Genomic DNA, 72,089 nt, shown 5'->3' with positions numbered 1-72,089 from the left:
CGACATCTGTGCTTTTGGGGTAAAAAAATAAAAGAAATAAATGAATAAATAAAGAAATAAAGAAATAAAGAAATAAAAGAAATAAATACCGGAGGAGGAGGTTGTTGTGTAGTTGTTGATGTGTCAATGGGTTCAATGGAAACGATCCCAGTCACGTAAAAGAGCAGCAGGTTTCATCTGCACCTCCACATGTGAAGTGAACACTCAGGATCATCAGACAAATTAAAGAATAAAACAAAAAACATATCAATTGAGACATTTCCAACTTATATTACAGTAAAAACCCTCAACCAGAGAGAGAACAGTCAGAGAAACACTGCAGTAGAGACAATCAAATAAAAAAACACTTTGGACTTGGAGTTTTTGTTTCAGTGTCAGTTCTGCTTTAACAACAAAAACAAAAAACTCCTCAAGTGGATTAAATCTGATTAAATGTGAATCAATGAAACTGAAATGGTGTTTTGTTTTTAGTTTTTCCCCCCTTTTTTTCCCAAAACATTTTTTTGGGGTTTTGCAGATGTATAGAAATTGTATTAAAACATTTACAAAGAGTTAAGTATACATTTTTTCTTTTGCATGTGCACATGCGTTGTCTAGTTAAACTCTGATTAAGGCGTATACATGCTGGAGAAAGTCGAATTCCATTTGCATTATCTGAGTGTCTTAATCGGAGTTGGAGAACTCAGATATTAGAGTTGGAGAACTCTGAGATTAGTCGGACTAACGCGTTTACATGCACTCAGTTGTCCAGTTATAGTCGGATTAAGGCAATAATTCGGTTTTCTCAAGCGTCATATAAACGTACTGAGTGAGAGTGTGAGACAGATGCAGAAAGTGAGAGAGTGAGACAAGATATAAGACAGAGTGGGAGAGCAAGACAGAAACAGAGAGAGAGTGAGACAGAGAGTGAGACAGTTGCAGTGGACGTTGTTGTGTAGCAGGAATTCAGGGAGTGGTCTGAGACATGAGGAGGAGCAACACGTGAAGGAGGAAGAAGAAAGACTGCTGCTATTTAAACATGTGAAGAGATGTGAGAGATATCTGTCTGTCTATCTATCTATCTATCTATCTATCTATCTATCTATCTATCTATCTATCTATCTATCTATCTATCTATCTATCTATCTATCTATCTATCTATCTATCTATCTATCTATGGACTACATAGTCCCTATATTCCACTATATGGCACTAAATAGACCTATACATATATCCACTATATGCGACTACATTGTCCATATACAGTAATGACTAGTGCTATATCTATCTATCTATCTATCTATCTATCTATCTATCTATCTATCTATCTATCTATCTATCTATCTATCTATCTATCTATCTATCTATCTATCTATCTATCTATCTATCCATCCATCTGCAGTGCATTAGTCTGGGTTTACTAATGTTTCTCTGCAGCTGAGCTTTGGCAGAGGATGCCTCCGTCTACCAGGCTGACTCAGCACACACACACACACACACACACACACACACACACACACACACACACACACACACACACACACACACACACACACACACACACACACACACTGAACAAACATCCTCTGCTGTAGCTAAACAATGGGGTGGACTAACTGGATGGATGGACAGACCCTACAGTAAATTAAAACGTGCATGTTTCTGTTTTTCACCCATAATCACATGTATTGATAATTAATTAGGTCAGTTAGTATATTATATCTTTCTCTATATGCATCGATAATAAAACTTTCAGCTGCAGGATGAGCGGACAGCAGCAGCAGCTTTCTGTTTGGTTACCATAGCAACGTGTTGTTTTCCCCACATGAAATTACTGAAATGTTCGGGGGGGAGAAAAAAAACTGGTGGAAAAACTAATCAACACCGAGACAGAAAAATGTTTTAGTGTGTTTACTGGTGTGAGATCCGTCTCTATGTGTGAAGTTACACAAGTTGTGGGAGCTGATAACTGATAATCAATAATGATAATAATTATTAATATTTTCTGTTGTGCATAATAAAGTGCATAGAAATGGTAAAACAACAGCATTCAAAACAATTAAAGCAAATTATATTACATTTTAAATATTATATATTAATATAAAGCAGTGTCAATCTAAATAAATAATTTCTAATAAAGTGAAACCTGAAAAAAACATTATCGTATAAACAAAGGTGCAATTGATTTAAAGGGATAGTTCAACATTTTGGCAAATTGGCCCATTCCCTATAGTCATAGCAGTTGGTTCGTTTCCTTTAATTGTCGGTGCAAGCTATTTTTAGAACAGTGGAGCAGAGCCGCGAGCTGCTCAGAGCTACGCTACGGAGGCTCATTATGGGATTTCTTGGTTTCCCTCATTAAACTCATCAAATACACAATCCAACAACTCCACAACGCTCTGGTGAACAAGTTGTGACCTGCACATTCACCACGCTATGAGATAATAACACAACGTTACCAGACAGAGTTGTTTTAGAGGGAAATTCAGAGACTGCTTGATGAAAAACTGTCCCTGAAGGCAACGTGCATCAGCGGTTTTGCATGAATTTCCCTTTAAAACAACTCTGTGTGGTAACGTTGTGTTATTATCTCATAGCGTGGTGAATGTGCAGGTCACAACTTGTCCACCAGAGCGTTGTGGAGTTGTTGGATTGTGTATTTGATGAGTTTGATGAGGGAAACCAAGAAATCCCATGAGCCTCCGTAGCGTAGCTCTGAGCAGCTCACGGCTCTGCTCCGCCGTTCTAAAAACAGCTTGCACCAACAATTAAAGGTAACAAACCTAATACTGCTATGACTATAGGGATTATGGCAATGGGCCAGTTTTCCAAAAATGTTGAACTATCCCTTCAAGATAGGGATCACTCACAGTGACCTTCATCTTTTAACTTCCGACGACCCAGAGAGAGAAACACATTCCTTCCTCCCCGTCTGATAGATTATCTGTTGAGCGATTCTTCTCAAGCTCCTTCTCTCCAGACAGCGTGGAGGAGGTTCAGGCGAAGGTCCCGTTCAACTCAACTCGGCTGGTTGGAGGAAATGGATTTGACACCGGCATCATTCATTCTTCACAGGGACACGAATTAACTGCTGGTATGTTGTTTTTCATGAGTGGACTTGGACACACACTGACTGACTGTAAGATGGAAGGATGGGGACAGGGCCGGCCCTAGGATTTTGGTGGCCCCCTAAACAAGATTTCTGTTTGTGGCCCTGCACTCTAAACGCAAACACCAAATCACTGGTTAAAACTGAATACAGACGTGTTTATGCCCTCTGAGGTTTGAGGACATTTTCTCGAATTTAACATATTTTCTTAAATTTATCTTTTTAAGATACTTGCAGATGTAACAAGTGTTTTATGTCTAAATATTAGAACCTCCGCTGTAAGCACACTGAGGCCAATTTGTCCTAGAACACTGTAGAAAGAAATAATTTAGGCCAAATGCTGGAAATTTGAGCTCTGCTTTTAGAAAAATTTCAAATCCCTTGTGAAAACACATCTTCAATCATGAGAATGAACTGTTTTGGTGCTTGAAATAGGATATGAATACAGTAATATATAAGTGTAGAAAACAAGTATAAAATGAAATTTTGTAAAATTGCTTTTTGAGCACAAATGTCATTGTCATTCTGCCGTTCTATTTTCACCAAATGTCTCAAATGTGAGATAAAAGAAGCTGAATATTGACTTCACATTACATATAAAGCTCATAGCTGCACGTGCAGACCTCAGGATGTTTAAATGACTTGATGAACCCCGGTACCTTTCTGATCATGTGGCCCCCCACCTAACGGCCGTGGCCCTAAACAACCGCATAGATTGTTTATGCCAGCGACCGGCCCTGGATGGAGGGATGGAGGGATGGACAGTGTTGAGAGGCGTTCTTGGAAAGGCTGCGACCTTACGACCACGTGGAGTCGCTAATTGAGAAGAAGAGGAGGAAGAGGAGGAGGAGGAGGAAGAAGGGGAAGTTTGAGACGAGGTCATTTCCAAACAGCTGCTGCCAAACTTTTTTATCTCTCTCCCACTGACTGAAAACTACAGTAACTAACTGTGAGGAATTGTGCATGGGAGTAATCGCATTTTGTTTTAGAAATGACTGTTTTGGCAAACGAGATCTTTTTTTTTTTTTTTGACAACGCGATGAAAAATATGGCACAACAGTAGCCTAGTAATTCTATTTTCAACATCACTCTGAATAAAAAAATAAATGAGACAAGAACTAATAATCATCATAATAATCATTTAAAATATTAGTTTTTAATTAGATTAATGGATTAATAAGCTCATCTATAATATAATGCATATTAACACTCTCACTGACTATCAGTTCATGTCTAAATCATTGTATATACAAGTGCAGCATAAATAAATGTTCATCTAAATAGAATGTTAATTATTTACTGACACTTTTTAAATGATCTTATGAACCACTGACACCTCCTAAATAACTGGTTTGTAGTTGATATATATATATATGGACAATAATTAAACACATTTTAAATTTGTTTATTGATCCAGAGTTAAACATGTATAAGTAGAGTTGTTTTAGAGGTAAATACAGAGACTGCTTGATGAAAAACTGTCCTTGAAGGCAACGTGCATCAGTGGTTTTGCATGAATTTACCTCTAAAACAACTCTGTCTGGTAACGTTGTGTTATTATCTCATAGTGTGGTGAATGTGCAGGTCACAACTTGTCCACCAGAGCGTTGTGGAGTTGTTGGATTGTGTATTTGATGAGTTTGATGAGGGAAACCAAGAAATCCCATGAGCCTCCGTAGCGTAGCTCTGAGCAGCTCACGGCTCTGCTCCGCCGTTCTAAAAATAGCTTGCACCGACAATTAAAGGTAACGAACCTACTGCTATGACTCTAGGGATTATGGCAATGGGCCAATTTGCCAAAATGTTGAACTATCCCTTTAAGGTTAATAATTAACAGAGACCAAACAGTTCCAACCAAGAGTAACAACCAGACTCTGAGTGAGCAGGTGAAGAGACAGGAGAAGATACAGAGAGAAGGTTAGGTTCATTTGTGGACAGATTTTTTGACAATAAGAAAATTAACAACGAAAAGAAACTGTAAGAAACCACCATGACAGTTAACAGGTGAGTATCTGGGGTGGAGGTGAAAGTGGAGACCAAAGATGGACGACGGCCAAACTGAGGTAATGTAATAAAAGCCACTGAATCACAACATCAACATGATGACAAGCGTCTCAGCTGTCGTGATCTAATCGCAAGATGATCTGCAGTGGATTAAACTATCAAATACGTGATTAATCCATTAATCATATCTGTGACGACTGACGAGGCCTTCTTGGAAAAATCTGTGACCTCCCGTGACCCCGTCGTCGACTCAAAATATAATAATAGGACGTTGGAGATGAGATAATTCCTAAACTTTGTCTCTCACTCGCAGTGAAACAGATTAAATGTGGAAAAATTACATCCCTTGTCATGTTTGGCGCCTCGTCTGCTGTCTATAGTTTTCACTATTAATTAATATGTGATTAATCAATGAGTCATTTAAAGGGATAGTTCACCCAAAATTCAAATTTCACTCATTATCTACTCACCTTCATGTCGACTAAGGGCTGGGAGAAGTTTCAGAGTCCTCCGTGGCTTCTCGGAGTTACAGCGGGGCTCAGTGCAGCAGTATTTGTCCATATAATGGTTGTGAATGGTGCTCACTTTTCTTCGTCCAAAAAGACACACCAGAAAACATCCAGATACCTCCATAGTGCTCGTCTGTAATGTCCCTCTTGTATTGAAGCCCCAACATGAGAAATTGTTCTGAAAAAAAAAAAAAAGTCTATATTTCAAGCTTGTTTTGTAGTGGAAACTTCTCGAAGTTCCTCTTCCCGGTTCGTCCAAATTTGGAAGAGGAGCTTCCGCTACAAACAAGCTTGAAATATAGACTTATTTAATTTTTTTCGGGACAATTTCGCATTTTGGGGCTTCAATACAAGACGGACATTACATACGAGCAGCATGGAGGTATTTGGATGTTATTTGGTGTGTCTTTTTGTTACGAAGACAGTTGGTATCCATTTGCAACCGTTATATGTGTAATGTTGTTGTGCATGCAATGTTGTAGTTCGTCCAGAAGGAGGTGCTCTTCAGTTATTATTGTGTTGGTTAAGCCGGAAGAGGAAGAAATAAGGTTCAGAGAAAGACGGATAGCATGCGAGTGTAACACGGGTTTTTGCATAAGAGTTACGCAGTATTCTTGTGTTTTGAAAAGCTAACTAAAAGTGTGTAAGAGTCACGAAGTGCATCGGAGTCTTCTTTCTAAAACTTTACAATATGGACATGCAGTGCTACGCCGAGCCCCGCTGTAACTCAGAGAAGGTACGGAGGACTCTGAAACTTCTCCCTGCCCTTATAGTCCACATGAGGGTGAGTAGATAATGAGTGAAATTTGAATTTTGGGTGAACTATCCCTTTAAGTTTATAAAGCGTCAGAAAACAGACTGCGGTCGAGCCGATGGCCCCTCAACCAGAGTGACAGTGCACCACGTGGCTGCTGCTGCTGCTGCTGCTGCTGTTTGCACGGTTCAATCTAATTTTCTCCCAAATGAATTATAAATGTGGGTAATTAAAGGCAGAGTAGAAACTATTAGTCATGTCTGCCACTGGTCGCATGTAGATGAGACACATGCATATGGCAGACGTGAGCTCGCTAACACGCATGCAGGTCCATCATGTGGCCATCACATGACAGAGGGACAGATTTTTTGACTCGTATGCTGTGATTAAATTGATTATAGGTATTAGTTATAGGCTTTTCGGTCAAGCATTTCATTTAGATTCAATCCAAATCAATACCACTTTATTTACCCCTGTGAGGATAATTGAATATAGCAGCTCAACGCAGCACATATACAGAGATATAGGAAGCAGAAGAGCGTAAGAGGAACTTTAATGCCATGTTTGTTTCCATTAGTTTCGTCCCTACAGTCTATATACCCTCCAACACGTCATACCCGTCTTCCTTCTTATCTTTTATCACAGTTTTTTTTATCACTTTGATGCAATTCTCCTATCAGAAAAACATCACGCCTTACTGCATGCATTTCTCAGAACAGTTCATGCATTTCTCTTTACATTAACTCACATGTGCATAGAGAAAAAAACGTGCTCATGTTAATCGAAACCTGCAAAGTTGTTGAATCTCACACACCAAAAGTTTTGATCAAAACCTCACTCACTGCAAAAAAAAAAGATTTTTAAATGTTCAAACACAAAACTATTCTCCAGTTAAATCAGTGAGATGTTGGAAAAAGAACTATAATGCATATAAACCCTTCCCAGCAATGCAAATGTATTAGACCTTTAAAAGACAAGAAAAATCTTCAGATTAAGGTTTAGCCAAAAAATTACTTTTGTACTATTGTGGGAAAAGTCTTTGGCATTTGATGTAAGTACTTGACTGAGTGTGCTTAGATTAGTTTTTACTGTTAGAGTCGTGGTACTTGCAATTTTTGGATTTGTGCCAAAAGGTTTTTTTGATAAAATGAATTGCTTCGTATCAAGTTATTCTATCTGACGAAGATACAAACTGTATTATGCAGATGAGAAATGCACCGACACATTGAGTGGTGAAACATGTGTGGATGTGATGGGAAAGTCTGAACAAATACAATGAGGAATGATGATCAGAATCAGAAAAGTGGCTGAAGGTATAAAGTTGATTATACGAGGATATGATGTTGAGATGATGAATGCAATGATCCATAATTCCTTCAACTTGTTAATTAGCAAAAAAGGCCCCAGTCAGCGTTGGCAGGCAGGTCGCTCTGCTCTGATTTAAAACCTGTAGCAGGATATTAAACCGCTAAGTGACAGTCGACGGTGGAAGTTCAGGGAGAGAGTCAGTGTGGAACAAGCACATAACATGTTTAGGTGCAGTTTAATCGCTCATTAGCAGGTTGTGAAACACACGAAGCCTCTGGCAGCTGTTGAAACCCATGTAACGACTGTTTCGCACTGTTAAAACAACAAAAGCAATCTGCTGAGACAATACAACGAACCTCGACTGGAAAAACAAAACACGTCTGGATGTTTGACTTATCTGCGGTTACCTGCCTTCACACAAGTCGATCAACAACTCCTGATGTACCGATTGAAGGTGTAACGACTTTACCATCAGTTGTCTCCAGTCTGTCACTTTGCAAAATGTTGCTCTTAAAGGGATAGTTCAACATTTTGGCAAATTGGCCCATTGCTATAATCCCTATAGTCATAGCAGTAGGTTCGTTACCTTTAATTGTCGGTGCAAGCTATTTTTAGAACGGCGGAGCAGAGCTGCGAGCTGCTCAGAGCTACACTACAGAGGCTCATGAGATTTCTTGGTTTCAAACTCATCAAACTCATCAAATACACAATCCAACAACTCCAAAATGCTCTGGCGGACAAGTTGTGACCTGCACATTCACCACGCTATGAGATAATAACACAACGTTACCATACAGAGTTGTTTTAGAGGGAAATTCATGCAAAACCGCTGATGCACGTTCCCGTCGGGGGCAGTTTTTCAGCAAGCAGTCTCTGCATTTGCCTCGAAAACAACTCTGTCTCGTAACGTTGTGTTGTTATCTCATAGCGTGGTGAATGTGCAGGTCACAACTTGTCCACCAGAGCGTTGTGGAGTTGTTGGATTGTGTATTTGATGAGTTTGATGAGTTTGAAACCAAGAAATCTCATGAGCAGCTCGCGGCTCTGCTCCGCCGTTCTAAAAAATAGCTTGCACCGACAATTAAAGGTAACAAACCTACTGCTATGACTATAGGGATTATGGCAATGGGCCAATTTGCCAAAAATGTTGAACTATCCCTTTAAATCTGAAATAAACATTAAGAAAAACAGGAGTCAGAAGAAAACTCTCTATGGCTAATGTCCATGCTATATCCATATTACCACATGCATACGTCACGGTTGTCCTTACATTACCCACATACTGATCATGTTTTACTGTCTACTCTGAGCAACAGGAAATAAAACAAAGAACAAAAAAACCATGTGATGAACATTCACACACACAGAAGAGAGATAAATCTGTGTTTTTTTCTTTTTCTTTTTCTTTTAAATAATCACTGCAGCTCAGATTATGTAAAGCCACTCAGTCTCTGCACCGTTTTTCCAATGATTTGATCTCCTGTGTGTCCACCTTTGGTGAGTTTTCATGCCCATGGAGAATGAAATCATGCTGCATGCATAAAGACCTAATCCATTTCCAACACTGCTGAGCGGAGAGCGTGACGATCATCAGAATCACCAGCGGAGATATTCAACCCCCCCCCTGTTACACAACACAACTCACCACCACCGCTGGCATTTCAACACAGCTGAGACCAATGAGCTTTGGTAAAAAACATGGAACCAGAGGGCTGCAACATGACCGCAATCAACATATCTCAAATGAATGACGATACGTGGGTATGACTAGCATATAAAGATGAGAACATTGGTATTTCATGCTGGTGGGACTGTTTGTGCTGGTGCTTTTTCAAACACATTCCACTTCCATAGTAACTTCGTCCTTTGACACTAAATCCTCCGTCTATAAAAAAAAGAAAAAGTAATGACTAAGATAAAGACGCTCGAAAACTCCATCATGCTTGTTCTTGAGGGAGGTGCCAACTGATGGTGACTGTCAATCATAGACTAATGAACTCTCTCTACACCCTATTAGTCCCTATAAAGTTCACTATAATATAGTGGATTATATAGTTCACTATCTAGTCAACTGTATGCGACTATATAGTTCGCTATATTGGGACTACATAATCCCTATAGTCCACTATATGGCATTAAATAGACCTATACATATCCACATTGTCCGACTACATTGTCCATATGACTAAATAGACCAGTATATGAGACAATATATAGCCTATAGTGCGTTCTCTACTCTAGGTACAACGTAGCAGGCAATATAGTCTCCACATAGTCCACTCTATGGAACTATATGTACCACCATATATTATATTTAAAGGGATACTTCACCCCAAATCGATAATTCGCCAATTTTCTACTCACCATCATGCCAAGGAAGCGTTTGGAGAACTTTCGGAGTCATCAAAACACTTTTGGAGTTCCATGGGGGGTCCACCGGCTGGCAACGGATTTTCATATAATGGCGGCGGATAGAGTTCACTTTTGAATCGTCCAAAACACACACTTTGAAACATCCAGATACCCCCATACTGCTCATCTGTACTGACCCAAGTGTCCTGAAGCCGCCACATGTGTGAGATTTGCTGTGAGATGTTCGTTGGTTGTTGTAAACCATTGGATGTATGATGTAAACACGGAAGATGAACATCTCGCAGCAAATCTCGCACATGCTGTAAGAGCCACTAGTGACTATACTCTATATAGCAGACCCATAGTATCCCACATTGCATGGTGAGAAGTAGTGGCACTACATACCATCATGCATTGCACTGCAAAGAAAACACTGCTGTCAAGGTGATAGTCTTATTAAGTTGTATTAAAGCAGATATCAGCTTCACGGCCGTTTCGGCTAATGCTGCGTTCAAGGCAGGCTTTTGAAACCGTAAGTTACAGCTTCAAGTCACAACTACGACTTGGTAGCGTTCCAGGTAACCCGTAGCTCGTGTTTTTACCATCCTGTTGTCTGTGAAAGTTCCCTATAACGGCCACTCGTAACTTCCGACCCGTGAACTCGTACCAGATCGAACTGGTATGACTTCACAGGAAGGAAAAACACAAAGTACGAGTTTCTTTGAACGCACCATGAGTTAGCAGCCCCCGCCCTTGTCAGGCATCAATTGGTCCTCGTGCTACGTCACCACATTCACGCGCATCCCTTGGCTGCACACACAGCCCTTCATGCCGTTCTCTCTCCTCATTGGATAACACTTGTATCCCACAAGGAAAATTTTCTCCTCGGGTTACAGCAGAGCAGAGTGACGGAGAGACTCGTGTTTAGGCTGAAATACTTCATGTAAGTGATTGCTGACGGAAAATAGGACTATTTAGGACTTATATTAACAAAAACATTCCACTGATATCTGCTTTAAGTCTTATTAAAACTGCAGTGAAGCTGAAATTTACACTTTTCTGAACAGATTCAACTTTGCAAAAACAGAGTGTCATCAGCAAAGAATAGCTAATGACTTTGGTTTTTATCTCTGTATTTTTAACATGCTGTGCTGTTTCGTTGTGTCAGTTAAAGTAAAAAAAAACAGCCTCCACCTTCATTAGCAGCTCAGTGACACATGAGAACAGCGCTTTGAGCTACATGCTAATGTCAGTTTCAAGGTTAAGAGTCACAGTTTCTCAGAGAGGGAAACACGAACATTTTCACCACATTTAACGGTGACGCGTCCAAAAATAGCTGCGGTGTGTTTCTCTCAAAAGATAAAAAGCAAAGCCAGACAATCCACTCTCTCAATGTTGAGACCTTTCATCTGTAATGAACTTGTTTTTTTTTTTTGCACTCTATGATGCACACAACTGAGGTCAACCATAGTTTTCCCTCCACTCTTTTGAATTAAAATCACACTCTGGTGGGGCATATATCTCGTTTACAGCCTTATCTTTGCACATTCCTATAGAAACTTAAAGCATAAAGATCCTAATAATAAGCCTGTGGTATGTCTTTGCATGCCTGTGTTGTGTGTTGTGTATGTGAATGTGCGTTTTCAAGGGCCTCGGTGTCTTGTGACGCTGTTCCCACTTTGGAATCACCAGGTTTGCTTTTCACACCGTGTTTGTGCGGAACGCTCCGCAGGTCCGATTCCTCTGGGAACTGAAGTGCACTCGTCCTTCTCACCGCGCCGCTCACCTTTCCACACATTTTCACGGCAGCTTAACTGCAACAGATCGATCGGCGCCGCCTCTATAAGCTAAAAAACACTGTTGTCACCAAAAACAGGAAAATGTGATGCTATTTTCATGTAGACGTGGAACACGGAAAGTCCGATTTTTAATGCAAATAGTTTTGTTACTTTTACCTGATCTTAATCTTTTACATGATTAAATGACTGAGTTTAACATGATGGTGATGAACATTATAATCAACATGTTCAAGTTTGTATGGAAATAATATGCAGGATTATACAATACGATGCAAGACTTTTTTCTTCCTTTTTGTTTGCTAATTCTGTGATTTTTCATTTATTTTCTCAATAAAAATGTGTTTTGTGCACTTGATTACATTAAAAGAACTGACTTTTAGCTTCAAATACACAAAAACATAAAATTTTGCAGAGTACCTAAATACATGATGAAACTAATTCAAGTGTTTCCTCTCTTTTAGCTCCGTGTTTGGTCTCCACCAGCTCCTAAAAGAGAAATAATTGGCTCATTAGCTGCTAAATGTTGCTTTCTGTTCACTAGCTTATCTCTAACTGTTGTAAGGAGGAAATTGAGGCTTTTACCTTGAAAACAGAACTGAATTGTTATGTAGAATATTGGTTTTTAGCTCCTTTTAGTTGTTTTATGATGTTTATATTGGCACTTGGACACCATTGTGGTAGTCGTGGCCCTTGTGACTGTGCACACTCACTGACAAATTGTATTAGGTTCAGATGTGGCTGTAAACACAATGACTTAAAGTACAGTAATGCAAACAGGATGCAACTGATCAATGGGCCTAAATTCAATGTCACACAAATATTAGTGCATTGCATTCCAACAAAGCACAGAGGAGTTTCCACAAACAAAAGTCCGGCAGCTAATCACAGTCAAGTCTTGTACGTATGTGGACTTTAAGACCTGCTATGAAATTAAATATACAGTAAATTAAAAGTAATTGAGATGTTGGATGTTCTATTCATGGGGACGTATAGATGGAAAAAGGTTTAATATGATATAAATAGCTCAAACTACGTTTTTAAAAACCTTCCTGGAGGATATTTGAAAGACACAGTGTGACTGTAAACTATTAAAGCTGCAGGTTTTTACGTTTACTGAAATAAGTGTCTATAAAAACAATGAATATTGATTAGCCTATACTGTTTGCCAGACTGAGAGGTTTGACTTGTGCTGTGGTTGTTGAATTACAAAGAGTCAAACCATACGTTTACTCTTATGTTCGTGACACATTGACCAGTAATATAGAAACATTTTTTGCACCTCATGTCATCAAGTTTAAGAATAACACAGACTCTGGAGCAGACGGACAATAAAACTAGATGAAGGTCACAGTCTGACATGTTACCTGAGACGGATAAACAACAGACCACAGAGCAGCAGAATCCTCGGTCTCGTTCTGACTCTTTGGACCTGATGTGTGCGTTGGTCTGACTCGTATCGTTTCATCTTCTCGCCTTCTCGTGTTACACACTTTCTCACCACCAGTGCTTCACAAATCTAATTTCACACATATATGATCAGGAAAAAAAAAGAAAGAACAGGAAGCATGAACGTGGTGTTTGAGTTTGGGACAAGTGGCGGAGAGGAAACAGCCCACTGAGCCTGTTTCGGCCAGTAGGTTTTCTTTTTTCTCTCCGTCTCTGTGGATAGAAATTGATTTAGGTTTGGAAATGTTTTTTTGAACTTGAGCCAGGACTAAATGCTGTGTCACTTTGGCTGCTCATAGCCAAGAAGAAGAAGAGGAAGAAGTCGGGAAAAAAAAGAGAAAAGATGTAAAGAGATTATCTCATCTGTCTGGACCAGTACAGACTTGAATGCAGATTCTGGGAAAGAACGTTTAATTTAGAGAATCACAAAGGCTGAAAAAAAAGGGAAACTTGATCTTTAAATGAGTTTAAATGAAGTTTAAATGCGACGTCTAATGAGGTAAAATAACTAGGCTAATTATTTCCTCGAAATTAAATGAGTCTTCAGTTTGTTTTATCAGATTGAATCGCTGCACAAACGAGTGGAGGAACGAGACGTCAACAGACCAGAGTTTGAGAATGTGGCTAAAAATATTTGTCCTGATACCAGATAATGTTATTTCTGTGTGTGTGTGTGTGTGTGTGCTGCAGTGGGACACACCCATCCTCCACATCACTTCACTTGTGTTTTTATACCTGCTCTGTACACACACATGTATATAGCCTAAACATTGTGCACAAAGCAGGAAACAACACCAACACAAGTCCGAGACAACAGAGGCCACCTGATACCTGGCTGCGCTTCCTTCCTGTCACCGCGATGCTGCTGCTGCTGCCGTTGTGCAATTTTGTGGTATTGATCTGTGTGCTCGCTCCAGTGGGGCTAATGCACTGCTAGCTTCACTCTCAGATCCAAATATCACTTAGCACTGACCATCAAACACAACACAGGAGGGTGCAGGGTGGAGGCTGTGATGATTTGCTCAGATTTGTGGGATATCGGTCGACGTGCAGGAAAAAAAACGTCCTCATAGATTTTCTAATAAACCCTGATGCTGACAGAGGGGATGTGTGCAAAACAGCCACTTGGTCTGTTGAAGGAATCGTCCACCTTACAGTAAATCAATGTAACACTGCAGCTGCAGCCATGACACTGAGTATTTCTCACTTCTTTTTGGTGTTAGAAATGTAAAGTTTGGACACTGGTGCATGTTAGTTAATTATCTACATAGTTATATTAATACATTCATTACATAAATACACATTTAGAAGTTTAAATGTGTGTCTTTTAAAAACAGATAGCCTATCCTGAATCTACCTCTACAGCTCATCTCGCCTGTGATTGGTTAGATTGTTGCCATGTGACTTAGAAACAGGAATTGTTTTGCTTGTAAAGTAACGCAAAAAACTTCCAACGCATTTACCTCAGAAGTTGGAATCGAAAAATACATCACATTTGAATTATAAGTTGGTAACAAGTTGGAAAATCAATTCCTTTTGTTAGCTAATGTTGTTGTTAGCATTGTCAGCTAACAACAGCCGATAAAAACTAGACTATGTGACAGTTTGTGTGTGACACAATGACAATTATGACACTAATAAAGTCTGTTTGACTAATTTTATTACATAAAAACAAGACTAAGTCGCGGATAAACACTGTAATGTTCAACTTTCTACTCATTGTTGATGTATGGAGCGGCCATCTTGGATGCTAAGGGTTACTAAATGTTGCATTCAAGTAGAAACTGGAAATTGGATTTTCCAAGTTCCCTGTCGGCTACGTCATCAGAAACTCAGATGAACTTCAGTAACCATGGATGAGGCTGGAACAAATGATCATTTTCAATATCAGTTCATCGACAGATTATTTTACGCTCACGGAAAACAATTTAAAAAAATGACCAGTTTTTTTTGACTCCTACTTATTTTATTATCAGTTAACCTGCAGTTTCTAAGTTGACAGCTCAAACCGACTTCTTTAAAACTCTTATTCTGTCCAAAACCACAAAATATTAACTTTATAAATAACATAAAAACATAGGAAACTGAACAGACTGATGTTTTTTTTTTTTTTTTTTTTTGTGGCCCATATTTGTTCTGTTCCCACATTGGTATCTATCTATAATTCATAACGCTCCATTTTTCAACCACTTTTCTTGACTTTTTGCCATGTGAACACAAACAAACTCACTGTTGGTGCTTTTAGCTACATGTGGTCACAGTGCAGAGACATGGACGCCTCGCACTGTAAAAGTTAACGGGCTACACGATGACTGTAGCCGTGACAACACCACCACCAAAGTGTGACCAAAGAGAGTTTCCCCACAGAGCGAATCATGACTCAGAATCTGCCTTTTTGTCTGTGGCCGCGATGGAATCAAAGATTATTCTCATTTATCAAATCAATCTGTGGTTTTAGCATCAGCTTCCCATTCTAGATGGAGACGTATTCAAATGTCCAAGTAACGACTCCAAAAAAGCAGTTGATCATCAAATTCAGAGCTGGAATCGTAGAATATTTGGATTTGGATGTTTTGCGAGACGGCCTAGGTGAATAGGCAAAAAAAATATTTCAATAGATATCCCTATGAAACTTTCCCAGTTTGTTATGTACATAAAAACTAAGAAAAAATGTGTTGCAAGTTTTCTGAATTTGGATGATGCCATATTCAAAAGCTTGGTTTCATTTTGTTGATACATTCCACAAGAAACGTTTTACTTTTTACAGAAGGGATTGTGACTACGTCCTTTTATCAGCCCATACATCAGGAAATACTGTCTACAGTCTTAAAAAAAAAATCAATTTTCCTCATGTGTTTTGGTATAAAATATACTTTAAACCCGGCTATGAATGATATATCAACAAACCCTTCTGTAAAAAGAAGCAAGATATAGCTAGATAGGAAGAAATGTGGAAAGTTTGGTGAGTGTAGAAAAACTCATTTTTGAGAAAACGCCCTGAAAGTTCTGTAAGCTGCTATTTACAAACACAAAACCTAATCAAACCATTAGTAATAGACATCCTCAACACATGACTGATGACTAAACAACACAGCATGAAGTTATTCATATGAAATGAACACAACTACACACATGATAACAGTGTAGTAACGATAAACTAAACACAACTGATTACTGCACTGACTGAAACACAGTATTGACTGTCACGCAATCAGGCAAAATGAAGTAAAAACAAACAACTAATTGTGTGTTATTGACGTTTTATTGCCACTCGATTGAAAGAAGACATGTTTGGGAAGCAAAATATCACAAAATCGACCAAAAAAAAGGGAAAAACTAAACTCTGCGGTGGGTCATGGGGGGCAGGACAGTCTGTTGCTGTTGTGTTTTGATTTTCCTCGGTTTCCTCCGAACTGAAATCAGCTGAAATCTTCATCATCTTGCCCTCCTTTCCCCCTCCCCCCCTCTCTCCGTGCACAATGAGGGGTTTTAAACTAAGTGTACACAGCGTCAAATTGAGTTATGTCTCCATGTCAGTAAACTGTTTCCTCACTCCCCCCCCCCCTCCTCACTCACTTCACTTCACTGCTGGAGCCAGAAGCTGACATCGTGGTTGTCCTTGTCCGATTAGGGCTGATCAATGAGACTGAACAGAGGAGGAGGAGGAGGGAGGATGAAGAAGAAGAGGAGGAGGAAGGAGGAGGGAAGGAAAGAGGGAGGAGGGGGGGCAGCTCCTCCCATAATTAAGTTAGTGTGCTGCACTGGAGGTCCATGTTTACGGGGCAGGCGAGGGAGTTTCCTTCAGTCGGTGGTGGACAGCTCTGAGGCAGCAGCGAGCTCGCTCTCACTCTCACTCTCACTCACTCTCTTCTCTGGTTTATTCTGCAACTCATCCCTCGATCCAGGACGCGCCGGGGGAAGAAGACGAAGCAGCAGAAGCAGCAGCAGCACCTGCTTAACCCTCCTCCTCCTCCTTCACCTCCTCCTTCACCTCCATCCCGGCCCAGGACTTCATCTTCTCCGCCGTCTTCACCACCGCCGCTGCCATCATGTGCGACTGTTTCCACCTGGCCTTCCCCAACTGGCACGCCGCCTCCTCAGGGACGGGTGGGCATCTCTCTCTGTCTCTCTGTCTCTCTCTTCCCTCTCCTTCTCTCTCTCTATGTATGTTTATATGAGTGTGTGTGTTTCCCAGAGCAATTCCCAGACCGAGCAGCAGGGTTCAGTAGAGCAGCGGTGACGGAGTTTGAGTGTGTTTGAGGCGGATGATGGTGCTGATGCTGAGCTGCAGTGAGTGAGCTGGGTGTGTCTGTGTCTGCAGAGTGTTTTTTGGGAGGGTGATGTTGTCATCATCATCATCATCATCACTGGCGGGGGGGAAGGATGTTGAAGCAGCTCTGCACTTCTTCCCCCCCTCTCTTTTTTTTTGTGTTTTTGAAAGTCAAACACACACAGAAACACTCAGTTACCGTGGCAGCTCAGTGAAGCAGAAATGAGGAAGTAAAGTCAGAAATAGCAGCAAAAGGAGTCGCGTTCGCATCGTCCTGAGGCTGAAAGATGAAACAGGAACTAAACTACTGTCCCCCTGATTTAGGTCTATAGGTGCAACAGCTACTGTACAGCTGCAGGTTTTAATGTGACAGAAAAAGAAGAACCACCTGTGTTGAAGTTTAGAGGAAGCTGCAGCATCACATGCACCGTGCGTCTTCGATTGATCCCAGATTGATCATCACAAATGCAGCGTTTAAAAAAAGGCGTCAGATGGTAAAATTAGTCGGTGCAAATTCATTCTGTCTTAAGCCGGCGTCACGTCAGTCGGGTCCCGATGACGCGTTTGCATCATTTAAACATGAAAACACACCATGTAAACAAACCACATTGGACACACACAGTTAACACAGTTTGCACGACATTGATTATTAATGATGCAGGCAGCGGAAACTGCTGGAAAAAAATAGATGTTTTATTGTTTATTATGATGAAAGTCTGTGAAATCTGTGAAGATGCGTGATTGTGTTCTTATGTAAGAAGCTTTTCTGGTTTTAAAACGATGTGTAGTTGTGTAGTTGTGTAGTTTGTCCCTGTGTTGGAGGTTTTTATGACGCACAAGCAACGATTTCTGATGAAAGTCATTGGGTTTTAAGTGCAGGTGTGTCTCTGTTTACAGTGATATAAAGTTTATGGATTTTACCCGCTACGTTTGTGTATCATCACACTGTGTTTTATTATACCATGTTATTGTCTGCATGGGGCAGTAAAAAAAGGAGAAAAAAGAAATAGGCTGATTTCTGCTGTGTGGTAAATTATTCATTTAAAAATAACACTGGTTCTGGTTCTGTGTGTAGTTTTCTGTCCCTCTCGTTTCCCACAATGCACCTCTACTTCGTTTTATCTCTGCTGCTGCTGCTGTTGCTGCTACTTCTAATTAAACCTGAGGAGGTTGAGAGGGTTTTTGTGTTCGCTCAAGGTCAGAGAAAGAGAGAGTGATGAGAAAAGAGAGAGAGGTAAAGGTTGGTTTACTCCGAGGAAGTGAGACAGAGAGACAGACGAAGCAGACAATCCTGATCCATTAACGATCCATCAGCCTCAGTCGGACAAATCCGGATCTTAAATCGATATCACAGAGCTTGAACGGCTGCTTTCACTCACCGAGTCTCCATCTGAGAAGTTTGTTGTTGCAGAATTTTCTCTTTTTGTTCGTTTTGAGTGAGGATTTTCTCCTGTTTCGTGTCCTCATGATGGTGCCGCTCTCATCTGACAGGAAGATAAACTTATTTTAGAGCGTTAAACAACAGACTGAACACAAACTAAGAGCTACTTTCCATTAATTCTCAGAAATTACAAGTGAATTAAATGGAAAATGTTATATATATTTGGCTGCCAATGCCATTATACATCAGTTCAGTTTAATCAACTTCCTAGTTAATTGATAGGTGACCTCCGGTGTGTGGGTCTGTGACCTGGTTGTAATAGTGCGTGTTGTGTGTTTGCGGCGGTGTAATCGTGCGTGTCGTGGGAATATCCTGCAGATTAAGACACGAATTCCAGAGCTGTGATGAAACTCTGTGAGTTCGCAGCAGATTAATAGATTGAAACCATGCGCCTTTACGGTCTCATGTTCATATAATCCATGCAGAAAATCTAATTTAGGTTTTTTTTTTTTTTTTTTTTCTGCCTCCCAACCCCCCACCAACCCTTACCCCCCCTCCCTCCCCCCTCCTCCCTCCCATTCGTCTCTCAAATCTTATTATAATTTGGATGCAAACAAACAAACTGGGCTCCAGTGAAAGGAGCTTGTGTCTTCGTCGCACACACACACATACACACACAAAAAATGAGCAGAATCCAAATCCGAGAGCACAAATAATGAGCTGTATTACTTTATATTAGTTTAGTGAAGAGGGGAGGAGGAGGAGGAGGAGGAGGAGGAGGGAGCGAGGGGAGGAGGGGGCTTGTAGGTGCTTTTCAACAGGAAATACAAACTAGAGCAGGAGAGGTGGTTACGTAAGAGATGAGCTGAGGACAGACGGCAGAGACCAAGGAGTCAAAACTACACTTAACCCTTCTGTTGTCCCCCTGGGTCAAGGAAGGAAGGAAGGAAAGAAGGAAGGAAGGAAAGAAGGAAGGGAAAAGGGAAGGAAAGATAGAAGGAGGGAGAGAACAGATTGGGTCAAAAAGGAAGGAAGAAGTAAGGACAAAGGGACGGAAGGAAGGAAAGAAGGAAGGCAGGGAGGGGAAAAGGATTGTGGAAAGAAGGAAGGGAAAATGGAAGGAAAGATAGAAAGAGGGAGGGAATATATTTGTTCAAGGAAGGAAGAAGGGAAAGAAGGGAGGAAAGAAGGAAGGGAAAAGGGAAGGAAAGAAAGATGGAGGGATACGGAACAGATAAGGTCAGTTGGATCAAAACAGGAAGGAAGAAAGGAAGGAAGGAAAGAAGGAAGGAAGGAAGGAAGGAAGGAAGGAAGGAAGGAAGGAAGGAAGGAAGGAAGGAAGGAAGGAAGGAAGGAAGGAAAAAAGGACTGTGGAAAGAAGGAAGGGGAAAAGGAAAGAAAGATAGAAGGAGGAATAGGGAACAGATAAGGTCAGTTGGATCAAAAAGGAAGGATGGAAGGAAGGAAGGAAGGAAGGAAGGAAGGAAGGAAGGAAGGAAGGAAGGAAGGACAAAGGGAAAGATGGGAGGAAAGAAGGAAGGTAAAAAGGAAGAAAGAGGAGGGAGGGAATAGATTTGTTCAAGGAAGGAAGAAGGGAAAAAGGAAGGAAAGAAAGATGGAGGGATAGGGAACAGATCAGGTCAGTTCAAAACAGGAAGGAAGAAGAAGTAAGGAAGGAAAGAGGGAAGGAAAAAAGGACTGTGGAAGGAAGGAAGGAAGGAAGGAAGGAAGGAAGGAAGGAAGGAAGGAAGGAAGGAAGGAAGGAAGGAAGGAAGGAAGGAAGGAAGGGAACAGACTAGGCCAATTTAACAGGGGGGTTTAAAACTTTATATATTCTGTATATTTTTTATATGTGATTTGATTGAATCATTGGCTGCTGCAGGGAAAGAAATGATGATGCATTCACTGTCTCTGGGAAAAGAAGAAAAGTGGCGGCACTGAGGCGTTTAAGCACCTGCATCATCAGCCACTCTGCTGCTGCTGCAGGTCGTAAAAACCTAATTCATCGTCACATTAGACCAGAAGCACCGAGGGGACGAGCCACACCCAGACCCAAACCTGCTGCTGCTGCTGCTGCTGCTGCTGCTGCACCCAAAAAATATGAATCATGCAGCATCTTTGCAGCACTCCTCATATATCTGCAGGAATAATAACATCCCCGCCCCATGAGTCCGAGCAGAGCGTGATGAGGCAGCAGCAAATAATAACCTCCTAATCTATAATGAGTCACACTCTAAGGTAAATACTGTAGATCTACAAGTGATTTAGTTTTTCTTTTCTTTTTTTTTTGACAGATTTAATCGGCGGTGAGAGTTCGTTATCACGCCCGATTGCAACGCCCACATGACAAATATTTGAGAAGGGAGTTTGTGTGTAGTTCAGTTCAGGGCCGGAGGAATAACTGGACATCCGCCTGAACGAGGTGGGAAATGAGATCAGAAATGCATCATGAAGTGAAGTCGAGACTCTGAGTGCAGGCTGAAGCTTAGTTTATTATAAATCAAGTTATATAATATAAACTATGCAATCTGCTAGTTTCTTTTATCAGCAAATAACAAGAGAGTCAAACAAGAGGAAAAGAAAAATATATATAGAGAAAAGAGAAAAAAAAACCCCCAGCTCTACAGCATAGCAGGCATCACAGTTCATTACTCTAATTTATATGAATTGATCATCCTAATTTAAAAAAAGAGAGATTATGGTCCTGCAAGTAATTCTCCAGTTTATTCCATTAGTTAGTCAGTTAGTTAGTTATTTACTTAGTTAGTTAGTTAACTACTTAGTTAGTTACTTAGTCAGTCAGTCAGTAATTAGCAGATTATTTCGGAGATAAGAAAGTAATGCCGTAATGGACAGACATGAAAAAACTAAATACCTTACAAAAGACAACATATGAAAAATGAAAATAATGTGTAATGATTGGATTTTTCATATCTGAAAAGGAGTGGGAAGAAGTGAAACTTATTTACACCATAACCCTTTATTCATAATTTAACTATCTGGCTTCCTTGTCATTATAATAAATCAATCCAATAAGTTTAGATTGACAGCTGTCACCGTTGTACTTCTCAGTTTTGTGTTGGTTTTTGACTTTCTAAATACGCACACCCCTCTGAAGTTGTAATGGCCTTGTATTTTATTGAACATTTACTGAACAGCAGCTTCGTGGCTTCATGGCTTCATGCTGCTGCTGTTGGGACTTGAGACGCGGCACATGACAGTTTTTAGCCTTGAGGGACCCTTCCTTCCTTCCTTCCTTCACCGCCGCGGTTAATTCAATGAATCCACCTAATTCTGTCCGGCTTCACTTCCTGTAGAAACACTGAGCTCCACTTCACTTCACTGCGCACACACACACACACACACACACACACACACACACACACACACACACACACACACACACGGCCACGACACAATAGTGAATGTCCCGGTTTGTGCAGGCCTCTAAAGTGAATAATTACTGATAATAATAACTTTAGAAAAAATGATAAAAATGTACTATTTTAGTCCGGTTAATCTGCCGTTCAATCGACAGATGCAGAACAAGCTGTGAAAGGAATTCCTCTGAAACTTGACGATGAGGAAACTTGTGAAGACAGTAAATGTTGAACTTGATCTTGATTTTTTTTTAGGACATTTTGTCATAAAACCCAAGTAAAAACGTAAAGTTTTACTGTTATTTATCCACTGGGGAACAAGAATGTGTAATTAAATTGAAATATATAATAAATGTTGAGATATTTCTCTCAAAATTATGAAAAATGATCAACCTCATGGTGGCGCTAGAGCTAAAGTCATCCTCTGGGGATCATGAAAACATCTGTACAAAATACTCATACAAACCATCCAACAGATGTTCAGCTGCATGTTTGTGTTTAATTAGTTGTTAATTTGCAAAGGGCTTTTATTTTGAAATACTTGTCATTGCTTAATTAGGCACTGATTACTTTCGATTGTGCTCAATTAGCTAAATTAGCTTAATTTATTTCTGTAAATCAAAGTAATTCAATTATAGACACTGATTCTCTTTTCAGTTTTAATGACACTTTATTTTTTCTCTTTACATTTTAAATATTTAAACAGTTTGTTATTGTTTTAGATTCAGTGCTGTTTAAACCAGGAGAAACTGTATTTCATTCAGGGGAGGAAGAGATGAGAAATAATCTTGAATGACCTTAAATCGTAAATTATTTTATATCAAATCAGTTCAAGTTTTTATTGCATTAGAAATTTAAAGGGCTCTCAGAGAAGACAGGGCGCTGCCACAGCCTCAGTCAAACAATAGAACAAAACAAAAAAATAAAATCCAATTTACAGTAAAATGATCCAGATCCAGGACGAGCTCTCGGCCACTGGCGACCAACGACCACTGACCCTGCTGATAATTAGCTGAATAGTATTTTAGCAAAATCCTGTTAAAGGGATAGTTCAACATTTTGGCAAATTGGCCCATTGCCATAATCCTCATAGCAGTAGGTTCGTTACCTTTAATTGTCGGTGCAAGCTATTTTTAGAACGGCAGAGCAGAGCCGTGAGCTGCTCAGAGCTACGCTACGGAGGCTCATTATGGGATTTCTTGGTTTCCCTCATCAAACTCATCAAACACACAATCCAACAACTCCACAACGCTCTGGTGGACAAGTTGTGACCTGCACATTCACCACGCTATGAGATAATAACACAACGTTACCAGACAGAGTTGTTTTAGAGGGAAATACAGAGACTGCTTGATGAAAAATTGTCCCTGAAGGTATTGGGGAGATATTGTTAAATATTGATGAATATTTCCTCCCCTACAAAGGCAACGTGCATCAACAGTTTTGCATGAATTTTCCTCTAAAACAACTCTGTCTGGTAACGTTGTGTTATTATCTCATAGCGTGGTGAATGTGCAGGTCACAACTTGTCCACCAGAGCGTTGTGGAGTTGTTGGATTGTGTATTTGATGAGTTTGATGAGGGAAACCAAGAAATCCCATGAGCCTCCGTAGCGTAGCTCTGAGCAGCTCACGGCTCTGCTCCGCCGTTCTAAAAACAGCTTGCACCGACAATTAAAGGTAATGAACCTACTGCTACGACTATAGGGATTATGGCAATGGGCCAATTTGACAAAATGTTGAACTATCCCTTTAAGCATTAGTTAAGCATTAATAAATACTGAATTCTTCATTTATAACACATGAATACTCATTAGTATTTAGTTTATAAATACAGTTTGTACTTATTATAAAGTGTTACCAACCTCTCTGATCCATTCATGAGACTTCACTGAGAGTCAGTTTATTCTAAGGGAATTGTTTTATTCTAAGGAATCAGTCGTGCAAAGAGTTAAGTGACTGCGAGGCCCCTTTAGAAAACACTTAACTCAATTTGGGAGTGACACTAAAAAGGTACGAAGGACTAACAGCTGAGTCGTGTCCCGCCTCCTCCTCCTCCTCCTCTTCCTCCTCTTCCTCTTCCGTCCATCGGAGGCTGAACAAATCACTTTAAGTCACTTTGGCTCAGTCACACACTCACACCAGGAATGTTTAAGGGCAGTTTGGACAACGTGTCGTTAACACCTCGCTTCATTTCCCAGAGTTAAACAAACAGCAGCAGCAGCAGGCGACAGGTAGGTGAGGTGTTCGACACTGAGATCTCATCTTCTAAACATCCAAAGTTACCTTTTTTTATTGTTTCTTACAGTCAAACCTGGTTTTAAAAAGCAGGACGGTCTTAGTTTAAAAGTATCTGTGAAGACGACATGTCCAGATTGTGGTGGTTTCTCCCTCTTTGTCTTATTATTATTACTTCTAATGGTGGCGTCAGGGGAATGTGAGTCTGCGATGACACAGCAGGTTGTGACTTTAGATTTTTTTTTATTTTTATGGAGCTATATAATAAGTAATTTGATCATCTATTCTGCAGTGATCAATCGTTGCGGCGGTGACACACCCTGATACAGTAGGAGGTTTTATAGCATCAGTCTCTTTCCTTAACCGTCTTCTAATGCACTTACACAAGCTCTTCTTCACATGACACACATTACTGTGAGGCAGTAGGTGGAGTGTCATCACAGAGGGTTAACTTACTACTATAGCTACTATACATGCAACTACAGTATAGTGACAGATAGTGTCTGTTACAGCTGTTTTATTGGCACTGGCGGATCGTTATGTCATTTTAATTTGAAGATTTGCAGGAATATGATGAGTTTTCACTTCAGATTTTTACTTCTTGTCAGTATTTTGATTCACATTTGTTGATTTTAACAACAGGAAATAACATTATAACATCAATAAACACTTGTAATTACAACTTCCATATCACATGTTGACTTGACACAAGCATTATGAGCTTAATTTTGTGCAGGAGGTTCCTGCTTTAGCTACAAAGGTCACGACCTCAGCCTTACACCCTATCAGATCGGGTTATCTCACAACAGAACAAAGATTAGTCAGCTGCTGCTCGGGACGTTTTTTTTATCGGCAATGTAAATAATTTGAATTTGAGTGTTGACTGTGAACAGCTTTTTCATTCGGTAATGACCTAATTTGCAGCGACAGCACAACATCTGTTCATCAGCTGGGCGCTTGATGACATTCATTTATCAAATTACTAACTAGGATAAAAGAAAGGCTGTCAAGTTTTGTTTTTTTACAGCGATCTATCAGGTGTAGAGTTTGTTCTAAGTGTTTGACTGTCAGACATTGAAATGGCTTTGAATAGAGACTTAGTTTAAAGGGATAGTTCACCCAAAATTGAAATTTCACTCATTATCTACTCACCCTCATGTCAACTAAGAGCTGTGAGAAGTTTCAGAGTCCTCCGTGGCTTCTCTGAGTTACGGGGGGGTCCGCGCAGCAGTATTTGTCCATATAATGGTTGTGAATGGATACCACTTTTCTTCGTCCAAAAAACATCCAAATACCTCCATAGTGCTCGTATGTAATGTCCCTCTTGTATTGAAGCCCCGAAATGCGAAATTGTCCCGAAAGAAATTAAATAAGTCTATATTTCAAGCTTGTTTTGTAGCAGAAGCTTCTCGAAGCTCCTCATCCCGGTTTGTCAAATTTGTACAAACTGGGAAGAGGAGCTTCCGCTACAAACAAGTTTGAAATATAGACTTATTTAATTTTTTTCGGGACAATTTCACATTTCGGGGCTTCAATACAAGATGGACATTACATACGAGCAGCATGGAGGTATTTGGATGTTTTTTGGTGTGTCTTTTTGTTACGAAGACAGTTGGTATCCATTTGCAACCGTCATATGGACATGCGAGACCCCCTGTAACTCAGAGAAGCCACGGAGGACTCTGAAAATTCTCCCAGCCCTTATAGTCCACATGAGGGTGAGTAGATAATGAGTGAAATTTCAATTTTGGGTGAACTATCCCTTTAAAATAGATTAAAATGAAATAGAGGTGAGTTATAGGAGTGAGTAATAACACTAATCTGACTAACCAGATTCACTTGGAGTCAGACTTTCCCTCTTCATCATCATTGTCGGCGGCGGCGGCGGCTGCTGCTGCTGCTGTGGCCTTCAGGGTCTGCAGAGTCTGTGGGTCGATAACGGTGCAGCACTTAACAGACGAAGGAGGCGGCGGTTCCCTGAGGGAGTTACTGCCAGGAAGAACCTCTAAATAGTCTCATCATCGGCTCCGGTGTCTCTCCGAGCCTCAAAACAACAGAGAGAGAGGAGTCGGGCAGGGTGGAAGGCTCGGCTTACTGATAAACATCCGATCTGAAACATCGGGCCTAGTTTGAGATAATCCCGTTTAATTCACCAACATATAATGAAGTGATTACATATCTAATCTATCTGAATGCATGTTAAGACGTGTTTGTAAACACATTGTGAAAACCTGCATCGTTTGGCTGCAGTTACAGTGAGCACCAGAGACTTTGAGACTCAGCACTTCTGTGGCTGCTACATGGCTAAAATTACCTAATGCAATTTTTCCATTTAGCCGCGCATCACCGTGCAACATAGTTTTGAGATTAAGTTATTCACTTGTGTGTGCAGAACGTGGAGGAATGAGCCTCTGTTATTGACTAAAATAAGCAGCTATGGAGTCAAGTCAGATGTTATTTTGGTATTTTAGCTTTTTTGTCTGTTTCTTACAGGCGCCGGTCGAAGGCTGCGAGGACCAGAGGACCGACCGGCCGAGGACGACTCAGTGAGTTCACTTTAGATCTGTGTCAGAAAAATTGAGTCAAATCTGCCAATAGCATCATAACATTGTTTATTATTATTGTATAACATGTATTTTTAATATATAAAGTTTGTTGGTTTGTTGTTTTTAACATTTGTTTCCCATAGAGATCAATAATGATCAATTTACCGTATTGAAAAACTGCTTCTCAAAGTTCTGACATATTTTAAGGTTTTTATATTTCATATATAAACGTATGCATTTCAAATTATTATTTGATAAGACTACTACTACTAATAATAATAGTAATGATAGTTTGTAATATTAAATGCAGCTCAAAATGCTTTACATGAAGATAAATTAATACTAACAGTGATAGAAATCTGAACAAAAAACAGAAATTTCAAATTAAAAGCATGAAAAACTCCAAAAAGAAGGTAAAAAACAACAACTGGTGAGTGTAAATGCGTGATATTAGGATATAAACCATTAAAAGAAATATATTGTGGAGGATGAATTCATTCAAAATAGGAGCTGTTTCTTAAAACTATCAACAATGTTTGCTCATAATGTGATAAAAGTTCTACATCTTCAGTACAAAGCTACAAAAAGCTGCCCCCCTTTCTTTTTGTAATGGATTTGGAACATTTAACAAGCAGAGTAGTAACTGGCTGAAGTCGATAGTTTGGTATCAAATCCCAGTAATCTGGAAAATAAGAGCCGAGTCAAACACTGGACTGTTTCGTCCCTTTAAAAACAAGTTAAAGAAATTTCAGTGTTAACAGGTGCAGCCAGTTCAAACATGCTTTCACTTCCTGGTTTACTAATGCACTTAAAACGTGCTAATGTTTAATAAAACTGAATAGAAAGTTTAAGTTCTCAGTCATTAGGATTCATCCTCAGGGATTTATGTGTCAAACTTTATGACAATAGATGTAATTATGTTACAGTGTTGGACCGACACAGCGTCCAGCATCAGCAATGATGTAACATTTATCAAAAGGCAAACAGAGCTGTGTTTGGCTGAACGAGGTGTGATCACACTTATTATTTCTCCTTCTCCAAACAAGTTTTAATTTAGTTTTGTTTAGTTCCTTTTTTTCTTTTTTACACAAGACAAGATAATGGAGTTCAGGAAAGTTCAACAACAAATGTCCCCATGTGACTGTTTCTGTGTTCGACCGACCTCGTGTCCTTGCAGATATGTGACGAGTCGTCTCAGTTCACAGAGGGAGAGAGACCGCGCCCTCAGGGATCGTCGCCCGTCGAGGAGTTTCCTGAAAAATACACCGACAGTGACCTGGAGGTACAGAGCAATAAACATGCACCTGCACCACTTGGATATATACAGTTAAACTCTAAACAGGACAAATTAAGTTTTTATCTCCGTCTATATCGGAGTTTCTTCTTGACATAACACTGAAGAAATCCTACGGTTGCGGTCCTGGTTACGTAAACACTTGAAAACAAACTGAGTCATTCAGCTGCCTATTTGCGACTCAACACAACTTTGCTCTGTGGATAAATAAAATTAGAGGAATAAGCTTGTGACCAAGAGCAGAGAGCGTGTGTATCTGTCTTATCTGTACTCACATGGATGGAGCTTAAATCAAAGTATAAGGGGTTGTATTTGATGACAAGTGTTGACGGAGATATCTAATTAAATGTAAAATACATATTAAATATAAGCACCTTTAAAGTGTTTAATAGAGGAAAAGGTTTTCTTGGCTCCACTCACAGCTTTTTGATTTATTAATTAATGCCCTCAGATTACGAATGACTACCAGAGGTCCAATATTTTTTCTTTTTCCCTCAACATTTGCAGCTTGGACAGATTACAGATTTATTTTTGATCTAGTTTGACAAATATAAGTTGCCTGAATCAATGGGGAAAATAAATGCATTGAAGTCTCAACATTGCTGGAGCTAATGGGAATTAAATAAACACAGTGAGATGACAAATTGGTTTTGTGAGTGTATAATTCATCAGCAATTTGTCCACGTGAACTTATCAGATGTTCTGCAGAGTGTGTGGTGTAAGACGGGATCTCCGGTTTGTTTACTGTTACTGTTTGCAATAGACTGGGCTACTCCCATGTATGAATGCATGTGCAGCGTACAGTATGCACCACATGTTAGCCCTCTTCCCCGTCTGTGTAAATACTTCCAAATCCTGTGGGATGTGATGAAACACCTGTTAGAGCTGAAGCTTTGCAAGACTGGCACGTTGATCTGTTTAGAAATATGAGGTGTAGTCAGACTTTAAAGATTTTCTTCTTTGTGTTTTCCTCCCAGTGTGAAGCAGAGCATGACCCACAACACAAAAGTGGGAGGGGAAAGAAATCTAAAAAGTCTGGGCTCGGGTCCATGTTTGAAAAGCGTTCAACTCCAAAGATGAGTAAACTGAAGGTGAGTCGTTCGCAGCTTCTCTTCGCCTGTACCGTACCTGTGAATCAGTGCCAGGTGGAGCTTTGCTGCACAGCCGAAGGTGAAATGATTGCACGCTTTATTTTTGATGTGTTGACAGGAAGTTCACAGCCCTGAGTCTGGGGTGATTGTGAAAACAGCCAAAGATGGATGTGCAGAGGGGCTCATTTATGGCGGAGGAGGGAAGGAGGGGATCTTCATCAAGCAAGTGGTTCCTGAGTCACCGGCCTCAAAGAGTCTGAAACTGAAAGAAGGTGAGATAAAAACTAAAAATTACTTATCAGAGTGAAATATATGGGATTAATAAAGTAGGTTTATTGGGAAATCTATGATCCTATTAAGCCCTGCATTGTATTTTTGCCAATTTGAGATCTCTACTTCAAACACTTTTGTATTTTCTAGTCTAATGGCTGATCATACTAAATATCTAATGACGCAGAAGACCAGTCCTTCTATGAATAGGACATTAATATATATTTATATGATGACTAATGCTTCAATTTTCATTTTCTATTTTTCACCTCATTGTATTCATCTTGCATCAGCCAATGGTACTCACTATTTTTTCTGTAGCTGCGTATCAAAGCTTTTATGGACTGTTGGGGTTTAGTTATTGTGATTATTATTATAATTATTGATATTCTTTTTTATTTTCTTGTTGTTTTCTTACTACCTTTGGTATCGATTTAAAATTTATTTTATTGTTTTGAACAATGACATAATGTAGAAAGAGCACTTACTACTTTAGTAGAGGCTAATGGGGATCCAAATAAATAAATACTTTATTTGCCATTTCCATTTTCACAGACTAATGCCACTTGATCACTTATCTTGATCTTGTTTCATCTACAGATAACCTTTCTCCTCTAAGTGCCTCTGAAATATTATTTTTGTATTTCTACAGGTGATCAGGTCCTGAGTGCCACTGTGTATTTTGACAACGTATCATATGAGGATGCCATTCAGATTCTGGAGCACGCTCAGGCTTACAAAGTGAAGCTCTGCCTGAAACGCAAGCAAGACGCAGAGACTGAAGGAGCCATCGATTCTGACATTATTCCTGTAACTATTTTTTAAGTTGTCTGTTCAGACTCTTTGCAATGGGGAATATTTTGGCTAAAACTGATGTTTTGCATTTTCTGTTGCTCAACAGGAAGATGACATTTATCCTGCAGAGATGAGGGAGCAAGGAAAAACCAAAAGGCGTGGGGATGCTCGCATTTCATGGCCAAAGTTTCCCTCCTTTGGAAAAGGACGGAAATCTCGCTTTACAAGGTCTCACAGTTCCTCAGAGGCTGATGAGCAGAGGAAGCTGGAGCTTAGTCCGACCACGAGTGACACAGAGTCACCTATAAAAACTCAGGATGCTCTCAAAGGCAAGAAGAAGCACAAAATGAAGCTTTCTGTTCTGACGAAGAGAGGCCGCATAAGTTCATCTGAAGATCAGGACACGGATGTACCAACAACTGGGCAGACAAGTGGTGACAATTACCAGACGGCATCTGACATGCTTTCACCTGAATGCCTTGAAAGCCTCTCAGGAGATGCGCTTGATATTCATTTGACAGAGGATGTGAGAGGAGTGGAAGATTTAAGACCTGAGCAAAATGATCAAAAAATGACTGAACCTGAAACTGGCCAACACAAGGTCGAACTCATCAGTATAGACAACACTTTGAAAACAGCAGATATAACTGTGGCTTTGGCAAATCAAGAAAGCCCACCTGAAATCAAGTCCCCCGGTGACAAGAAGAAGAAAAAAGAAAGATCTGAATTAAAAATGAAACTTTTGGGGAAAGATAAATCACACAAGAAAGACGCAAAAGCAAAAGCGTCACCAAAAAGGCTAAAAACGCTGGGGGCAAGTATTGAAGCACCAGATAAGCCTGAAAATGAAAAGTCAGATGTCACCACAGGTGATGCGTCTCGCACAGAAGTACAAGGAGTTCAGGTAGCACTTGATGCCAACACCCAAATAATCAGCAATGAGATGACACTGACTTTGCCCAAGGTCGACCTTAATACTTCTGATATCACACTTGTACAGAAATCTCCAAAGAAAGTCGAAGAAAAAACAAAGAAAAGCAAGGACACCAAACAAAAGCAAGAAAAAAAGACAGGTTTAATATTCAAACTGCCTAAAGTAGGCTTGACTGACATCACACCTGAGGAAACTATACAACAACAAGTTGAAGAATGCCCAACTAAAAGTACAGAGGCAAAAGGGGATCCTTATGACAAACTGTCAAAAGGCAATCTTTCAAGAACACAACTTCCCAAACGTGAAGAGATTGAGATTCCAGGTATGGAGGACAAGTCTGTAAAGACTACAGTCAAACGGATTAAAGGACCAAAAGCTACTGTGATAGGACATGATGAAGACAGTCTATCTGAAACTGTACAAATGTCAATTGATGTTAACAGTGTGAAAGAGGCCGTTTCTAAATTACCTGGTTTTAAAGTGCCAAAGGTTGACACATCTGGAATGCCTATTCCTGAAGAAATTACTTTGATAGATGCAAATGCACAAAGAATAACAGTGAAAACACCTACTAAAGTGGTGGATACCAAAGCAAAACATGAAGCACACTTCAGTGAATTTGATATAAATGCCGCTTCAGAACTCTCAAAGACCACAATCAAGCTCCCAAAGATCACTGCTGATTTGACCTCACATGAACTTTTAACTGAGACCAAGGTAGATTTGAAAAGACCTGAAATAGAACTCAAAACTCAGCCAAAACACAATGACAAAGAGCTGAAAACTGAGGCCTATAAACGAGAAGATATTATAATACCTGGCAAAGAAAGTGCACAAGAAGGAGCAATGCCTCAGGCACAGAAGAAGAAGACAAAGATAACAGCGTCTAGCTTTGGGATTTCAAAACCAGACATAAAAATCCCTGACATTGGAATTGACTTCCCAAGACACTATACCTCTGAGCAAAAAGGTTCTACAGTTAAAGGAGAGAGGACCATACTGTTCCAAGATGTGATATCAAAAACTGAAACAAAGAAAAGCGAGGGGAAGATTGAAGGAGTCATAACTGATATCAAAATCCCTGGAGTTGATAACATTGAATACATCGATTCTGCAGGTGTTATATCAACCAAAAAGGATGGTGGTATTAGACTGACAGGATTTGGAGTTGATATTGATGCTACAAAGCCAAAGGCTGACTTCTCCACTCCAGAGATCAGGGGTGAAGGATTTACTCCACACAGCAGTTTAAATGTGCCCGATGCAGACATGGATGTAAATATTGATGGGGCACATGTAAAAATACTTGAAAGTGAGGAAAAAGGTAGCAAGTTTAAAATACCAACTCTTGGCATATCCATGCCAAAGGTGAAAGGACCTAAAATTGATGCAAGCCTGTCTAAAAAAGATGTCATTCTACCAGAGGCTAAAGTTGAGGTCAAAATTCCAGAAGCCATGGACACTGACATTACTCTTGGAAATGTAGATGTTTCTGTTCCAGAGTCAAAGGTGGCAATAGACAAACCTGAGGTGGAAATTAAACCGTTGCAGATTGAAGGTGAACTTGATGGACAAGGAAGCAAATTCAAGATACCAAAGCTTGGTATTAAAATGCCAAAAATAAAAGGACCTGAAATTGATTTACGCTTGTCCAAGAAAAGTGGAGATGTTACACTGCCAGAATCTAAAGCTGATGGGAAACTCCCTAAAGTCCCTGATATTGATGCCAGTCTTGGAAGTGTAGATGTTTCTCTTCCAGTGCAAAAGATGGAAGTCAAAACGCCTGAACTGGAAATTAAACCTCTGCAGACTGGGGTTGAACTTGATGGACAAGGAAGCAAGTTTAAAATGCCAAAATTGGGTATTACAATGCCAAAGGTTAAAGGACCTGAAATTGACTTCAGCTTATCAAAAAGAGACATTGATGTCACTCTACCAGAAGCTAAAGCTGGAGTCAAAGTCCCAGATGCCCCCGAGGTTGACATTACTCTTGGGCACATAGACGTTTCTATTCCAGAGAAAAAAATAGAGGTTGAAAAACCAGAGCTGGAAGTGAAACCTCCGCAGACTGAAGTTGAAATTGATGGACAAGGAAGCAAATTCAAGATGCCAAAGTTTGGAATTAAGATGCCGAAGTTTAAGGGGCCCGACTTTGATGTAAGCTTGTCCAAGAAAGATGTACATGTTACACTACCAGAGACCAAAGCTGAGGGGAAACTCCCAGATACACCTGAGATTGATGCCAGTGTTGGAGGCGTAGATGTTTCTATTCCAGTGCAGAGGATGGATGTCAAAAAGCCTGAACTGGAAATCAAACCTCTGCAGACTGACGTTGAATTTGAAGGACAAGGAAGCAAGTTTAAAATGCCAAAACTTGGCATCACAATGCCAAAGTTAAAAGGGCCCGAATTTGATCTAAGCTTATCAAGGAAAGATGTTGATGTCACTCTACCAGAGGCTAAAGCTGAAGTCAAACTGCCAGATGCTCCTGTGGCTGATGTTACTCTTGGAAGCATAGATGTTTCTATTCCAGAGCAAAAGGTGGATATTAAAAAACCTGAGCTGAAACATTTGCAGGCTGAAGCTGAAATTGATGGACAAGGAAGCAAGTTCAAAATGCCAAGGCTCGGTATCAAAATGCCAAAAATAAAAGGACCTGAATTTGATTATAGCTTGTCCAAGAAAGATGTAGATGTTACACTACCAGAAGTCAAAGCTGAGGGAAAACTTCCTACTGCCCCTGAGATTGATGCCAGTCTTGGTGGTGTAGATGTTTCCATTTCAAAGCCAGTGGTGGAAGTTGAAAGACCTGAATTGGAAATAAAACCTCTGCACACTGAAGTTGAAATTGACGGACAAGGAAGCAAGTTCAAGATGCCAAAGTTTGGAATCAAAATGCCCAAAATGAAAGGGCCTGAATTTGATCTAAGTTTGTCAAAGAAAGATGCAGATGTTACACTACCAGAAGTCAAAGCAGAGGGGAAACTTCCAAAAGCCCCTGAGATTGATGCCAGTCTTGGTGGTGTAGATGTTTCAATTTCAAAGCCAGTGGTTGAAGTTGACAAACCTGAATTGGAAATCAAACCTCTGCACACTGAAGTTGGACTTGATGGACAAGGAAGCAAGTTCAAGATGCCAAGGTTCGGTATCAAAATGCCAAAAATAAAGGGGCCTGAATTTGATTTAAGCCTATCCAAGAAAGATGTAGCTGTTACACTACCAGAAGTCAAAGTGGAGGGGAAACTTCCTACAGCCCCTGAGGTTGATGCCAGTGTTGGAAATGTAGATGTTTCTATTCCAAAGCCAGCTGTGGAAGTTGAAAAACCTGAGTTTGAAATTAAAGGTCTTGAGACTGAAGTTGAACTTGATGGGCATGGAGGCAAGTTCAAGATGCCAAAGTTCGGTATCACAATGCCAAAAGTAAAAGGGCCTGAAATTGACTTCAGTTCCCAAAAGAAAGAAATAGATTTGACACTACCACAGGCTGAAGCAGAAGTCAAACTCCCCGATGTGGAATTAAAAGATCCATCTGCCAAAGTGGAAGTCAAAATTCCAGAGATTAAAGGTGCAGAAAAGGACATCGAAGGATCACCATCGAAATTTAAAATGCCATCTTTCAAACTACCCAAATTTGGAGCTTCAACTCGAAGTGTGAACGTTGAAGTATCTGGCAAAACCAAAGATGTTCAAATTCCTGAAACACAGCTGAAATCACCTGAGGGTGTTGCAGTTGATATTACCGCACCAAGCGTTGATATTGAAGGTCCATCCCTTGATGTGAAAACAACAGCAGCTGAACTTGATGGGAAAGGTAGCAAGTTCAAAATGCCAAAATTTGGAATATCGCTGCCAAAAGTAAAAGGTCCTGAAATGGATTTGAGCTTATCAAAGAAAGATGTAGATGTGACATTGCCTGAAGCAGATGTCAAACTTCCTGATGTCTCAGAACCTGTTGTTAAAGTAGAGGTCAAAGCTCCAGAGATTGCAGTTCACCAACAGGATGTTGAAAGCTCACCATCGAAATTTAAGATGCCGTCATTCAAACTACCCAAATTTGGAATGAGTACTCAAAAAGCTTCAGTAGAAGTACCTGATGTCGACAAAGATATCAAAATCGATGAAGCTGACATTAACATCCCAGATGCGGGGTCTGGAATTACCATTTCAGCACCCAGTATTGACATCGAGGGACCTTCAGTTGATTTGAAAACCACAGTAACTGAGCAGGACGGAAAAGGAAGCAAGTTTAAAATGCCACATTTTGGGTTCTCTATGCCAAAGGTGAAAGGACCTAAAATTGATTCAAGCCTGTCAAAGAAAGATGTTGATGTAACATTACCTGAGGCTAAAATTGATGTCAGACTTCCAGAGGTCAATCTTGGTAAAGGAGATGTTTCCATTCCAGAGACTAAGATAGATGCTCCAGAGCTGGAAGCTGAAGTCAAACTTCCTAAAACAGCTGTGGAAATAAAATCACCTGAGTATGAGGCAGAAATGGATGGACATGGTGGAAAGTTTAAAATGCCAAAGTTCGGTATTAAAATGCCGAAGATCAAGGGGCCTGAAATTGATTTAAGCTTACCGAAGAAAGGGGTAGATTTGGAATTACCAGAGACTAAAGCTGATGTCAAACTTCCAGAAACTGATCTAGGAAAAGTAGAGGTTTCAATTCCAGAGGCAAAATTGGAGGTTGAAAAACCTGAAGTGGAAATTCAGGCATTGGAGACTGAAGGTAAACTTGATGGCCAAGGAGGAAAGTTCAAAATGCCAAAATTTGGAATTAAAATGCCAAAGTTAAAAGGGCCTGAATTTGATTTAAGCTTGTCAAAGAAAGATGTGGATGCCAGCCTACCAGAGATTAAAACGGATGTGAAACTCCCAGATGCTGAAGTGGAAGTTAAAGCCCCTGAGATTGACATTCCAGAGGGATCACCATCAAAATTTACAATGCCAAATTTTGGGTTCTCTATGCCAAAAGTAAAAGGGCCTGACATAGATTTGAGCTTATCAAAGAAACATACAGATGTCAAATTCCCAGACGCCAAAGCTGAGATCACACTCCCAGAAGCCCCTAAAATTGATGTCAGCCTTGGAAAGGCAGAAGTGTTGATACCTGAGGCAGAAATGGAAGTTAAAAAACCTGAGATGCAAATCAGACAGCTGCAAACTGATGTTGACCTTGAAGGAAAAGGAGGCAAGTTCAAAATGCCAAAGTTTGGAATCTCTATGCCAAAAGTAAAAGGACCTCAAATCGACTTAAGCTTCGCAAAGATGGATGCAGATGTGACACTGCCCGAGGCAAAAGTTGAGGCTGAAATACCAGAAGTTCCTAAGACTGTTGTGGATTTAAAATCATTGGAGTGTGAAGCAGAAATTGATGGGCAAGGAAGCAAGTTTAAAATGCCCAAGTTTGGAATCACAATGCCAAAAGTTAAAGGACCTGAAATCGATTTAAGCTTATCAAAGAAAGACATAGATGTTACACTTCCAGAAGCTGACGCCAAACTACCTGATGTTGAATTCAAAGACCCTTCAGCTAAAGTGGAAATTAAAGGTTCTGGGACTTTGGAAGGTCATGTGGAGGGATCGCCATCAAAATTCAAACTGCCAACATTCAAATTACCTAAATTTGGAGCTGCAACCCCAAATGTTAGTGCAGAGGTACCTGATTTCGACAAAGACATAAAGGTTGATGGAGCTAAAGACAGCACAAATATTGATATCAAGGGTCCATCTCTTGATGTGAAAATGGCAGGAACAGAAGTTGAGGGAAAAGGAGGCAAGTTTAAAATGCCAAAGTTTGGAATATCATTGCCAAAAGTACAAGGTCCTGAGATTGATTTAAGCTTGTCCAAGAAAGATGTAACTGTCAAATTACCAGAGGGCAAGGCTGATGTTAAACTCCCAGAAGGTCCTGAAGTTGATGTTAATCTTGGAAAAATAGATGTTTCAATTCCAGAAGCAAAGATTGAAGTTAAACAACCTGAGCTGGAGTTGCAGTCTGAAGGTGTACTTGAAGGACAAGGAGGCAAGTTTAAGATGCCTAAGATTGGAATGCCAATGCCAAAAGTAAAAGGACCTGAAATTGATTTCAGCTTATCAAAGAAAGATGTTGAAGTCACACTACCAGAGGGCAAAGCAGAAATCAACCTCCCTGAAGTTGAAGTGAAAGAGTCTTCTGTTAAAATGGAAGTAAAAGCTCCTGAGATTGAAGCACAGTTAAGCAGTGTGAAAGAATCACCATCAAAATTTAAACTGCCGTCATTCAAATTCCCCAGATTCGGAGTTGCCACTCCAAACATCACTGCTGAAGTACCTGATACAGACAAAGAAATACAAATTGATGGAACTGACATGCACATATGTGCACCACAAACAGATGTTGATGTACCAGAAGTTAAAGCAGAGATCTGTCTGCCAGAGGTTGAAGTCAAAGAGCCATCTGGGGTTGTGATAGAGCAACCAGCAGGTGTTGAAGTGGATGCAAAACTTAAAAAGCCAAGGTTTTCACTGCCCAAGTTCTCTTTTTCAAAACCAAATGTTAAGGCTCCAGAGGTTGCTGTTGGTCCCCAGGATATCACTGTTGAAATGCCAAAGGTGGAAGTGAAAGGAGGGGAAGTGGAAGTGAAACCACCAGAGGTTGAAGCAGACATTGACGGGCAAGGAAGCAAGTTTAAAATGCCAAAATTTGGAATCACAATGCCAAAGGTCACGGGGCCTGAGATTGATTTAAGTTTATCCAAGAAAGATGTAGATGTGACACTACCAGAAGCCAAAGCCAAAATCAAAGTTCCTGATGTTGAAGTAAAAGAACCCTCTGCTGAAGTAGAAGTCAAATCTCCTGAGATTAAAGTTGTGGGAAAGGATACAGGAGGATCACCATCAAAATTTAAGATGCCAACCATAAAATTACCTAAGTTTGGAGTTGGTACAGTACCCGATATGGACAAAGAAATTAAAATCGACGGAGATGAAGAGGTTCTTGCAGTTACCATTGACAGTGAAGGCCCATCAATAGATATGAAATCTACAGGAATTGAGCACGAAGGAAAAGGGATTAGGTTTAAACTACCAAGTCTCGGCTTTTCAGCGCCTCATGTCAAAGGGCCTGAAGTTGATTTAAGTTTATCAAAGAAAGATGTAGATGTGACACTGCCAGAGGTCAAAGCTGATGTTCAGCTTCCTGGTGTTGAACTAAAAGAACCTTCTGCTAAAGTGGAAATGAAAGCTTCTGGGATTGATGTTCAGGCAACTAATATTGAAGAATCACCATCGAAGTTTAAAATGCCAACATTCAAATTACCAAAGTTTGGAGCTACCACTCAGATCAGTGTGGAAGGACCTGAGGTGGACAGAGACATCAAGGTGGATGGAGCAGATTTAAAATTGCCTGAAGCCAAAGCTGAAGTCAAACTTCCTGATGTTCAAATCAAAACACCGGAGGCACCACTGGCTGAAGTTGATGCAAATGCAAAAAAGAGCTGGACCTTGCCCAAATTCTCATTTTCAAAGACAAGCGTTAAAAGCCCAGAGGGTGATGTCAACCTTGATACCCCAAAAGTTGATGTTACCCTACCAGAGGTCAAAGCAGAAATACATCCTCCAGATATTGAAATCGAAGATGCCAAACTGAAAAAGCCAAGGTTTTCATTGCCAAAGTTTTCATTTTCAAAGCAGGGTGCAAAGGAACTTGAAGCTGATGCCAATCTCCCAGAAGCTGATGTTACTCTTCCAGAAGTAAATGTAGAAGTAAAACCACCTGAGGTACAGGTTAAGCAACCAGAAGGTGGTGTAGAAACAGATGGACATGAAAGCAAGTTTAAAATGCCAAAGTTTGGAATCACAATGCCAAAAGTTAAAGGACCTGAAATTGATTTAAGCTTGTCAAAGAAAGATATAGATGTCACACCTCCAAAAGTCAAGGGTGAGGTTCAACTTCCTGATGTAAAAACAAAACAACCATCTGCCAAAGTGGAAATTAAGGCTCCTGAGATTGAAGCTCAAACAGGTAGTGTGGAAGCTTCGCCATCCAAGTTAAAAATGCCAACATTCACATTACCAAGATTTGGAACTTCTACTCCAAAGGTCGATGTGCAAGTACCTGATATGGACAAAGACATCAAAATTGATGGCGCAAAAGTCCAAGTACCAAAAGAGGGAGCTACAGTGGATGTCACAACCCCCAGCATTGACACAGAAGGCCTGTCTGTAGAGGGATCAGGTAGCAAGTTTAAAATGCCAAAGTTTGGCATTACAATGCCCAAAGTTAAAGGACCTGAAATTGATTTAAGCTTGTCAAAGAAAGATATAGATGTTACACCTCCAAAAGTCAAAGGTGAAGTTCAACTTCCAGATGTTAAAACAAAACAGCCATCTGCCAAAGTGGAAATTGAGGCTCAAACAGGTAATGTGGAAGTATCACCATCAAAACTTAAAATGCCAACATTCACATTACCTAAATTCGGATCTGCTACTCCAAAGGTCGATGTGCAAGGACCTGATGTGGACAAAGTACCTAAAGAGGGAGTTACAGTTGATGTCACAGGCCCCAGCATTGACACGGAAGGCCTGTCTGTAGAGGGGTCAGGAAGCAAGTTTAAAATGCCAAAGTTTGGAATCACAATGCCGAAGATAGGTGTAGATGTGACACTACCAGAAGCTAAAGTTGAAGCCACACTGCCTAGTGGTGAAGTCAAAGAACCTGAAGGTGCCAGTTCAGTGCCTGATACCCCTACAGCTGAGGTTGATAGCAAGATGAAACGATCAAACTGGACATTTCCTAAATTTTCATTTTCAAGAACAGGTGGTAAAACCCCTGATGCTGATGTCGACATTGAAACACCAAATGTTGAGGTTACATTACCAGAGGCCAAAGCAGAGGTCTCTCTACCTGATGTTGAAGTTAAAGGACCATCAGGAGTTATTTCAGTGGAGGAACCATCTGCTGCAGAACTTGATGCAAACTTGAAAAAAACAAGATTTTCATTACCTAAATTTTCTTTTTCAAAGACAAGTGCAACAGTACCAGAAGTCAGTGCTGAGCCTCTACAGGTCGATGTTTCTCTTCCAGAGGGAGAAGTAAAAATCAAACAACCTGCAGTGGAGGTTAAAGCTCCTGAGGTTGAAGCTGAACATGATACTCAAGGAAGCAAATTTAAATTGCCAAAGTTTGGCATTACACTACCAAAAGCAAAAGGACCTGAAGTTGATTTAAATGCATCACTGCCAGAAGTTAAAGCAGAAGTCAAACTTCCTGAAGTTCAAGTCAAGGAATCCTCAGCTTGTGTGGAGACTGAAGTAAAGATGAAAGATGGTGGAGGGTCACCATTAAAATTTAAAATGCCAACACTGAAAATGCCGAAATTAGGAAGTGCGTCCTATGATGTCACCGTAGAGGCACCTGATGCAGACAAAGCTGAAACTGAGGCACCTAAAGAGGTTGTTGCAGTCAACATCAAAGGTCCAAGTATTGATATTAAAACTGACACGTCCAACACAGCAACATTAGATTCTGAACCACCAACGACTGAGACTGATAGTTTGGGTCAGCAATCTCCAAGTAAATTCAAAATGCCATCTTTTAAAATGCCTAAGCTGAGTTTTTCAAGAGCCAAAGCTGAAGATGAAAATGTCCCTGCTGAGGATGAAGCCAAAGATGATCAGCTACAAACTGAAGTTGACCCACAAGAAGAGACTAAATCACCAAAGCTAACTTTGACATCATTTGGTGAGATCCTGAAAAACATTGATGTTGAATTTGATGTTCCAAAAGTAGAAGAAAATCTTCAGGAAACAGGTGAGCCCGGTGGAAAGCACTTAGAAACGAAAGACACAAAGCAGGATACTACTAAAAGTCCTGAGAGGACAGGTTGGTTTAAATTCCCCAGGTTTGGACTCTCCTCCCCATCAGAACCTGCAAAGACTCCCGAGAAAGACGAGCAGAAGGATGAAAAGAGCCCAGTGGGGGAAACGGGTGATGAGGTAAGCCCCACCTGCTCTGTCCAGTCATCTGACGCCTTTGCTGATATTAGCTCTGCAATGACAAGTGAACATGTTGGTCTGTCCTTATCTTCTCCAACCAAAGTTACTGTTAAATACACTGGTCCTGATGTTTCTTCAGGGTTTGGGGAGATACACAGAGAAATCATCACCTCCACAACAAGCACTGGACTGATCTCGGTTGAGCCCAACTTGCCTGAGAAAATCACCATACTGTCGTCTGGAGTTTCATCTTCATCAGAGGACACGCTCCGACTGGAGTCGGGGAAAATACACGTAATAACATCAAATATACAAGCAACCCCAGAGGCACAGCACGCCAAGATAGTGACTGCTGTGCAAGTCCAATCAGGTGGAGGCCTTACTGTAGAATCGGAGGCCAACAAAGCTGCATCATCGACTGTTCAAGAGTCACAGAGCAGCAAGAAGTCGATTTTTGGGAGGTATTTCACAAGGGAAACATCAACTGAGAGAATTGAGAGCAAAGAAACAGTAGTTATAACTAAACAAATTACACGCTCTTCTGAGCCAATCTCAGGTGAGACAGCCTCATCCATACAACGCCTGAAAGACTCTGTGCACTCTGAGAAAATGAGGTTCTTTGATGGAGCCGAGAAGTGAAATAACTTGATGTAAATTATGTTTAAAGATGCAGTACAATCGCTGGCTGGTGGGTTACGAATTTCACCGGTCGTAGTCATGTGAAAGGAAAGAAAAAGAGAAATCATGTTGGCAACTGGATGAAGATAGTTTAACTTATCAATCAGGAAAGAATTTGTTGATCTTAAGGGGTTAACGTTGATCTCTGGTTGCATGTCATTATCCAATAAGGAGAGAGATTAATGTAATTGATGCTGACAATGTGATCAAGTTGTTAATAAGCTGTGTAACCGAGTGCCCTTACTGCAAATTATGTCAGGGCTTCAACAGATATCTTTGCTTATGGTACAGAACTAAAGTAAGCCATGTCTTTTGCCTGTCGAAACTTATCAATATCTTTGTCGTTTCGTAGTTTTTAAATGTACAATTTTGATCCAAATAACTTGTGCTCTTATTAATCGGAGGATAACAACCAGCTGCATTTTGATTCAAAAACGGTGGTTGGTGCAAAAAAACAATCAATGTTACTGACATTCCAAAAATATTTTTACTGTAATTTCACTGTAAAGTTGACAGTAGAGAACACCTTCAAAATAACAGCGCAGTATATGTCACAAATTAATATGTACATGTAACACTAAGATGTTCCTGTTGAGCTAAAATGTAAAGAAACAATAGCAATGCAAAGCTGAGATGAAACGCTTATGATCAAACAGCAAATGTACTGCTTCGACAACTATATTTTTTAGTAATACTTTGCTACTTAGAGCCTAATTTGCTACAATAAGATTATTACATCGTTATTTTTTTTCTCCTCAATATCACTGTACAAAGTGGGAATATTTAACTGGCCGTGTAAATAGCTTTTAATGACCTCTGGAGATTTATTTGATTACTGCTCCTGTTTGTATTCTAATAGGCTTTAACTCAATGTGTTTGCAAAGATATACACAATAAATAAATAAATATTATATGCAAAAAAAAGAAGAAATCTTAAAGCTGTTTGGTGTTTGACCTCATTTTGACTATAGTGGTGTTGTTTGTCTGATTTCATTCATATTAATAAGTCAAATTCACATATTGATTAGTGTTACCAAAAGCAAAAATGGGATACTACTGTATGTAGAAAAATATTCAATATGAGCTGATCATTTCTTGACATCACAAGATTGACATATGTAACACTGCATGTATTTGGACACTAGAGGGAGACACACTTCACTGGTATTTCTCTATCCAAGTAGAGCTTCTCAAGAGTCAATCTTCTTTCTTAATGACTCCAGCAAAATTTAGGACCAATCAGACGACTTCATTGTTGTATTGATGATTAATAACCATCTCAAAGTGCTTGAAACCGTTGAACAGTTTCACTTGCAGTTACTGTTTAAACTGATTTGTTTAACAATCAGAAGGAAGAAGACAGCGAGTTCCACTTTGTTTTCAATGGTCCTTATAAGTGCCAATTGTTTTATTTAGTGAGCTCAAAACCTACAGTATGGACAATGCAGAAAAACGACTAGTTTATTCTTAAATCAGTATAGGCTATTTGATCATTAGCCTACTATTTCTACAGTTACTACTAATAATGGATGGAGGATGGTATAATTACAACATTTCATATTCAAAAATGAACATGGAGAATAAAAAATATACATTGTCAATAATAAACACTACACTATTTACATGCCATTTACGGTCAGTTTGTAGCTGTTGAATTATTTTTCAATTCATTTTTATCCAATAATTGCACATGGGTCTGATTAAGTTTATAGAATATGAACAAGTACAAGTACAAGTACCCCCCCCCCCCCCCACTTCTTAATCGAAAAGTTTCCGACAGTCGTTGAAGGCAGCACGGGTCTCGCTCCACTGCGCACGCTCTGAACACTTTGCTGCGAGCGGCAACTTCACCGGTAGCCCCGCGCGCCCCGCCGCCTGTCGCCCACAACAGCCCGCATCATCATCACCATCATCACCACCACCATCATCATCATCACTACCATCATCATCATCACCAGCAGCAGCAGCAGCAGCGGCATCAGTGTGATGAAGCAGCGGAGGACGGAGACCTTCCTGCTCTGAGACACTGGATCAGCTCGCTGACAGGTACGGGGCTTTTTATTCGCTTTTTTTCTTTTCTTTTCTTTAAATGTATTTGACCCACTCTGCAAACACTGAGACTCCTACTCTTCTCCTCTAACTCTTAACTAAAAGCTGCCTTTACTCATATTTCTTTTTTATATAGCTAGCCTATATACACTGCTCAAAAAAAATAAAGGGAACACTTAAACAACACATTGTAACTCCAAGTATATCACACCCGTGTGAAATCAACCTGGGATGATCATTTTGATTTACATTGATCATTTTTATGTTATGTTGTTCTCAACACACTCTACTATATATTGAATAACGATTTTAAACTACAATATTTCATTAATTGAGATCTAAGATGTGTTGTTTAAGTGTTCCCAGTAAGTCAAGCTCAACCACTAATGAGTTTAACATTTTTAAAAACTGCACCTCAGAGGTTCAGGGAAATTTATTTAAATGTTGCTTTTTATTGTTATTTCATCATCAGCTGCTGCTAATGGTCTGAGTGTGTGGGTTTTGGTGTTGCACTGTAGAGCTCAGTTCAGCCGGTGCGCACTGTAGTGTGTAAGTGTAGGTGTAGCAGAAGCTGATATGTTTTATATACACCGGTATTTAAATCTATTTATAGTGTCTACCTGTTGTGCACCAGGCAGGCAGGTGAACCTCTGCTCCAAAGCTGCACCATTTGATTATACAATTATTGACATTTACATGTATAGCCTATAAAAAAGGTGCATGAAATTTAAGTTTGTGTGGCATTAAGAGTCAAAAATAGAACAGGAAATGTAAATCAGGGCAACAAGCAAATGAGAAATCGAACAGCAGTAGAGCAGCCTTGTAAAATATTCTTCTCCTGGAGAGGAATATCACTATTTTTGGCTATAAATTGGATTTTTTTTTCTTTTTTTTAATGTCCTTGGGCAGTAAAAACTTCCTGGGTTTATCTGAGGCTCCTGTATTTGAGGAGGAGGTGGTAGTGGTGGTGCTGCTGTTGCTGCTGGGTCTGATTTAGTAACAGAGATGGAAAAAAAGTGTTTGAAGTGAAGCAGGGGCGATAAGAGGGGAGAGGGAGCAGCAGCGGTGGTGGTGGTCAGTCCAAAAAACTGAAGCTGCACAGAATGAAACAGTGGAGCTTTTTTATTTTTCTTCTTTTCTGCTGTGCCTTTAAATGGATAGGCTAGTCTCCTCTCTACCATGATGTATGTCATCATGATGGACAGAGAAGAGGAGAGAGGAGGAATTTTATAATGTGTGAGGTCACAGCAGATGTACGTACGTCCTTCAGCGAGGGAGAGGAAACAGCTCGGAGCTTTAATGGAGGTTTGGTTTGTGGTTTGTGTTTTTATAAAAAACCGTAGTAGATGCAAGAATCTGGCTCCAAACTCAAGCCTGTAATCCAGAGCGATTTCACAGTGCAACAGGGTGATTCTGTGGATTTTTGGCTCCTACAGTTGTCTTTTTTAGATCTGCAGCTAATTATAACCACATTGTCAATTAATCTGCCGACTATTTCTCATGGAAATGTGGAAAAATTGAATGAAAAATCCTTGTTGAATCATAAAAACTCAATGTTTATGGTGGCACTGAGGGTTCAACACACAAAGACAACAGCTGCATCAATCAATCAACCAATCAATCAATTAACAATAACAACACCTGTTGTTCGTGTGACTTCTTCTCCAGAGCTCAGTGAGATTCACTTTACTGTCACATAAGGGAAAAAAGAACAAAAATAACTTGTCCTTTGCATTGCAGCCAATTTAAACTAATGTTAGTCAAAATTGTCTCTGTGATTTGTCCTCCTAATTGGCCAAAATAACATGACAGTTTTGATGTTTGACGGTAGAAGTGGTTGTTGTTGACTCAGGGGTTTGTTAGCTGCTGCTTTTCAGTTTTCTGTCTGTAGAAAAAACAAAATAATGAAACCAGCATTTCAAACTCCTCTGAGACACTTTCACTTCACTAGTAGGCTATTTTTTTTCTACTCGATTTAGACTGAAAGTTGTAGTTTCCAGTTACTGTGAAAGTTCAGTTGCTACTTCTGCTCAAAGGAAGATTTTCAACCTGTGGGGGTAAAAAAAAAAACTGCACAACCACAAAAACCAGAGTGTAAAAATAACATGGTGCCATGGTAGCTACGTTTTTTTTTTTTTTTTCCTTTTTTTATGTCTCTGTGGGAAATTGTTGGAGAAGTTGAAGCCTCCAGCCAAGAGTTTGTAAAGCAGCAACTATTGAATTGACTCATTGCTTATTAAACATATTTAACAAAATATATACATAATGTTGATTAGAGAGCTTTAGTTGGTTTTATTCCAAGTACAAGTTAGTAACAAGTCAGAAAAGCAACCCTTTTGTTAGCTAATGTTTTTAGCATTGTTAGCTTACACCAGTCGATAGTTTACGTTTGAGAGCAACATAACAACATGTGTATAGGTTAAAGTTACACAATACTGTTGGTACGACTAATTTAATGATATAAAATGAAGACTAAGTGGCTGATAAACAGTGTATTCTTCATTTACTCACTGTTGTCACACGAGGCGGCCATCTTGGATTGTAACCTCAGCGGCCACTGATGTTCGACTTCAGGAGGCGTTTATGATCACCGAGCCGACTGGGAAATCCGACTTGCGAGGTCAAAAGGGTCGGGCCTTTACAGCTGGTGTTGTTATCAGCTGCAGCAGCTTTTAAAAACTTTAATAACTCACCGTCCACTTCCTGGTGGAGACCAAAGACAGAGATAAAAGAGAAGGAAACATCAGATATAGATTAATTTAGCCTATCATGTTGCATCAGGATATTTTCTAACTGAGTAGGAACAAGTGACTTAAATGACTCCTGGCATCATTAATTTGGACATTTTCTAAAGGTCAAAAAATTTAGCAGGACTTGAAAACAGTTCTTCATCAAGATTAATTCTGATTTTCGCTGATTTACAGCCTTGATTGGGTAACAACTAACGAGTCAAGGAGCATGGACTTTTAATTCAAATGGCATTTGATTAAACAGGTGAGACAATCTCCAGGCTAGAAATCTATCGCAACCTCCGTCAACAATTCTAAGAAACAGCGAATTATTTCATTATTTCATTGCTATTATTGATTTTGATTGTCTTTCACTTTTATTTTGGTGTCTGATTGTTATGTTTGTCATTGCGAACCACCTTAAATTTTCATGTAGGCTAAGGCACTTTGAGTCATGAAGTTATGAAGGGTGCTCTATAGATAACCTAATCTTAACCTTAACCTTATCAATTATTTGATATTTTAAAGAGACCCCGAGGAGTTTGCTTTTGGTTATAAAAAAGTCTCATATTAATGTGGATGAATCTACGTCACCCACACTTGTTAATGGGTCCATTTTCAATAATTATATCATTTTGTCTTTATAGTTATTTTGATATTATTATAATTTAGTGGCTGGCTTGCCAGCATTTCCTACTTTCGGTTTCCTGGACGCTGCCCAGCGGGTCATGAGAATAACCGCCGAATCGCCGTTTATGGTCGGAACTACAACGGTATCTGATCGTCTTCGAACCTCCGACTTTCATTGATGATGAATGAAAACATTATTGGCAAATGTTTTCGCTTTCGTCCGTCCAAGAATTTCACCGTGCACGCAAAGGCTCATGGGAAATGTAGTGTCAAAACACTTTGCTTTCCAAAACTCCTCGTATAGTCCCTTTAAAGCACAAGATGTGAAACATTCGATCACAAGTGGAAACACCTGCTGCTTCATCTTGCCACAACTAAAACTGGGCGACCACAGAGGACCTTGTTCATATACCTAATGGCTCAAATAAACCATTATTACTGTTACTGTTATTATTATTATTCAGGTGGGGATAGGGGGGAGCTAGGGGGGAGGACAAGACCTGAGTGAAGTGTCACGCCTGGCATCAACATTTAAATTCTTGTGTCTGTCACGCTTCACGTCACCGCAGCAGAGTGAATGCACTTCTCTGAAAAGCCAAAAGCAGCTCAGAGTCAGACTGAAATCCTGTGCAGGGCCTCGTCTCCTCCTGTCGCTGTATACCTTCAGAGCAGCAGCAGCAGCAGCAGCAGCCGGACGGACGGATGTAAGACCGAGCTGAGTGGCCGCACAGATCCCCTCCGGTGGGGGAGGTGGGGTGGGGGAGTGGGGGGACAATGCCGGCCTCTGATGAGGAATAAAAAGGCCGTATTGTCTCTTTGCTGCGAGGATGAAGGGCAGCAGCAATACCAGGTTTCACAGAGGAGTCTCACAACAACAACGCGGCCCCCACCGACCCGTCCTGGCGGCGGTAGTAATTGCTGCGTAACGGCGCACACACATGAATAGCTACTAAAAAAAAAATCAGCAGCTCTCAGGCAAAAGTGCACTATTCAGACAATCAGAGGCATGAAAATCTCAATCGCCCGTCCCCATGGCAACAGCAACTGCCGCCGGTTTCTGATTGTATGGAAAGTGGCGTTTCTGATAACTTGTTGCACGCACGCGAGCGAGCGAGCGAGCGGAGGGGCTGATGGTGTCACAGCTGCTTTTCAAACACATCTAATCAATATAATTCATCATCATCATCATCATAATTCTGTGTCTGCTGTGACTTTAAGTAGGTTGATGATAACGCACAACCAACAGGTGTTCAGATACAGGACGATAAAGGATGAGCTGATTAACATCGGTTAAAGCTGCTGTCGTATAATCAATACGACAGTGACAGAGGTGAAAGGGGGGTCACTGTTAGTGGAGCTTTACTACTTACTATTTACTTCACTACAGCTTACTCTTTATTTTGTCATTTATATTCAGTTGCTTTTGTATTTTTTTTGTACTTTTTCTTGTTTTTTGCACAAATGCATCAAGTCAAATTCTTTGTAAGTGTAAAAACTACCTGGAAGCTTTTTTAATTCAGGTTTTTCTGGTTCATACTCACTGCTTTCAACTTCCTGTTCAGCAGCAGAACCAGTCAGAGAGCAGCTGGTGAATATAGTGCAGCGTTTAGCAGCTATTAGCCATAGGCCTATTCACAGCGTCGCCATCTTTGCTTACGTGGTCACTCAAGGTGGGACGATTCAACGCCGTCACATAACGTTACCGTTAAGGGAGGTGGTGGAGACCAAAATCAGAGCTAAAAGAGAGGAGATATTGGACTTAGATTCACCATTGGACCCAAATTTGATTCCAAATTAAAGCTGGTCCATAACTGCTGGATGTGTTAATAACCAATGAGTTCAACAAGTCAACTTGTTTCTAAGAAAACTGAGTCCATGCTGCTGCCTGGATAATGAGGTTACAGTACTGGTGAATATTGGACTTTAACTTTATTTCAGTGCATCTGAGACTTGTCATCATCATGAACCTGCTCAGACTCTTCTTCAGATTTGTTTTGTCCGATATTTCCTGACTAAAACATTTTTTTTGTCTTTAATTTAGCTAAGATCAGTCCTTATCCAATGCTAATACACTCACTCCATATACTGTATGTGTATTGGAAAAGTTATTGGTCACTGGATTCATCATTTATAGTTTTTATCACATTTCAGGTCTTAAAAAGCATAAATAACTTGCAGCGTCTGTGTGTGCAGCAGCAGTCCACTTGTATTATAATTGATTTACATTTCGGACTGTCCGACCTCGTCTGGGGCCGTTGACTCGCTGTTTTAGTAAGCAACCGGAACCCGGGCGAGAGAGACAGGCCTTTCCGTCAAAATAAAAGCACCAAGCTAATAAAATGCATTGAAACTTTTTAATTTAAGGAATATAATTTACAAGAAAGTCCCTGTGTCATTAAGTTAACCTTTTGCTTTTATTGTATTTAATTGTATTAGAAGTTATTGTCTATTTTTTTTTACAAGTTGTATGTTGGTGAACACTTTTACTTTGGTGAATTTGGTGATTTAAAGTAAACAGAAACCAGGCTCTTCTCCTCTCTGAAGAGCCTGGTGACGCAAAGGCTATGTCCGACCTATAAAGCCAGATGTATGGCAACCCTAACACTAGATGAGATATAGAATTGCACAAGGATCAACACACATGTGCAAGTAACAACATCCACCGATGAAGTGAGCAGCTCAAACCTGCAGAGGCCCGAGCAGGAGCCCTGTGGCATTAACACATCGCATCCACAGCAGATCTTTAAAGATGTTACAATCCTCCTGTCACCACCAGGTTTGTGTGAGCAGCTACTCGCATCCCACTGAGACCAGCGACCCAGTGAAACAGACCATAACAACCTCGATAATCACTGTTATTTGCCTCATCTGTGGAGCGGCCGTAATGTTTCGGCTCGTCAGTGCACGATTCCTGCAAATGGTTTCACACTGTTTCTGTGTCTCTGATCTAGAAAAAAACTAGCAGCAGCAGCAGCAGCAGCAGCAGCTCACCAGGAAACACAGCACACAACTAATAATGCAGGATTCAGAGTATTCAAAAATATCGTCGCTGCAGATGTTTAACGAGGACTCGACACAGAGAGAGGGAGAGAGAGAGAGAGAGAGAGAGAGAAAGAGACTGAAACTCTGACGTAAATGAAAATGTCAAGTGTAAGAAATACATCAATAACGGTGCCAATGATAGTACAAGACAATGAATAACATCCTGATGCCCTAATGCATCTAATCCAGATGTTCAGGTGAAATGAAGCCAGTAGGAGCAGTAAGGGACACTGTATTGACTTATTATTATTGATTGGTGGTGTTTTTGTTTGTTTTTTCCCCCAGGATGACCGAGGTGATGAACTCTCTGGAGCCGGCGACGGAGGACTTCAGTGGAGGAGGAGCAGGAGGAGACCAGGACACAGTATCCTTACAGCTCTGTGTGTGTGTTTGTGTGTGTTATAGATTATTTAAACCTTCAAATATTATTTCAAATGGTGAGTCAGGACTGGAGCGTGAGTGCGAGTAAAACTGGAGGTTGACTAAGCAACTGAGGTGTTTTATTATTATTATTATTATTATAATAAGTTGGACTGGTTCCTGCTGTGAGTAAATGAGTGCTTTTCTGCTGCTGAGACGAGCGATCGATCGTCTACTACTGTGAAACATTTATTATATAAACATAATACATTGACTGTTTGCCCATAAAGTTGGAATAAAATATTTTTTGGTTTATTCTTGATAGATAAATAAGTGTATATCTTCTCAAAACTTTATTGATCAATCTCTTCCGAACATATCACTGTGAAAATTAAACCACATTTAACTTTTGCAAACTGTGTAGTCAGGCAGGCTTAAAGGGATAGTTCAATATTTTGGCAAATTGGCCCATTGCCATAATCCCTATAGTCATAGCAGTGGGATCGTTACCTTTAATTGTTGGTGCAAGCAGAGCTGTGAGCTGCTCAGAGCTACGCTACGGAGGCTCATGGGATTTCTTGGTTTCCCTCATCAAACTCATCAAATACACAATCCAACAACTCCACAATGCTCTGGTGGACAAGTTGTGACCTGCACATTCACCACGCTATGAGATAATAACACAACGTTACCAGACAGAGTTGTTTTAGAGGGAAATACATGCAAAACCGCTGATGCACGTTGCCTTCAGGGACAGTTTTTCATCAAGCAGTCTCTGCATTTCCCTCTAAAACAACTCTGTGTGGTAATGTTGTGTTATTATCTCATAGCGTGGTGAATGTGCAGGTCACAACTTGTCCACCAGAGCGTTGTGGAGTTGTTGGATTGTGTATTTGATGAGTTTAAATAAATGCAGAAGAAATATTATTAAACACATTTGAGGCAAGATCCAATATTTCAAGACCAGTATCAAACTGGTTTTCTAAACTCCAGCCTAGATCACTGCTGTGTCTACTAGACATGAGCTCATTATGTAAAATATCAGAGTGACAAGCACGTGCACGTTTTATCTTATCTTCCCTCCCAGCTGCTGATCGCTGCAGCTTTCATCTGATACACTAAATCCCAGTTGTCACCACATTCTTGTTGTTTTTCACCTTACATGAGCTCCTGCCACCAGCTTTTCCCAGACACCCATGAGAGGTATCCCAAGCTTTCCAAGAGGCTTCCCTCCATCGTGGTGGAGCCGACGGACGGAGCCGAGGTGGAGAGCGGGGAGCTCCGCTGGCCGCCGGACGAGCCGAGCTCCGCGGTCGCTCAGACGGAGCGACAGAGCGAAGAGGAGGAGGAGGAGAAGCAGACTGCAGGTGAGGAGGAGGAGGAGGAGTCATTGTCTTCAGTCTGAGGCCTTGGTGGAAAAGGTTGAGTGATGTTCAGAGACCTTCAAAATAAAATACAACTGACCCACAAAGAGATGAAAAATAAAACAATACAGAGTCAAAAAAAAAACAACCAAATAGATACTAAATGTCCACAAACACATGAAACTAAAGCGACACAAGAGTTAACGGACAAAAGAGATGTTATATGTCCACAAACAGACACAAAACTTCCACAAAGACATGTCAAATAACCAAAAATAGGCGTTAAAATGGCCAGAGAGAGACACAAAACAATCTCCAAGTGACATGATTATTTCATAGAGTGGTGAATGTGCAGGGGGACCTGTAGCATCATGTGAGCTAAAGGTTTTCAATCTTATTCTGGAGTGTTTTTTCACTGAATTGCTGCTGGTCCCAGCATGTGATGGATGGGTTAAAGGGATAGTTCAACATTGAAGCAAACATGTAACATGATTGCTTCAACCCTGGTTTGATTGACACATCACGATCCAATTGACTTTTAACGTGGCGTTCAACATGAGTGGATGGTTCGTTGGTTTTTACAGACTCGTCCGTCCCACAGGCGACTGACTTTTTTTTTCATTTTTGTGAAAAAAGCATTTAATTAATTGGTTGCAGTCGGAGTATGAAGAGGATTTTAAGCAATTCAGTGAAAAAACGCTCCAGATTAAGATTGAAAACCTTTAGCTCACATGATGCTACAGGTCCCCCTGCACATTCTCCACTCTATGAAATAATCATGTCACTTTGAGATTGTTTTGTGTCTCTCTCTGGCCATTTTAACACCTATTTTTGGTTATTTGACATGTCTTTGTGGAAGTTTTGTGTCTGTTTGTGGACATATAACATCTCTTTTGTCCGTTAACTCTTGTGTCGCTTTAGTTTCATGTGTTTGTGGACATTTAGTATCTATTTGGTTTTTTTTTTTTTTTACTCTGTATTGTTTTATTTTTCATCTCTTTGTGGGTCAGTTGTATTTTATTTTGAAGGTCTCGGCTGAGAGTGTAAGCTCAAAATGTTGAACTATCCCTTTAAAACCTGCAGTACATTGGAGATAAACATCTGAAACTCTGAGATTAATCAGGTGTTGGGTCAGCATGTGCAGTGATAGCAATGGGAGCAGTAATTATAATAAACATAACATTTATTTCTATAGCACTTTTCTTATCAGCGCTACAAAGTGTTTTACAAGTCAAATAAAACTGGATAAAACAAAACACAGATTCAAATGCGAAAAGTTTTGGAAGCATAAAAACATCTAAAGTAAAAGGTTTAAATGTAATGTAGAGATAATAATGGGGATAAAATAATAAAATAAAAGACAAATAGGACTCAACCAAAAGCTGAAACAAAGTGTCAGTGAAGGCATCGTTTTCCTGCTCATTAAACCGTTCAGTGACCCTGTGGGTGGAGGCAGCGACTTCCTGCTTCTTCACTCAGATTTCAGTTGTTTCTTTCTTCTTTTTTTTTTATTACTTTAATTAGACGCTCGTCTCTGTCTCAGTGTTTTTTATCTGGTTTCACTTCAACTAAACATGAGATGAACCGAAGAGCCAAAGATCTGAAGTTTTATTTTCTGTCTTGTCTAATCCCGGTGGGTCTTTGTGTTGCATTCAGGCGACGTCGGCCTCATCACGCTCACTTTTGTGAAACTTTTGCGTTTCATGTTTGGATAAAGTTCAAATATATAAACATTTTTTCATCATAATGCGTATATTCTTTTACTCTGCTGTTCAGTTTTATGTTCATCTACTTGATTTATTTGATTTAAGAAACTTTTGTTATGAAAATCTGCTTTAAAGTCCAACAATGACAGCGACAGTTAAGGCAAATAAAACCATGAAAGGACTCACATGGAAGCATCTTAGCTCAAATCTTAGTTACTTTTTTATTTACCAAACGTTTAAAAGATGCTTTTAGCCAAAAATAAATATATGAATTTAAAGGTAGAGACTGGAGTTTTGTTCGTTGCAGTTTGTAAACAAAACATGTTATGTTGTTACGCCGTTGTGGTGAGCTGGGAAGAGGGTGTTAGCGGCGGATGCTAACCACTACCGCTAGCCGAAGTTAGCATCGAGCTAGCTCACTACAACGGTCCTCATACTTGTTACCAGTCGAGGCTTTAGTTGTCGGTGACGGTCGGGAATCGGTCCGCGGCTCCAGCGCTTCACTCAGACTGTATTTCTTTTTCTTTGCGGTCCTGACTGCTGCTGCTGAGAGAGAGAGACATGCTAGCACTTGTTAGCATCCAGGACAGCTAGTGCGGCTAGCAGCCCTGAGCTCCGAGAGAAAACACAGACTCTCTCGCTCTCCACCCAGAAACGTCCACATGCATAACAAAACAAAGCAAAAAAACAAAATATAGGCAGGGGGAGGGGGCGCTGCAGACACAGCCACCACCACACAGGACTAGAAGCCCATAGGTGACGATTAAACAGATTTAATTTGTACAAGTCTAACTTTTATTTTTGGACACAAAACTCCAGACTCAACCTTTAAATTTGATTTGATTTTATTAAGATCCCCATTAACTGCTACACATGATGGCAGCTCTTTCTCTTTTCACGTGCTTAAAGCTGAGCTCTTTTTAAGAACTTAAAACTTTATCTATTTTCTTTTATTTGCTCTTGCTTTTGAAGCAGAAGTGAGTGATATAGCCTATTTGTGTTAATATAAGTCTTAAATAGTTATATCTTCCGACAGCAATCACTTACATAGAGTGTTTGGACTGAAACACGGGTCTCTCAGTCACTCTGCTCTGCTCTGAGCCGAGGAGAAAACATTTCTCGTATCCTACAGTTTTTATCCAATGAGGAGAGAGAACGGCATGCAGGGCTGTGTGTGCAGCCAAGGGACGCCGTGAATGTGGCGACGTAGGGACGAGGACTGTTATGGTGCGTTCAAGGCAGCCCGTAACTCGTGTTTTTCCGACCTGTGAAGTCGTACCAGTTCGATCTGGTACGACTTCACAGGTCAGAAGTTACGAGTGGCCGTTATAGTGACTTTCACAGATAAAACAGGTCGGAAAAACATGAGTGGGTTGCCTGAAACGCTACAAAGTCGTAAGTCGTGACTTGAAGCTGTAATTTACGGTTTCAAAAGCCTGCCTGGAACGCAGCATTAGCCAAAACGACCGGATCGCTTACTTCTGCTTTAACTCTGTTTTTTGTGTTTGTTTTTATTCTGTTTTCTGTTTCATGCTTCTCCTTTTCAGAGAAGTTTTGTCTTTATGTAAAGCACATTGAGTTGCCTTGGTATGAAATGCGCTATATAAATAAAGATGCCTTGCCTTGCCTTACTCTTCTTGGGGTCCATTAAAACCAATAAAAGGTCAAGGTTCAGGAAAAAAAACTTTTGGTAACTTTGATGCTCATCAGTGAACGTTTTGTCTTACAAACACTAGAAGTTGTTGGTTAATCCAGCGTCTCCTTGTTCTTCCAGATGAGGAGCAGTCGGGCGTCGACATGGACGAGGAGGCTTCAGAGTCGGAGACGCAGGACTCCAACTGAGCCGAAGTTTCCTCCCTGAGAAACCCGCTGTTTACCTGTGAGTGCGTCCACACATGGATGAGTTAGAAAAAGAAAGAGAGTCCTGTAGAAGAAGAGCACATTGTTGATAGAGAGATCACAGAGGCGGAGGAGGGAGGGTAGAAAAACAAAAGATTCCCAAACCCCAGCTGACGGCGGCTTGGAGCCCGAGTGGATAGGAGTCGACACCTTCAAAATAAAAGCACAGAAGTTTGTACAACCTTCAAATGAACAAAAAAACACAATCCGATATGAGCCGTAATGTTTTTAACTTGAGAATTTCCCCATGACATTCCAGTTTTGTGATTTAAATCCAAAACCACATTTTTAATTTGATAATTTTAAGTCGTTTTCCCTTTTTCTCTCTGGCTCCAAGCCGTCGCCGTCCAGATGCCCACAGTATCGTCTGCACATCTGATCCGGACAGATGTTCCTAAATGCTGTCTTAAAAGTATTTAGCTCATGTGTGCCATATTTACTACTACTACTACTACTAATGGTAGCTACTGTATTTTGTGCACAGTTTTTACATTGACTTTTAGATGTAAATGACATCACTGTTTGTCGAGTGCTCACTGCTGTAGTTTGGTGATCTTGGTCTCACTTGTTCACTTTGATATAACGATGTGTAGAGCTACGATGTGTTGAACAGCAGCGTGTGATGAAGAGCGAACCCATCACTTTATTCGATGTTTTATTCTTTAATATATTCTATTATTAACATGTGAGCGGTGTCTTCATGCAGCAGTAGGTGTTAAAGGGAATGTAACTGTGTTCTGTTTTACTTCACATATTGGAGCAATATGTTAATTAAGGTCGTCCACTTTGTTATACAGACCACACAAGTAAAAAAAAAAAAAAAAAAAAAAAGAAACAGAGTATTTTAGATGTTGATGTCGCTTGTCACAGACATATTTTTTAAAAAATACTGGAAGCCTAAATTATTGCACAAGTAATAAACCTTTTCAAAGTTCGTACAACGCTCGTTAATTCTTTGTCCTTGTTGTTTTGTTCTGGTCAATGTGAAGGTTTTTATTATGATGATGATGGTGGGAAATCATCATTACTGCATTTTTAACTGTATGGTCTAACTTGTAACATGTTAATAAACAGCTGAGACTTTCAAAATAAAATACAACTGACCCACAAAGAGATGAAAAATAAAACAAAACAGAGTAAAAAAAACAACAACCAGACACACACTAAATGTCCACAAACATATGAAACTAAAGAGACAAGAGTTAATCAACAAAATATACCACAAAGAGACAGAAAACGTCCACAAAGACATGTCAAGTAACCAAAAATATGTGTTAAAGCAGAAGTAAGTGATATATTTGTGTTAATATAAGTCTTAAATAGTTCTATCTTCCGACAGCAATCACTTACATAGAGTGTTTGTTCTGAAACACGGGTCTCTCAGTCACTCTGCTCTGCTCTGAGTCCAGGAGAAAACATTTATCGTATCCTACAGTTTTTATCCAATGAGGAGAGAGAACGGCATGCAGGGCTGTGTGTGCAGCCAAGGGACGCCGTGAATGTGGTGACGTAGGGACGAGGACTGTTATGGTGCGTTCAAGGTAACTCGTGTTTTTCCGACCTGTGAAGTCGTACCAGTTCGATCTGGTACGACTTCACGGGTCGGAAGTTACGAGTGGCCGTTATAGTGACTTTCACCGGTAAAACAGGTCGGAAAAACACGAGTGGGTTGCCTGGTACGCTACAAAATCGTAAGTTGTGACTTGAAGCTGTAATTTACGGTTTCAAAAGCCTGCCTGGAACGCAGCATTAGCCAAAACCACTGGATCGCTTACTTCTGCTTTAAATTACCTCAACAAGACACTAAACATCCCCAAAGTGATAAAAATGTCTACAAAGAGACATTAAAGCAGAAGTAAGCGGAATGTTTGTGTTAATATAGGTCTTAAATTGTTCTATCTTCCGACAGCAATCACTTACATAGAGTGTTTGTTCTGAAACACGGGTCTGTCAGTCACTCTGCTCTGCTCTGAGCCGAGGAGGAAACTTTCCTCGTATCCTACAACCTTTATCCAATGAGGAGAGAGAACGGCATAAAGGGGCGGTCCTCTCTGTGTGTGCAGCCAAGGGATGCGCGTGAATGTGGTGACGTAGGGACGAGGGCGGGGACTGCTAACTCCATCTGCTGACAGGAAGTTAGCCAAAACCACCGGATCGCTTACTTCTGCTTTAAATGAATGTAACAAAAACACAAAATGACCAGAAAGAAACACAAAACGACGAAAATATCCGCAAAGAGATTCAAAATTATCACTGCAAAAGGAAAAATAACCTTTAAGTGACACAAAAAGCCTTAGATAGATACATAAATGTCCACAAAGACACATGAAATAGCCTATCCACAAAGTGACATATAACCATAAGATGCGAAACGACCTCAAAGTGACAGAAATGTCCACAAAGAAATATCTCAAAAGTAACATGGCACAAAGCATCAAGAAAGTGATAAAAAAAGACACAAAACGTCCACATAGAAAGGTTATATTAACATAACAACATGCAAATTGACCTGAATGAATGAATGCGACATAAAAGTGACACAAAATTATCACAGAGATAATTAAAAAGACCTCAACAGAAACACAAAATGACCCCAAAGAGACACAACGCGACCACATAGAGTCACAGATAGCAGCGTTTACTGACATTATTTCATATTAGAGTATTAAAAGTTGGTAATTTTTTTACTGATGTTTGGACCAGTAATAAAAGTAGTTCATGTCTCTGAGACAACGAACCAGCTCCTGTGTGAGATTCGAGTCCGTCCGTCACTCGAGTCTCTGATGATCCAGTGTTGGAAGGTTTCACAGTCAGCAGGACGCCACAGATAAACATCAGTCTCCCAGATCTAATTACATCTCAGAATTTGACAAGAACAGTATTTACAAGTCTGGAACTGGTAATTACGGAAACTCCCACGCGACATGAACGCAGCATAAGTCCAAATATATTCAGCACAGCAGTACAAACATGTGTCGGTGCTGCTGCTGCTTCACGCTGGATTTCCCTCATACAAACCTCTTCCCCGCTCTCAGCTTCTTAAACTGCACTTCCTTTTTAGAAGCCTGACCCTCACTGAGGCTTTTTCCTGTGACGCTGCTTTTTTCAAGGCACGGGGACAAAAAGTCTCAGAGTATAATAGTACTGCGTCGTCAAGGCGTTTTTGTTCAGGAAAGTAAAAGAACTGACTGGAAGGTGAGATCTGAAAAACTCGTATCTCAGCAGCTGGAGAGGAAACTAGTGTGTCAGAGTTGTGAAAAAAACAACTGCAGGAACATTGTGTTTTTTTCTTTTTTTCCAAATATAAGTTTTACTTGCTGCCCTTTTACAAAATGAAGTGTAATTTTCTTTAATCACCGTCTTCTGTGTTAAAAGAGCCGTTAAAATTACCTCGATTAAAGAAGACAGGCTGTGGCCTCTTCTGCTGCTCCTCCGTTAATATCTGGCGTCTACTAAAATAGATTTATTTAATCGACACAAAGCAAACTCAAAATTACAAAAGATGTCCAAGAGGAGACACAAAATGTCCATAAAGAAAAGCAAAAGTAATCACATTAATCAATGAGACGCAAGAAATTGATAAAAAATGTCCACAAAGAGACACAAAATGACCAAAAAATACACAAAACGTCTACAAAGAGACAAAAATGTCCGTGAAGAGACACAAATTGTCCATGAAGAGATAGAAGTGTCCAGAGAGACACAAAAATAATCAGAGATGGTAAATCGCCTGAATGAGACACAAAATGTAAACTAAAGTAAAATAAAATGTCCACGAAGAGACGTTAAGCTACTGAAGAGACAAAAAGCAACCTCACATTATCACAAATGTCCACAAAGAGACACTAAAATGTTGAATCAGTTGATTAATTCGAGACACAAAACATTGTCCAACGTGATAAAAATGTCAACAAAGAGATGATTAACTACTAAAGTGAGATGTAAAATGCTCTCGACGAGACACAAAACGACCTCAAAGTAAGAAAAATGTTCACGAAAAGACACAAAATGTCCACAAAGAGACAGAAAAAGACTACGATGAGATTCAAAATAATAACAGAGAGATGTTAAAATACCTGAATGAGATGCAGAATGTAAAATAAGCGATTAAAATGTCCAAATAAAAACACAAAACAACCTCACAGTAACAAAAATGTCCACAAAAATACATTAAAATGTGTGACAATGAGATAAAAATGTCCACACAGAGACACAAAAACAATCACTGTGATGCTAAATCACCTGAATGAGACACAAAATAAAAGTGATAAAAAATGTCCACAAAGTACTACTACTAAAGTGAGACGCAAAATGCCCATAACGAGACACAAAACAACTTCAAAGTAAGAAAAATGTTAACGAAAAGACACAAAATGTCCACAAAGAGACAGAAAAAGACTACAATGAGATTCAAAATAATAACAGAGATGTTAAAATACCTGAATGAGATGCAAAATATAAACAAAAGCGATTAAAATGTCCAAATAAAGACACAAAACAACCTCACAGTAACAAAATGTCCACAAAAAGACATGAAAATGTTGACAAAAGTGATAAAAATGTCCAGAGAGATGATCAACGATTAAAATGAGACGCAAAATGTCCACAACGAGACACAAAACAACCTCAAACTAACAAAAATGTCCACAACGAGACACAAAACAACCTCAAACTAACAAAAATGTTCACAACGAGACACAAAACAACCTCAAACTAACAAAAATGTCCACAAAAAGGGACAAAATGTAAACAATGACATGCAAAATGACCTCAGAGAGCCAACAATGTGATAAAAATGTCCCCACAGAATAAGTCCATATAGAGATGGACACACAAGATGCTAAATGACCAAAAAGAGACACAAAACAACCACTAAGAGACAAAAATCTCCCCAAAGAGACAGAAAATGTCCACATGGAGACGTTAAATCATCACAACCAGACATTAGATGAAGCTCAGGTGTGTTTCTGCTGCTCGGCTTCAGGCTCGAATCCAAACTCTGCTTCTTATTTTTAGTCTCTGACTTCTGCTCATAAATCACAGTTCAGTTCAAGGACAGTAAACGCAACATCATCTGCTGCACCCAGTGGGGCATTTCAGTGCAATACGACGTCTCAGCGCTGCTGCTGCTGCTGCTGCTGCTGCTGCTGCTGCTGCTACGATGTGAAAGGAGTTTTCATCCATCAGCTGCCGGAAAAAATGAGTTTGTTTGTTTGAAAAATAAAACAAATGGCAACAGATGTTTTTCTACTTTCAACATTACATCATTTCTAATGTGTAGTTTTGACTCTGATGCTATTTACATTTATCTACTTAACACCATAAATGAGAGTTTTATTCTGTTTTTGTAATTCTAATCTATTTATGGATGGATTAAATCAGTCACTTATGAATTCATTTTACATCTATATGGAAAACCTTTTTCTATGACATCCTTGGTTTTCCACAATATTGTTATAGTTACAGCCTTTATTGTTTAAATTAAATGATGTAGTTTCTTACATTTTAAACTTTTTTCAAGATGACAATAGAAAGATTGGATACAGATCAGTTAATAGATTGATAAATTGAGGTTGAATTAGATAATTGACGGTGATTAATGGTTTAGAGACATTGTAATACTGGACTAATTTGAATTTCCCTCCTAGGGATGAATAGAGTATTCTCTGAAATCCCTTTGCAGTTTTATTCAGATTTTGTGAATAAATTAATAATTGCAAATCAACAAATTCATTGATTGATGAAAATAAAAGTTCTAACATTTATAAATGTATGTAGAAATAAAAATATCACATGATACATAAGTGAAAATGATCTTTTCATATAACGAATAATCAAAACACATTCAAGATTAATTCATTAATAGATGAAAATAAAAGTTATAACGTGTATACATGTATAGCCTATAGAAATAATAATAATTTTATATAAGAAATTGAACGAATAATCAAATCACATTCAAACTAATTCATTAATGGATGAAAATAAAATAATAAATCTCATAATCTGAAATAATCAAGACGTCAAATGGCTTTAATTGTTAATTGGAGGGTTAAACATGCATTACCATTTTGAAAAACACAGTAACTTTGAATTTAACCACGAAATGGGTGAAAGCAAAATATGAAAATTGAAAGAACTGACGAGTTACAGGTGAATTATATCAGATGCTTTTTGTCTGTTACTGTCACACACACACACACACACTCCTACGTAGTTAGTTTGTTGCGGCTGATACACCGCTAAAGGTCGGCGCGGTGTCTTGATCCAGACAGCGAGATGGATGGCGGCCGGATCTCCATCTTACGTCTCTTCGCTCTCTGGATCTGACCTTTCGTCTGACGCCGCTGTGAAGAGCACTTCATCGGAGCAAGTGGGGTCACCCCGGGGAGAGTGAAGGGGCTGCGGGGAGCGAGGGAGGAGGCACGAAGCAGTGTCAATTATCTCTCAAATGTCACAAGCTGTTTCTCAGAGGAAGGAAGAGTCTCTGCATGATGCGCTCGTCTCTCTGCTCTCACACCAACAGACTCATATTTTACACCTGAAACACTCAAAGGTGGAAGCTTTTAACATTTGCTGCTGCTGCTGCTGCTGCAAATTGTTGTGGATTCGTACAACACGGTTTGCACAGAGTCAGATCACGCAGCTGCACGCATCCAGTCTTTTCTGACAGAGTTGTTTTTCTCTCTGTTGATCAGAGGTGGGAAAACATTTATTCAAAAATCAATATTTCTTATATGTCAAATCGCCGGGGTTTTCCTGCTGAGAATTATCACCTGAATCATCTTCACTGAGCTGTAGAAGTGAGTTTCAGCTCATTGTTTCTCTCTGAGGAGCTGGTGGAGACCAAACATGGAGCTGAAACAGAAGGATTCACAGATTTGGCTCAAAGGAGCTGAAACAATAAATAATGGTGCGTTTGAGTTGTACTCAGAAGTCAGAATATCTGAGCTCCAAGTTGGAGTTTTATTTTTATTTTTATCTTGAACAGTAATGTTAAAGGGATAGTTCAACATTTTGGCAAATTGGCCCATTTCCATAATACCTATAGTCATAGTAGTAGGTTCGTTACCTTTATTTGTCGGTGCAAGCTGTTTTTAGAACGGCGGAGAAGAGCCGTGAGCTGCCGCGAGGCTAATGGGATTTCACGGCTCTGCTCCGCCGTTCTAAAAACAGCTTGCACCGACAATTAAAGGTAACGAACCTACTGCTATGACAATAGGGATTATGGCAATGGGCCAGTTTGCCAAAATGTTGAACTATCCCTTTAATTAATGTGCACTGTCCCTGTGAAAATAATAAACAGTAAGTGAAAGGAAAGAAATCCCACCAGCCCTGACATAATTCAACAGTAGCTAACACTGCAATTTTACTTTTTATTATAGGCTATTTTTATTTCTCTAACCCTAACAGCCCTTTTGTTTTGGTGCACGTTTTGTTGTAAGATTATAAATGGTCTGTATTGATAAAAAGATAAGTTGAATGAGAGAATGAATCAGATAACAGACTATATTTATCATTAAAAAAAAGGAAATTTAAAGATGATAAGGGGCTGCTGGCGACGTCATAACGAGCATCTTCATGTGTTTCTGTCCTTTTAGAATACATTGACAATTGCAAATCAACAAATTCATTGATTGATGAAATAAAAGTTGTAAAATTATGAACTTTAACTGTGTTTTTTTGTGTTTGAGTGCTCTTTTCTTGCCTGAGCTCCAAAAAACAAACCAGATTCATGTCTGTGGCAGGAAGTGATGCACCGTCGTCTCCCTGTGGCTCCTCTCCTCTCTCATTATTCATTATGTACGATTCATTCATGTTCGGTTTGGAACAAAGACCACACAGACCATGCCAGTGGCCACTTGTAAATCTGTGTATTTAAAAGTACCTTTTAACACAGCCATTAGAGCCGCTGAGTGTTGTGAGGGAGTTGTGTTTTGATGATGTCAAAGTGTGCTGTGCCAGGACTTTCATCTCCCACTCCCGCTGGCTTCAAACGGGTCTTTCAAATGTGTCCGTGATAGGCCGAGGTAACGCACTCCCGCTGCTCCGCCGGATAATAAAGCTTTTTACTACGTCTGTGATGCCACACAACACGCATAAGAAGATACAGTCTGCAGAAACACATTCATTTAGGTGTGTGGAAAAGAAAGGATGAGACATAATGTCGCTTTTTATTCTAAATTAGATTGAACGAAGACACATTTTCTCCTCTTTTTATCGTGTTTGATGATGTTTTTCTGCAGCTACAACCTCATTTGATCAATGTGATATCAGATTTCTTGTTAAATTAATACAGATTGTTAGTATTCGTGAGATAAATTACCAAGATTTCTTATTCTTCAATATCCACAAGTGTGGTATAACAACATCTTTTGTCAATATATCACAAGATAAGTCAGTGAAAATGATATTTTTACATAAGAAACTGTGCAGATGCAAATATAACACAGAATTTTAATTTAATTCTAACTCATTAAAGATGAAGGACAAGATAAGTCACTAAAATGTAACGCTTTGATGGGCACAGCTGGTTATCAAGCAGTTGATTTATGTAAAATTCAGATTTATCCGTCACAAACAGAATCAGTTTTTAACCATCAACAGATTTAATATCGTTGGTAACGTTTACACATGAACTTAAAATCCTTGAAACAAAATAATCTCCTACAGTACGACGTGAACCTTGATGTTGACCAACAGGATGACAGAGCGCTTTGACACATTGTTAAAGGGATAGTTCAACATTTTGGCAAATTGGCCCATTGCCATAACCCCTATAGTCATAGCAGTAGGTTTGTTACCTTTAATTGTCGGTGCAAGCTATTTTTAGAACGGCGGAGCAGAGCCGCGAGCTGCTCAGAGCTACGCTACGGAGGCTCATGGGATTTCTTGGTTTCCCTCATCAAACTCATCAAATACACAATCCAACAACTCCACAACGCTCTGGTGGACAAGTTGTGACCTGCACATTCACCACGCTATGAGATAATAACACAACGTTACCAGACAGAGTTGTTTTAGAGGGAAATACAGAGACTGCTTGATGAAAAACTGTCCCTGAAGGCAACGCGCATCAGCGGTTTTGCATGAATTTACCTCTAAAACAACTCTGTCTCGTAACGTTCTGTTATTATTTCATAGCGTGGTGAACCCAAATATTCAACTACCCCTTTAGGGCCAAAGCCTGTAATTGAGCCTGTAAAGAAGAACTGCTTAGAAGTATTATGTTAAGTTATACTGGATGTTTCCATCAGCGACAGCTCGACCTTCAATCAAGTGAAATGTTGTCAAAGGTTTGGTCTTGTACGGACCCGATGTCGTCCGTCAACATAAACAGAGACGAGTCGACTGATGAAACACAGCGGCGGATTTGATGAAACACACTCGAATGTGCATCGGCTAAATTAAAGAGCAGTGAGATGTGCTGTGTTTGATTGTATGAAGAGCACTTAGTGCATATGGACGGCCGCCAGCGAGGAGCTGCGTCTCCTCTGAGGCCTCTCAGCCTTTCGGGTCGGACGCCCACGCTCTGTAAAAAAAAAAACACCTCCACGTTCAAAAGAGGCGTCATGGCGGCCGAGCGTGGCGCTGTGGCTGGAAATGTTTTCAACGTAAACACTCAACCTGTGGCTGCAGCGGTAGGCGACTTCAAGTGGAACAAATGCTGATGTGTTTATATGCGTCTGATTAGAGATGTCTCCACTTTCCTTGTAATAATTATGAAATAACAACTTTGTCCTATGCTATTTGTAAGAAGAATTGTCTAATAAATGAGATTAAAGTAAAGTAAAGTAAAGTATGCCTTTATTCATCCCACGATGGGGAAATTCGCAGGGCTACAGCAGCATTACATACAAACAAACACATTCACACATCATGCCGTGCACGCTGTGGTGGACTGGTAAAAAAAAATTTACTAATTAGGACACATTTTCATGTCAAAATACACAAAAAAACATCAAATGTGACCTCTGACCTTTAAGATTTGTGCAGTAAATGTGTCATACACAGCCACAGTCCAACTACATTTAGATTTTAATCTGCTGTGCAGTGTAAAAAGTTGTTAAAAAACCAACATGACCTGACCATGAACATTTTATATATAACCTTTTTTATCTTTTACTTTCATAGATTCACATCGTGCTGTGGTCTCTGTGTCTCCGTCCTTAGAGAAACCCTTAGCAAAGTAGCCGGTTACATAACCCCATAACTTCTGTCATGTAATTTTAACGGGTGAAACTTGTTCGCATGAGGCCGTAATGTCTAATTCATCGCTGTCTGACAGTGACACTGAGCAACAGCCTGAGACACGAGCACAGAAACAGACTCTAAAAACACAGCGTACATTCGTTTTCTAGCCAAACACCATAAACAAACATGTTTCCACCAGAGAAACATCCGCCTGAAGGAAATGTAGCGCTTCATCTAGCCTGATAAACAAGTCTGGATGTGTCAACGGTAGATATTAACTATGATAGGAATGAGGTAATGTTGTCAATTTGTATTTTACAAGTCATGCATTTGCTAATATAAGAAAATATTCGCAATTTATTAGTTTCCTGGCAAATTATCTGCTCTTGCAGCACAACAGCCTAATAAAATAACGCATAATTAAAGTACAAATATTAATTCATCTTGTTGATTCATCATCAGCTGTGATTTAATGTTACAAAACATCTTCTTTGTGTAAGAAAGAAAAATGGAGGGTCGGTTTTAACCAAAGATTGGATTCAAGGTAAGGTGTTGCCATGGTTACCTGCAGGTTAATCAACTCCAGTCTGTATTAAAGAAACTGTGGTTGGTTGATCGGTTTTAATGGACGCCCACCAGCCAATCAGAGTCATCGATTCTCCCAGGCTGTGGTTACAAACCAGTGTTAAAGGACATTTGGACTTTAGTCTTTTCTGCATTTTAAAGAATAATAATAAACTTGTTTTTTTGGGGGGAAAATAAATAATAAAAAAATGACTCGCAAGGTCCAAAATATTCGAAAAACTTTTGTTCACCATCAGCTCGTTGTAAATATTTATGTTTTGTGTGAGAAGCAGCTCTGCCAAAACACTACAATATTGATCTTGCAGTAATAATTCAAACGCTCTGTGTCTCTGTCTTTGTTCTCCATCGCTTCGTTTCAAAATATAAACAGAGGATGGAGAGAGAGAGAGAGAGAAAAAGAAATCATGATACAGACCAAAATCCATGTTGCATATTATTCATAATTACGCAACCGGTTTGTCATTCAGCTGTGGTCCACAGTTGTTCAGTGAAGAGCGGCCTCTTCATTTGTTTGGGAATAATGCTCCACTCAGATATGCGGCGCAGCACAGGGTTACTCTAGTAACCTTTTCTATGAATAGTAAATGTCACTGTAATCAATTTTAGATGGGGCGGCTCTGCAGGTGGAGCCGGCAGCGGGGTGGGAGGAGGAGGAGGAGGAGGAGGAGCGGCTGATGTGAGCTGCTGCTGCTGCTGCTGCTGCAGGAGCGAGCGAAGCCTCCGCCCACCGGACCAGATGGGTTTTTAGAAAAGGGCTTCGTGAGGTAAACAGCTCCGAGATTCACACTGAGCAAACATCTACAGAGAGGAGATGAGAGGAGGAATCGTGTATGTCACAGTGCAATGAGATACAGGACCATGCATCATGCTGTGATTTATCTTACATGTGTGGTTTTGGATTTTAAGCAGTTTTCAACATCTGGCCACTTGCACATTCATATCAATACTGCACGGTTCTATTTATCTATTATTTAGGCTATAACTAGTTTCTTATTTATTTTTCATTTAAAAGGGGACATATTATGCCCCCTTTTCCACAAATTAAAAATAGTTCCCAGGTGTTTTAAAGACATATCTGTGACATGCTTTGGTCAAAATACCCCAAGGATCAAACATCACAGCTCTTTTCATCCTCTCTAAACAGCCCTGTTCAGAACGGCTGGTTTCAGTGCCTGTCCCTTTAATGTAAATGAACCACTGCTTGCTCCGCCCCTTCTACCGGTACCAGGTAGGGGTGGGGTTATGCAAATTATGCAAATTTGAATCCTAGTTACATCACTGGAAGACAACTGAGGGAACAGCTTGTAAAACAACATGGATTTCAACCTATAGGGAACCTGAAAATTACAGTTTTTTTTTGTCAATTCTCACATTTTGGAGCCGGAAGGCAAGACAAACACCCAAATATACGTTAAAGAGCCTTCAAAAAGTGATATTTACACATATCTTTCCATAATATGTCCACTTTAAATTTAGTTTGTTATTGTATCACTGTACTTATTTAACTATTTTAAGCAACACTATGTAACTTATGCACCCTATAAATCACAGTTTTATTGACTTGTAACCCGGAGAATGGCCTCGTCATTGAGACAGCGCCCTCTGTTGACCTTTGGTTTCCTGCCTGGTTCACATTCACAAGAGCATGTATCACTTTATGGTAACATGTCACACGCCAACATCAACACCTCTGGCCAAGGTTTAGAAAGCTAGCTAGCTCACTATTTTCAGGTGGTTGGTCATGGCAGAAGAAAAAGAGACCAAAGAAGACATTGTCGGAAGAAGAGGAGAAGAAAGACGAGCCAAAGAAACAGGACTGGATTTTACTGGTTGGTGAGAGCGCAGAGAGAAGACAGTAAGTAACTAATGTCTTAAAGGGATAGTTCAGCATTTTGGCAAATTGGCCCATTGCCATAATCCCTATAGTCATAGCAGTAGGTTCGTTACCTTTAATTGTCGGTGCAAGTTATTTTTAGAACGGCGGAGCAGAGCCGTGTGCTGCTCAGAGCTACGCTACGGAGGCTCATGGGATTTCTTGGTTTCCCTCATCAAACTCATCAAATACACAATTCAAGATATTCACCACGCTATGAGATAATAATGTAACGTTACCAGACAGAGTTTTTTTAGAGGTGAATTCATGCAAAACCACTGATGCGCGTTCCTGTCGAGGGCAGTTTTTCAGCAAGCAGTCTCTGTATTTCCCTCTAAAACAACTCTGTCTGGTAACGTTGTGTTATTATCTCACAGCGTGGTGAATGTGCAGGTCACAACTTGTCCACCAGAGCATTGTGGAGTTGTTGGATTGTGTATTTGATGAGTTTGATGAGGGAAACCAAGAAATCCCATGAGCCTCCGTAGCGTAGCTCTGAGCAGCTCGCGGCTCTGCTCCGCCGCTCTGAAAATAGCTTGCACCGACAATTAAAGGTAACGAACCTACTGCTATGACTATAGGGATTATGGCAATGGGCCAATTTGCCAAAATGTTGAACTATCCCTTTAATATCTTTGCGTCATATTCATATATTTGCTTAGAATCAGACATTAACCTCAACATATTATAATATTTGTCAGTTTCATGTCTGAGTGGTGACAGGTCTGATTTCCACCAGTAGTTTGTGCTCAGAAGTTTGAAGCTGTTGCTTCGTTGCTCACACACAGTGAATGATGAATAAATTAAAATTCAGATCAGCCTCTGGATGTGATCCAGGGCTGGATGTTGGCACATGCCCACGATGCTTGAGAGTCAAATTCAAATCAAGAAATGTTATTTCCCCTCATTTCATTTTCATCTTTCTGTTTTTTCTTTCTCCAGTCTCGGCTGCTCTGACTCATAAAGCAGCGATACCTCCACCCTGCAATTTCACCTGCACAGCAAACACACAAAAACACAGATGGCAGCGAGACGACAATCAAAGAACAGACTGTATTATTTTCTCTTTCGGGAGTCGCAGCCGTGAACATGCAGACGCAGCTTCTCTCACTGACCCAGATCTAAGACTCAAGATCTGCTTGTTCCAGTCCGAGTCAGACGAGTTAGAATCAGAACCAAGGGAGTTTGGACTGAAATAAAGGAGACTGTCCTCCAGTAAAACATGAGCCCATAGGTCAGATTATTACGAACCATAGGCTTAGATGGCTACCACTTTCTCTTTTTTCTTTTTTAATTTACCCACACAAATATGTGATCAGATCTCAGTGTGGACACTGGACACATTCTCCAAGGCTGTGGTTATAAACCAGTGTTAAAGGACATTTAGCATTAGTTTTTCTGCATTTTTAATAATAATAAACCTGGTTTTGGGAAAATAAAAGATTCAAAAATCCCTCGCAAGGTCCAAAATATTCCAAAAACTTTTGTTCACCATCAGCTCGTTGTAAATATTTATGTTTTGTGTGAGAAGCAGCAATTGGATCTCAATGTGGACACTGGAGGAGACGCGTATGAATGCCAGGAGTAAATGCTATCCGGACCGGTCACATTGTATCCTGATACAATCTGGACATGACAACCAACATCCAACGTCGTATTTTGGGAAAAACACTTTGATGGGTCATATTAGATGGTTAAATGTTAGCGTAGCTTATTTTTAGCATATATGGACTGAAGAATGAGGTGAAACAGGAAACAAAAGCCACTGCAGCTGCTCTAAAGGAGGACGTGTGTTGAATTAATTCCAGGAGTCAGTCTGACGCAATCAGTCCTGTTGACTTTTGATAAGAGGATATTGATCCACAAAACAGATCACACACAAAGGTAAGATTGGCTAAGATACAACAATGTGGTGATGGAAAAGTAGAAAAACTGCCTGAATGGGGAAACATTCTTGCAGGTGAAGTGCTGCATGTCTCTACTGTTTTTACTTTTAACTTGACACCTGTGTCGGTTTCCCCTGTAAAACCTTCCTCGGTCATGAAAGAGGAGACACATGCAGGCGAAGAGGAGAAGACATTTACAAAAGCTTTTCTCCTCCTGACGCCATGCATGTGTCATTTCTCTGCAGAGTAAATATCACCTTATTGAAATTGAAATTGAAATTGAAATTGAACTTGAACCGCTGCTCATTTTTGCTCATTGACTCTCTCAAAGCCTCGGAGATCCTCAGGTCACAGATCGGTCCCCGAGGCCTCTCAGGCTGAACGCAGCCCAATGCATCTCCGACTCCGACCCCTCAACATGACACAGAGCTGATGATGCTGCTGCATTATTTAAAGTCTACTCAACTCCCAGTGTCATAGCATTTTAATCTGCAACCTCTCATAACCCCCCCCCCTCTCCCTCTCCCTCTCTCTGCAGCGAGGGCTTATGTTACGTTCCCCCGGCGGAGCTGACAGGCTGAGCCCAACAGAGGAGAAGAGATGTAGCTTTCAAAAGATGAAGACGATGTCGTTTCATCTTTTATTTTTCATCAATAAATCCCCGGAAGAGACGAAAAGCCAAATCTGAATTCACATTTCCCAACAAGTGCAGATTCATTTAACTACAGTTTATCATCCGAAAACTGATGAAAGTTTGCAACCTTTTGATGAAAAGTGCAGCGAATACGACTTGTTACAGTAGCTTTGTGTAGGACATTTTAATTAGATGATGTGTAGTTAGCTCCTCATTTTCAAACTTAAAACTCATATTTTGATATTCAATCATAGTATAAAGACTTTTTTTGATCATGTTTTATATTTATTATGATTTATCTTTATGCAAATTATTTATTATTATGCAAATGTACGTAATTTAATTAAAAAACGAACTAAAACTAAGGTAACTAACTAACTAACTTTATATGTTGGTCTTCATATATGTTAACCCTCCTGTTGTCCACCTGGGTCAAGGAAGGAAGGAAGGACAAAGGGAAAGATGGGAGGAAAGAAGGAAGGGAAAAAGGAAGGAAAGATAGAGGGATGGAGGGAGGGAACAGATTGGGTCAAAAAGGAAGGAAGGAAGGGAGGGAAAAAAGATTGTGGAAAGAAGGAAGGAAAAAAGGAAGGAAAGAAAGATGGAGGAAGGGAACAGAGTCGTTCAAGGAAGGAAGAAGGGAAAGAAGGGAGAAAAGAAGGAAGGGAAAAAGGAAGGAAAGAAAGATGGAGGGTCGATTGGATCAAAAGAGGAAGTAAGAAGAAGTAAGGACGAAGGGAAGGAAGGGAATAAGGATTGTGGAAAGAATGAAGAGAGAAAGGAAGGATGGAGGAAGGGAACAGATTGGGTCAATTTGACCCAGAAGGAACAACAGGAGGGTTAAATTGCATTTGTTGTACAGACAATTACATATTCACAACCTGGACCAACCTGCTGTCCTTAGACTAAATGACTCTGTTGTTTATGCCAATTTATTGGAATTAATTGATCTTAAATTCCCAAATGTACCACATGATGCCAAGTGTACACTCCAGAAATTAAGAACAAATTAAAACCTAAT

At 40.0% G+C, this 72,089-nt stretch overlaps 2 protein-coding genes across 2 annotated transcripts; both read left to right on the top strand.

Moving 5' to 3' along the window:
- Window positions 1–17,309: 17,309 nt before the first annotated feature.
- Window positions 17,310–42,078, top strand: LOC311005919 (uncharacterized protein; the record flags this gene model as incomplete). The annotated part of the gene is made up of 7 exons (XM_083998526.1): window positions 17,310–17,367; window positions 27,022–27,074; window positions 28,252–28,356; window positions 29,346–29,459; window positions 29,578–29,731; window positions 30,382–30,539; window positions 30,631–42,078. 7 exons carry the CDS (start codon window positions 17,310–17,312, stop codon window positions 42,076–42,078), a joined length of 12,090 nt encoding a protein of 4,029 aa, XP_083854652.1.
- Window positions 42,079–44,149: 2,071 nt separating this feature from the next.
- LOC311005918 (protein LBH-like) lies at window positions 44,150–55,839 on the top strand (the record flags this gene model as incomplete). The annotated part of the gene is made up of 4 exons (XM_083998525.1): window positions 44,150–44,163; window positions 50,853–50,931; window positions 52,108–52,294; window positions 55,772–55,839. Exons 2-4 carry the CDS (start codon window positions 50,854–50,856, stop codon window positions 55,837–55,839), a joined length of 333 nt encoding a protein of 110 aa, XP_083854651.1. The 5' UTR covers window positions 44,150–44,163; window position 50,853.
- Window positions 55,840–72,089: the final 16,250 nt, after the last annotated feature.

This window comes from Trachurus trachurus (genome assembly GCF_905171665.1).
Source record: "Trachurus trachurus genome assembly, chromosome: 22".
NCBI lineage: Eukaryota > Metazoa > Chordata > Actinopteri > Carangiformes > Carangidae > Trachurus > Trachurus trachurus.
Note: the sequence above shows the minus strand (reverse complement) of the source record. Positions and strands in the feature narration are given on the sequence as shown.